General features: G+C 32.5%; 1 protein-coding gene across 2 annotated transcripts; it reads right to left on the minus strand.

Moving 5' to 3' along the window:
- Nucleotides 1-25,733: 25,733 nt before the first annotated feature.
- Nucleotides 25,734-26,724, minus strand: LOC149149764 (heavy metal-associated isoprenylated plant protein 39-like). 2 transcript variants are annotated; one of them, XM_089444605.1, is made up of 3 exons: nt 26,647-26,724; nt 26,488-26,563; nt 25,734-26,389 (listed from the first exon to the last, which is right to left on the minus strand). In XM_089444605.1, the coding sequence occupies exons 1-3, from the start codon at nt 26,653-26,655 to the stop codon at nt 26,088-26,090; spliced, it is 387 nt and encodes a 128-aa protein (XP_089300731.1). In that variant the 5' UTR covers nt 26,656-26,724; the 3' UTR covers nt 25,734-26,087. The 2 variants fall into 2 exon arrangements, with proteins under 2 accessions (XP_089300731.1, XP_089300732.1); XM_089444606.1 differs by lacking the exon at nt 26,647-26,724 and having other exon boundaries at nt 26,488-26,572.
- Between the last annotated feature and the right edge of the window lie 45,365 nt (nt 26,725-72,089).

Consider the following 72,089-nt stretch of genomic DNA (forward strand, 5'->3'; position numbering starts at 1 on the left):
CACATAATTGATAATGCCAACAATCTCCCCCTTTGGATTTGATGGCAACCACTTTGGTGTTTGGTCACCACAACCTATAAATACCTGTAAAACACATCAAGCCAAACACCAAACCAAGCTACTCTCCAAACACCAAGCTACCCTCCCCCTTTGACATCAAAGGAAAAGGGATAACCAAATCTCGAATGAAGACTTATGTATCTGAACTAATGAGTATGAACACTGATCATGTTCCCCCTTAGCACATGTTGAAGTTTCTAGCGGATGTAAAATGAAGTACATGATTCTATGACTCATATGACTTGTTGTATCACCAAGGACTCAAACTTACATCAATCACCCAACCACAGTGGGTTTACATATTTGACATAATTATTACATCAACTTCCCAAACACAGTGGGGTTACAAATTACATCAAATATCCAGAAAGACTTGACCACAATAGTCAATACATGACTGAATTTTACAATGATTACACCATAGGTTTTTATATTACCTTTACATCAAATGATAGATAAGACATTTATAACCAAGACCAAAGAACTCAATATGACCATGATAGTCATAAAAACCTATCATACACCATATATGATCTTCACCATAATCATCTCTTAGCAACAACTCATCATCAATATGTAAGATAGAACAATGTAGCTTGAATATCATTGACCTGTGACCTGATATGTAGCCACAACATCATAAGTGAGAATCGTGATAAGATAGGACAGTGTAGCATCATTCTTTAATATGCCATGTTTCCATGTATCATTTAATAGATGTAGCAGTAGCATATGACCATGTCTTCACAACATCATTCTCTTGGCCCAAATTCTTCATAAGAATATTTATCACACTAACACCACTTCACCAATATGCAACATAATCAACTGTTTGTAATAGTATGAGATATCAAATTCGTCATTCAAGAAATTCATCAACATAGTAAGCATCACCAAAGAAGCAAACATAATGCCAATAATGCATTCTTAGAAGCATAGAAAATGTCCCCTCTAAACCTGTGCCAACTGTTCACTATTAGATTTTATCATATGATTTCATGTATCGGTTAGGATATCAAAGAATCTTCATCAACTAGTCATCCATCAAGTCATCAAAAAAATTATACAAGCCAAAAATCAATTTCAAATTGTATCAACAGACTGTAACCTTCAGCCATAAGAACCAAAAAGCCAATTGATAATTGACTAATGCATATCAGAGCATTTTCCTAAGTCTTCCCCACTATTTCTTCATGAAACCAAAATATATGAAAATTTTCATTTCAGAACTCACGTATACCCGCAACGTTTCTTCATAAGATCCACGTACAGAAAGTGAAATACTGAAATTTCACACCTTCAGCTCCCCCTGAGTCTATTTTGTCTGTACATGTTTAATGTTACTTCACGAGAGACACTGTCAGTAGTATAAGAAGAAAGAAAATAAAAAATAACCATGGGAATCAATATGTGTTACTCCCCCTGTGATTACACATCATTGATCCTGAGGACCTAATAACCATCTTCTATTTCCATGAGGTCCAGTACCTCCCACCACTTCTGCAGTCAATGTTTGAAATATTCATGTAAGAATAAGAGACTGCAATAGGTGCCATATTTTTACTTTAAGTCTAAACTTTTCTCATATCTATGAGAATTTCGGTCTTCAAACACATATAATTTGTCTTGATTTCTCTATCCTCTTATTGTGATTTTTGCACTTACTTCATTCATAACTTTACACTTGGCTTATGTAAACAAAATTATTTTTACCTTGTTTCCCATTTCTCCTACACTTAGGATATTCTTCTTTAGCCCTTGAAGTCACAAAGAATCAATTGTTTCTCTTGTTTTATTACTTATGGCTTTACATTGTCCTAAAACTTTTGCTAAAGCAGTAGTTCCAAGAATAACATTACCATCATGGTTCTTCCTAAGAGACTCCATTTTACTCTTACCTCCAATCATGTGACGAGAACATCCACTATCTATGTACCATTCATCTTCATCTACAAATGAGCAGAGAGCAAGACAACACCTTATTTATTCTTCTATTTCTTTCTTATTGGTCGGTCCACCTTTTTTCAGATAATATGATATTAATGTTCTTATTCGGCTACTCACCATGTTTTTTGTGGTGATCCATAGACTCGTTCTTGCATTCTTTTGCTACATGCCCAAACTTGTTACAAGCATAACATCTTATATATTTCAGATTCCTTCTATTGTAATCAATGACTTTGTGACCAAACATATTGCAAGAAAAATAATATCCCTTAAAGTACCCGGAACCCGATAGTATTTCTACAAGATGGTTATTATCTTGAAACATTCTACTTCTGCAACTGGCTAGAACATGTCCAAAATAATGACATATAGAATATTCAACATTATTGAACAGAGGAGAAAATCGATTAACACTTCTCTAGTTAGGAGCAAATGGTTTCCTTCGCAGAATTTCTTTCCTTGGTTGATGATGAGGTTGAATTCTTATCTCATTGTTAAGAATTTCAGATTTTTCGTCAGAATTCCTTGCCTCAGCTTATGAGCTAGATTCACCTTTAACAGTTTCATGAAAACCAAGACCAGATTTAATGGAAGGAGACCTTTGACTACTAAGAATATTATCTAAAATCTTAGTACTATCTTGAAATCGTAAAGTTTTATCCTTTTATTCTAATTTAACTTTTAGGATATTTATCTCAACCTGATATTTCTTTTCATGCTTATTCAATATTTCTTCAATCTTTCTTCCTTCCTCTACTTGTTGTTTCAATTTGAGAATCTTTTCTTTCAACCCATTCTCTTGTTCTTCAAAAACTTGTAGATCTTCATTCTTCTTATTTGATTTTTCAATATATGCTCTTAGAGAGATGACCTCAGCTTCAAGACTTTCACAATATTGGTTAGATACCATACCAACATGATCTTTGTTATCATAAGCCTGCAACTTATCAATCTTTTTCAAAGAAAGATCAAGTTTTGTTCTAAGATCAACAAGTTCTTCTAACCTGTCTTCTTTTGAATCAGTAACTCCATTTGTCATTTTGGACACATTGTTAGATATAAGATTACCTATGAGATCTTCCTTTGGGACTTCTTCATGTATTTCTTGTAACTTATCCCATACTTTCTTTACAGTAGTATAATGCATAACCTTATTCAATATTGAATCAGATATGCTACAAAAGATGTTACTCAAAGACTTATTGTTCCTTTGCACTTCCTTGTATGATTGAGGAAAATTGGTGTAATAATTGTACACTAGATGATAAACATCGAGATTCATTAGATTTTGTTTCATATTTCCTTTCCATTGCTAATAATTATCTTTGTTTAACATAGGCCAATCTGCATTGTCCATTGATTTTAAATTGCCTTGATCTGCTGCTTCAAGAGACTTACTTTCACTTTTACCCATAAGTGCAAACTCAGTAGTTTCACTATCATCATCACTATCATTATTGCATAGACAAGAAAATGGATCACATCTTGAACAAAAATCCATACCTGATGATGCTTTGTCTTCTTCATTCTTGATCACTAGAAAGTGGTTTGCTCTTAGATTTGCATATTCGCTGACATTTGTAATTTTTATTGGATCTGATCTGTTCCTGTCAAAGTTTTCAATAAAGGTATCCTTTTGTTCTAGGGCATCAATTAAATTATCATCAGAGTCACCTTCTTCACCATTTGAAAGACCATCATTGTCTTAATGTGTATAAGAACTTCTCTTGTTTTCAAACCTCTTCCTATTTATTTTGGCAACTTCTTTTCATTTCTCATTATTTTCTTTATAGGCACACTTAGCAGAAACATGACCAACTCTAGCACAAGAAAAATATTTGAAAGGAAGCTTACCTCTGAATCTTCATGTATCCACTTGGAGTTTCTTTACAATGATTTCTTCTTCTTCTTCCAATACATAACCTGATTCTTCCTTTTATTTTTTGTTTGCAGTGGTTTTGAAGGTTGCTTCTCTCATATCTGAAAGACCACCTTTCTTCATCTCAAATGTTGTCAATATTCCATGGAGCTGATCAAGTGTAAGATTTTTTGGATCCTACATTTCTTCAATATCAGATACTTTGGATTCACACTTTGGAGTTAGAGATCCCAAAATATTTTCAATAATAAAGGAATCTTTTATTTCCTCACCCATATTTCTCATGAAATTCGGAACTTCGTATACTCTAAGAAAAAATACTTCAATTCTTTCATCATCATGCATTTTTAATGTCTCATACTGAATTCTGAATGTTTGAAATTTAGTACTTTTTACCTTGGTTTCTCCTTCATAAATTTGTATAATATTATTCCACATTCCCTTTGTTGTGTTCAGCTTCATTACCTTCACAAAATCGATCTCGACTAGACTTCGCAAGATGGAATCTACATACTTTGCACTGGTTTCATATTGTTTCTTTCTGACAGTGTTTGAAGGAGCAGAGGGCGGAAATTGATATCCACTTTCAAATATTTCTCATACATCAGCTCCTAGTGCCTACAAGCATGAACACCATGATTTAAGGAGGAAACCTAATGTGTGAAAAAACCACCTGTTGTTGTCATCTTTGTCTTATTTTTAATATAAAGAGAGTCTTTTACAATCTTGTACTACCACAAACTCATATCATTACGTAGGCACTCACCTACTGAAGGATACAACCTTCACTCATTTTCCAACTCCTACTAGAAGGGAGCTCCAAACCCTTGAATCTTGTATTGGCGTAAAGTTATACCAGTAGGTAGGCCCGAACCTACAGAAGGCTACAACCTTCGCTCATTCTCCAGTTGCTACTGGAAGGGAGATCCAAACCCCTAATATGATTTAACAACTACCACTAGAAGAAAGCTTCAACTCTCTCAACTCCGGGGACCATGATTCATAAATTTTCATACTGAATCCACCTGCTACAACACATCATAACTTGTAGGCCAAGTCTCATCAAATTTTCAGAATAGACACACTACCAAAATTTAAGATCAATATCATTCTTCACTTTAACTTAATCAATCAATCATTGAAACCCAATCAACTGAAACTAAACCAAAAACTCAACCAATTGTAACGAGATAAAACACCCTCGGGTGTGGGTTGAGAACCCTAACAGATTAAAGGGAATAAACCAACAAGAAGTAAAAAAGCAAGCAGTCCTAATGCTTAAACTACTAAAGTGGGATGAAGAGATAGTACCCATAGGTACTACGTTTGAGGATGTTCCCCTAGGGTCCAAACCTTCTGCTTCCTTCAATGCCTCAAAACCTACAACTCATTCCAGAAAAGCATTTATACTAGTAGTAGCTCAAAGCATGTTCAAGAGATGAATGTTAGATCATATAAGCATAGAGATATAAAACATGAGATCATACATAATTAGATCATAATATGAGTTAAAGCATAAATATCATCACATCAGGAAGAAGACAAAGCTTACTTATTGATGTATGCAAGGAATGTGGAAGAATACAACCTAATTTGACCACGTCTCCAAGTGAAACCTTCCTCTGGATCCGTTTAGGCCAAGCCTCAACAATCCTCTTCAAAATCCATACACCTAGATGCCATATAAAGAAGATGGACATCATTATGAGGAAACAAGGGTTTCCTATACCTGGGAGTGTAGAAAGCACAGGGATAAATCAGATTTGATCAGGAACCAATTGGATATAATATCAATGTCCTATCTTTCTCTCCCCTTAGGCCTTCCCATGAGGTGTATTTATATCACCCCAAAACTGTTGTTTTAGTTGTGATACAATTAGGTCATGGGCTCCTATAAGTGGGCTTCCAGTGTAACTTGTAAACACCACCCATAAAATAGTGATTTTATATTTTTTTAATATTTCAAACTATATACCCGAGTTGGGTATAACTGTACCTGTGTGTGCACGTGCTTTTTGAAGGGCGAAGTCACGTATGAAATTTAAAATAATTTTTTTTAGTAAATGGAACATGTTTAAAGGGAAAGGTCTACCCAAGGCCATTACTCAGAGCATCAAGTATACAAGGGTGATAAATGATGTTATAATAGATGCCCCCTAATATATGAGGCCAAAAGGGACACATGATTGCCAAAATGTATTAAGTGTATAGAAATAATCATGCGAGGACTTAGGAGGAGATCACCAAATACTAGCTTGCCAAACCAGTGGAAGAGATCAGAAAGGAAACTCATGTCTGAGGCGGGCATACCCATGCTCAGAGATAGTAAAGCACGTCCACATATAAAGTGTAGAGCAGATCCAATATGTATACAAGTACAAAGGAAACTGAGAAATACATTGTGGATCATCATATCATATCTGCAAAAGTACATATCAAGGACATGTCACAATATCACATATGAAATATTTGATCAATGATGCTGAAGGAGATATCTGATTACTAATGTCACATCACTGATCCTCAGAGTAGCAAGTCAAAAAGTGGAATAATGGTACTTCATGGAACTCAGGTGCCAACATATAAAATGTTGTTGTGATGATCTGCAACATTCAAGGTGGATGGTGTCACTGGCAGGAAATTGGGATAACTGACAAGTGAACCAAAAAATTTTGATGCAACCCGAGGCATTTACCGACTACCATGGTACATTTCTACACCATGGGAATAAATGAGTTGAGGTCGACCATGTGAGAAATCATTTTATTACTGGTCATTGATGTATACCATTAACAAACACGAGACAACTCATTGATAATGATGATGAGAGTCAAGGTATCCTAGTACAATCTAACAAGTGTAAATAAATGAGTTGAAGTCGAACACTTGAGATAATCTATCAATCAGGAGACATTGATGTATTCTCACAATTAATAGCGAAGGAGTCTGCCACTCATGACTACAAACCCTAAGGTACTGAAAAAGAACGCTAGACCTTATTCCCAACGCAATGAGTTGGATTTGATGTGAAAATATCTGCTGGAAGGAAGGTGTTAAGGCATCCCACATTAATCTAGTGCGAGCGTAACTCGTAGGCCAATCATTTGGAAGGAATAAGATGAGAAAAGATGAAGTAACCACACCGAAGCACATTTCTGGCGTACACAAGATGTGGTTAGCACACGACAGAAACCCTCTGAACCAACCAATAATGAAAGCTGACATAGAGGTGAGGAATCCACTAATAGGGTCAAATGGAAACCAAGGTACTACATCAATCCCAATGTGTGATAATGTAAGCTGGAATTGAACACAAGGGAAACCACTCAGTCAAAGACCCATGATACTGATCAATGCTGAGCACAAGGTCACCTATCAATGATGGAAATAGGGCCAAGGTGCGACTCTAGGCCTACTGTCAGAGCAATTTGTCAAATTCGATAAGAGAAAACTTTCCAGCAAGAAGTCAACGAAGAACTTCTTAACTAGTGTGAGAAAAGGACAAAATAATTGAGGTGATATTCAACATAACTCTGACATACCGGGTATGACCGATTGAAAATGAGTTAGGAGACATTTCAAAAAGGTCGACTCAAGTTTACTTCCCTTGAACAAAAGCATGAATCAAATGTGACTATATGGAAAAATATGATAACTTTGTATAAGTTTGTCATGCAGGAGGCATAAACAAACTCTCCATATGATTGGAAGAGATAACCAACTAGAGGAGTACTGACTCAATGACAAGGTTAAGACTCTCCTAAGTCAAACTAAATCCCATCCCGATGGAGGAAAGACTTGCTTTGAGTGCTTTGTTTAAGGGCAACACAACTGAACCTTGCTGCCATCAGTTATGGAAGTAAAGTCCCCTTCCCGCTCTTTTTCACAATAATTTTTTTTTGTCTTTTTCATATTTAAAAAGCCTGAAAAGGAATAAAAGAATGCCTATGGTACAATGGAAAGAATAAAAGATGCGCTAGTTCCTCAGAGTGGAACATTCCTATGCTCAATGCAAGGTGATGAAATTGATCAATGACACTCAAAGGAATGTTCTTTCCATGGGCATAAGGTTTCAAGTTGTAGAGGCTAAGTGATTGCAAGGTTGATTTTGCAAAAAGACATGGTTAAAAAGTGCCTTATACATGAACCCAAGTGAGGCCGACTTAATGCCAAAAGGTACAAATAGTCAACATGAAATTCAGCAGTACAACTCAACATGTGGGAGCCGCTAGGGTATAAAGCTAAAAAGATAAGGAAGAAGAATAAGAATGAAGATTCATCGCAAAAGTCATGGCATCACTAAAGAGGACTCCTGATCCTAATCAAACTTTGTAGCATAGGCAACATATAATAGCAAGGATCTAACTAGGAAGCCCATGTAAAGGATGGTTCTACCATCATGTCATGATTTTATAAATTGACGAGTGAAAATGGTTAAAGAATCATAACACAATGTGGTCGACCCTATGGAAACATATCACAGTATGGAGGTTAGAATTCATAATGCAACAGGAAATGTTATCTTCCCTAACCTATATGCCACTGACGAAAACGATACCTACTATGATGGGTTAGTGATCATGGAATCGAAGTGGTAAAAAATGTCTAAAAGTCTCAAATTCAACCTGAAAAACAAATTACCCTAGCACTCAAAGCCAAAAGGTCAAAAAGTTTGTAAAAAAAAATAAAAAATAAAAAAACATAAACATTACAAAAGTGGGGTTTTTAAAGTTTTCCAAATTACAACTTATAAATAGACCTTTTGACTTACCAAGCCTCATTTTTCTTTTAGATAATTGAGTGCAAGAGCTCTAGAGAAAAACCTGACAATCACAATCCACCAAATTTCTCAGCGAGAACAATTATCAATCTTCCAGGTAATCTCCTAATTTGATTTCTCAATGAAATTTCATGCATTTCAAGTATTTTTTCAATAATTTTACTGTAAGAAAATTATTTTTGGATTTTTACTCTGCTCATATGCGGGTTGGGTATATCAAAATCGTGTATTTGGAAGCCCTATATGCAACTATATATGAAGCGAACTTGCGTGCGCGTAGTCAAATATTCTAAATCACGGATTTTAATGGATCAAAATACTTGAAATTGTAGGATGACAATTACTTGGAGGGAACAAGAGCATAGTACAATAGATAATGAAGTTATGAATGATCCATTAGCACTAGATGCACTGAGAGGATGTGGATTGTTGAGTTTTTCAAAATGCCAAATATGAAAATAAATACAAGGTTGTTGGAAATGCTCGTCAACTACTAGGATCCAGAAGAAGATGCATTCATGATTGATCAGATGCCCCTTTGTATTGAAGAAAAGACATATACATCATTACTGGATTTTCCCGGAGAGGAGATCCAATCAGTTTGCAAGGGAATGCCGGAGGAAGACTTAATGTGGATGCTTACATTCGTATTTATTGCCCTAAAAACCCCGAGAAGGTAGGGACACATATCCCAATCAAGCATGTGGAGAGTCTACCCTTAAGAATTCTCCTTTTTACCATTGTGAGTGTAGCTGGATCAACCTCATTGCACTAAGCTTCTCATGTTATAATGAGCTTAGCAGTAGATTGCCTTACCATAGTTTTTGAGTGGTGCACAACCCTTCTAACCAACATGAAAAAACAACTTACTTCCATCAAGAAGAATAATACAAAACATTTTGGGTATGGTACTATTCTTTGTACTTTCTTCTTTTCATAGGGTTTATAATATTTATCCTAGGCTTTATTATGAATCCCTTTGGTTTACAATCATGGTCAACCATGGTCAGTTATGGTCCAATGTCACATTGTGCCAAAGATTGTCGCAATAAAAAAATCAACCATGGGCAACCATGGTCATCCATGGTCTAATGTCACATTGTGCCAAAGATTGTCTCAGTATGAAAAGCAACCATGGTAAACCATGGTATAATAGCGCATTGTGACAAAGACTGTCTTAGTATGAAAATAAACCATGGTCAACCATGTTTACTTTAGGGTTATAATATTTTGTCTCGGGGTTTTTATAGCTTGGGTTTAATTTTTTTTCCTTTGGGTTGTATATTATTCCCTTGGGTTTATAATCCATTTGGGTTTTAGTATTAATCCCTTGGGTTTTTATTCCCTTTGGTTTATAATATCAATCCCCTGGGTTTATTAATCTAAGAATTCATATTCCTAAGGTATAATATTATTAATAGGTTTATAACATTAATCTTTGGGTTTAATATAAATTCATTGGATTTATAATCATGATCAAGCATGGTCCAATGTCACATTGTGACAAATATTTTCTCAATATCAAAATCAACCATGGTCAAACATCACATTGTTACAAAATTGTCTGCATATGAAAACCAATCATGGTCAACCATGGTCCAGTTGTGAAAAAGATTGTCTCAACGTGAAAATCAACCATGGTCCACCATGATTCTTTATATTATACCTTGAATTTATAATATTGATCCCTTGTGTTTAATAGTAATTCCTTGGGTTTTTAATATCCAATGTCACATTGTGACAAATATAGTCTCAATATGAAAATCAACCATGGTAAACCATGATTATTATATGGTTTATAATCTTTACCTTGCTGTGTATATACCTTGAATTTATAATATTAATCTTTTGGGTTTAATATTATTCCTTGGGCTTCTAGTATAAATCCCTTGAGTTTAATTAATAAACAATATTTCCTTGGGTTTCTAGTATAAATCCCTTGAGTTTAATTAATAAACAATAATATATATATATATATATATATATATATATATATATATATATATATATATATATATATGAAATAATGAGAATAATTTGTTTATTATTGTTTTTATTTATTAATTAATTATGAATTAATTGATTGACAATAATTACTATAAATTATAATAAAAATCAATCTTTATTTAAAGAATAATAATGATAATTATTTTTTTATTATTATTATTTATTAATTAATTATTAGCAATAATTAATTAATTAATTAATAACTTATTTTTAATTAATAATTCATTAATTATTAAGCAATTACATATTAATTAATTACTAATTATTAAATATTAGTTAAATATTAATTTTTAATTCTTGATTTATTATTAAATAATTACTTATTATTAAATTATTAATTATTAACAATAACTAATATAAATATACTATAAATGTAATATTTAATTAACAATAATGAATATAAAATAATAATCATAATCATAATATTAAAATAGATATGTTTGTATTATTATTATTATTATTATTATCATTATATTTTTATCAATATGAATATTAATATTACATTTATACCATTAAGGTTTATCGACGTTTTTCAACCACATTCACTAATGTGGTTGTGGATGTGATTGATATACACCTTCAACGCATATTAACCACATTTTCTAATGTGGTTGTGCATGTAAAAATGTGGTTCTAGATGTTCGATGTATATTAATCACATTTCCTAATGTGTTTGTGCATGTGATTGATATACACCTTCGTGGTGCAGGCACCAATTGCATGCCCTTTAAAGAAATCCACACCTTAAAACAAAACCACACAAAAATACACTCAAAACTCATACTTTAATTAAAAGGAAAAATATTTACATGATTCATAATACGGGCATTTCTTCCCTTCTGCCATGGTTATAAGCTTACAATAAATTTATAGAAATGAATCTCAACTAAAAATTAGTTCTCAATCCTAAGGTGTCTCCTAAAATCTTCCCATATCCAAAAAACCCTCTCAAGATTTAATAATTATTTACATATCTCAGTTTATGGAGAATATCTCGAGTATTTTCCTCCAACTTTTAAACAAAATTTCTCCAAATATGTCGATGAGGAAGTCTCTCAATATTTCTAGAAATGATTTCAAATCAAACCCCTATCTCCATTAATTTCTATGAAAATATCTCAATTAAAAATTACAATATTAATGCTTTTTTTCTTAAAAATAAAATTCATGAAAAACCAATTTGAGAGCTAATTCCCCTGCATTAGACTCCCCAAATAGAAAAATTTTGTGGCCTCCTAACCATGAGTCATTGTTTTCATGTCCTCCTTGATCCCATATATAATTTTGTTGTTGATCATCAACTTTGTCATGTTATTGTCCTTATGTATCCACTTCTCGAGCTTTACTGTAACTCCACTCCTTTTCTCATTGCAAAGCATTTTTCTTCACCGTGCTTATGCTCACCATTTCAAGAGGAATTTTCCTAACCACGAAAACCATCAAAAGAAGAATATATAACCATACCAGTATACCTTCACTCTTATCCCATGCTTGTAAACTTGTTTCCTAACCTCTTTGCTTTGCTTAAATGTGCTGATTGAAATTTGTCTCGATGTTCCCACTGAATTCTTCAACCTTTAGATTTACTGCATCTTTCTTCACAACAACTTTTAGAAGTTGTTCATCCTCACATTCTATCTTTGGTTCATTATCCCTGATGAGAATTCCATTCAAGTATTGTTTTTCATCTCTGCTAAGAACAAAATTTGGACTTTGTTCTCTTTCTTCATCTTTCTCAATCTTTATGACTGTTTCAAAAGATTTTTCATCACTTGTATCAAAAACTAAAATCACACACATATTGCCGGATTTAAAAACGTAAGGATCTTTAGCCTCATTTGATGTCTTAAACATCAAATCTCCATCAACATCGTCATCCTCTCCAAGAATTTATTCTTTCTCTAGTTCACCTGCTTCCTCATACTTAGCTGCTCTGAGTTTTTCCTTCAACCTGTATCTCACCTCTATCTATGTTTCTTGGCCCATAATATTTCAACATGTCACTTAATTCTTTGCCTTAGGTTCCACCCATACTTCTGGTTTTCCTAATTCTGTTGTAGTAGCTTCTCAAGCACTTTTAATTGTGCCTTCATCTCAATCATTTCTTTCTGAAATTCCTCATTAGTCATTTTCCCAATGGCAATTGCTTCAACATCTTTGTGGCTTCGATCAGAACTCTTCAAATGACTTCCCATAGTCATGTTCATCTTCCCCTTTTGGGAGCTTCCCGCTTCCCATTGTGACCTGCAAATTACCTTTACAATAGTAGACCTCTTTCCTCTACACATGCCTCACCAAGCTCCTCCTCTTAGCTCAGACTATTGACATTTTTGGTCCCCTCCCCTATAATCCCTTTTGAGAACTCCTTTCTCTTTAGGTTTTTGCAATCACTCTTTTTCCTCTATCACAACCACACTAGTTTTCATAATTCTTTCCACAGTTTTGTCATTTGCTACTAACTGTGCATAAATATCTTGTTAAGAAAAAAAGATCAATTACCTATGAGATCTCAATAGGTCTACTCCTCAATTCTTTGCATAAGCTTCTTTATCACCATTATTGGAAAATGTAATTCCTACTTGTCTAAGTTGTGACTTTCTATGTAAAGAAGTCTATTCATATTCTTTAGGGTTGTTATATCTAGATGTTCCTAGATTGGTGTGTAGTTGAGATATTCTCTCAACCAAGTGATTGTGTGTCCAAAATAGTCTACCTATCTTGAGATAGCACTAAATGTATTTATATCTAACCTTATTTTATGTGAAAAGAAAATATAGTGTGCACTATTAAAATTTAAGTTGGTATAGGAGCCCATTTGGGCCTATTCCTTGGCCCCTCCTAGGCAGAGGGAAATAATGTGTTTGATGAGTATTTGTTTGTCTGTCATTTTCTTGTTTTCCCATCCTTTGTTGTTGCAGTGCAGCTAGAGACAGTATGTGCTAACTGATTATGTCTATGTTGTATGGACTTGTTTATTGACTGAGGAGATCTGCAATGTTGTTGAACTTTTATGTGCACAGTGCCAATCCGAACTGATCGATAGTGGAGGTTGAGTCAGCATTATGTAGGTGTAGATCACTGGTACATGGGGATCAGATCAGTGTTGTTGAAGGAAATGAGTGTGTGTTGCGTTTGACCTGTTTGTGTGCTGATGTGTGAGCATCACCGGATTGGGATTCAGATCGCTGGATCCAGGTGCGAAGGCTGCAGGAGGACTTTGGTTCCTCTGCACTGACATGGGTGTCATTGTGAAGATAGCGGAGGAAACCATTGATTGGATTGGTGTGTTGTTAATCAGAGAAGGCAGTTGGAGTAAGTGCCTTTCTCCTACGTAATCTGCTGGTTGAGAGGCGATGGGTTCGATTTGCAGCACGACCTTCGATTCACGGGCATCGCAAAATTTTTTTAGGCCAAGAGACTAGTAATCGTGGTTGATCACTAGTGTGGTAAGGGTTGTTGATTGTTGGTGTGAGAGTCCGATCTATCGACCCGCAGTGGAAGTGTGGTTGCGAAGAAGGCCTGGCAAATTGGCCTCAGTAGTGCATGTTGTGGCAGCGGAGGTTAAGTAGATGGATTTCCGGTGGTAGGAGATCGTGGAAATCAGATCTGTGGCTTTATCATGGAGATCCGACCAGTGACTGGTGCACTGTGGACACTGTCTATTTCATGTTTTAAGAGCATTTGGAGAGCGTTGTGCCGAGGATGCAAATGCTGGAGTCTACAGGTTTTCCGCTTGGAGTTGGCTCTCCATTTGGCGAAGAGAGTGGGAAGGAAGAGCTCACTGTTGCCAAGGCATACGAAAGTTATGGTGACTGGAAATTTAAAATTTTGTTTTGGCAATGCCACATCCTGTTGGGAGATGGCTTGGATCTCTTGGTGCAGCACCTATGTATATTTTGTGGGTTTTTTACATCGTCTCTTACGGATTGGGGATTTATGTCTAAATCTTCTTATAAGGTTTTTATCTCCTCAAGTTGACCTTGAGTTGCAAGGGATGGACGCGGTTTCTTTGCCAACTAAGGGTTTGTATGAGTTCAAGCACTTCATACGCAGGCTCCCTGAATTTAAATTCTGGTATTGTATAACAAAGGCATTATGTATTGCTTTTGTGATGACATTTTTTTTCAATATTTGATGTCCTTGTATTTTGGCCAATATTATTATGTTACTAGGTGTTTCTTTTTATGCATACAATGAAGCGCCAAATACTACACATGATGCACAAGTTGCTGTCACGAAAGAGTTGGTAGCTCCACTCAGATTAGTTCAGATTGATTGATTGATTGGTCACATTGAAAATCATAAAGCATTAGAAATAATGTTTGACTGCTCTTGTCACAAAGCAACTTTTGGGTTTGGATATTGGAAGCATTCTGGAGGTCATCATCTGTTTCCCATTCTTAAGCCAGGGAGCATGGAGAACTGCGGTGATTTGTTCAATTTACAAAACTTGAATAGGACTGTGGTGATTTGTTTGATTTTCAAAACTTGAAGATGATCGAGCTACACAAAATCTAAATTGGTAGCTGGAAATTGTTGGTTGAATCATAAAGGTGCCAGTAGTGTCTAATCAAGTTGAATGCAGGATTTTGGGGCTAATGCTACCGATTTTCACAGTATGTATGTTGTGTCATGGTATTTTTGGTTATTATTGAAGTGATATTAGTCTGACCAACTATTGTCGCAATTTTGAGTGTGTGTTGGAACTAGTCATTCCAACAATACACAAATTTGTAATATATGATGAAGAAACAAGACTAGAGATGGCGTTAGGAGAGCTGCATCAAAGATTAAATGATGATGGACAACAAAGTGAAATTTTGTCAAATTTTCTGGAATAGACTCACGACGATGATGTATTATGAGTCACACATTGTAATTGTAGCAAATCTACATGTTATTTTTTTCTAATGGTTAATTGTGGTCCTTGAAATGTTTTATGTACCTTTTGTAAGAGCCAAAGAGGCATGCATGCCCTTTGTTATGAGTTCCATCTGTTAAAGATTTTTAACACCTTGGAAGAGTGTGTCCTACGGGATGGATACACTTGGGTGGGTCAAATTGGTTTTAGACTCCATGAGGTGAAGTTTTATATTTATGGGGAGTTCATCAAGAGATTGGATGAACCATGTATGTGAAAGACTTCCTAGTAGACTGGCGATTGCAGTGGTTGGGAACCCATGCATTCTGGTAGATGTTTGTTCCTTTATATGGACATCAACAATTGCATGAACAAGGTACAAGGTGTAATTACCAGACTGGACCAAATGTAGAACTTGCATATTGATATCGAGACAAGTAGTCGTTAAGGGGGAGCGTTGGAAAATTTAATTCATGCTTGTCTCACTTGTGACTTTCCATGTAAAGGAGTTTGTTCCTATTCTTTAGGGTTGTTATATCTATATATTCCTAGACTGGTGTGTGGTTAAGATATTCTCTCAACCAGGTGATTGTGTGTCTAATATAGTCTACCTACCTTGAGACAATACTAAATGTATCTATATGTAAACTTATTTGAAGTGAAAAGATAATATAATGCACATTATCAAAATTTACGTCACAGCCTTGTGCATATTTACATCTATAGGATGTGAACTTTCCACTATAGATTCATCTCCAAATTAACACATTCAACTTCAACCAATAACAATTAACCAGATTCAATTCCACACCCGCCTACTACTTCTTCCCTCCTTCAATCCAGTGAAAAATGAGTTAGCATGGGCATTAATGATGATGAATATTTACCACACGTAATTTCAGAATTCTCCACATGAAGGATTCATTAATTACAAAGTGTCATGGAATTTTGTTATCACGCAAACCATTGGTTTATACATTGTATCCGAAAAGTATGATTGTAATGGGAAATCAAACTCGACTTTTCTCCATTCGTGAAATCTAGTAGTCTCAAATGTCTTCCAATTGGGGGAGGAATCCAATAAGTCTCTATATCACCTTGATGCGAAATACAGTCCTGTAACAACCCTTTGTCTTGAATTAAAATCAATATTTTGGTTTCCTCTTCCGCCTTAACAAAAGAAATTCTAAAGACCCCACATTCACATATTCGCAGGCCAAATCGTTATGTGAGAATAATGCAGAAATAGAATTAGTTGTGAATTGGTTGAACAGAATTAGTTATGAATTAGTTAGGAATTGGTTGCCAGAATTAGTTGTGAGTTTCCTATATAAGTGTGATGTAATTGAGCAAATTATTAATGAAGTTGTGTGAGTTTTCTGTTTTAAGTTGGTATCAGAGCTCTTTTGTCTGCGCCTCTCTCCTCTTCGTGGGCAGTAAGACTCTGCCATTAGAGTGTGCGCAGTAACCCTGTGATCCCTGACAGCCCTGTGGAGCGTGTGAGGCTGTGTGGACGAAGGCTTGAAGGATACGCTGACCTGTGGACAGCGTTGCCCTGAATCCGGTGCAGCAAATCCGGCTCGAAGTCTCTTGACATGGCTCTGAGCTCATTTCCAGCGCGTCTGCAGACATAGCTTTCGCGGATTCACTGTACTTACGGTAAATCTGAGCCAGTTACACAATTCTGTTATACTTCACTGCATTTTCTGTAAGTGTTCCATCCTCGCCTGTATATGTAGTTTCTGTTACTGTTACGAGGTGCAGTTTGTAAGGGATAACCACTGGTTCGTGTAGAATCGAGAGCCCAAACTTGGGTTCTATGTGCTGTTTTGGTTTAGTTTGTTGCCGAATCTTGTAATTGCTTGATAGCAGAAGTTGTTTTGGTACCAGAAAATAACGGAATCAGATGTGACCCGTCAGTGAGCTGCATATCAATAAGCATGCGAATTCATAGGCATTAATCGTCTGAATCCCCACCCGCTAATCATAGTTGATAGATCTGTATTGTGAATTAGCACAGTGACGTCCTGTAATTGGTACACAGTTTGGGTGGTGATTGAGCCATAGATAGATTGGCGTTTTACTGTACTTATGTTTTATTTTGGTACATTTTGATCATCTCAGAGAATTTAGACACATCACGTCTCTAGCAGAGGTTGTTCAGTTTTTTTTTTTTTTTAAAGATAGCAGAGTTCAGAGATGGCTAATCCCCTTGCAGATTCATATTTAAATGAGTCTTCAAAACTTGACGGAGAAAACTATGTAAATTGGAAATTTAAGATCATCACAGTACTGGAGGCATACAATCTCTGGCCGATTGTAAAAGGTGACGAGACCAAGCCTCAACCTCCTACTAACACTCAAGATTGGGAGAAGCGTGAAATAAAAGCAAGGGTGCTGCTACGCATGTCAGTGAAGGACAATATTATTCCACATATTCGAGACTGTGAAACTTCAAAGGCAACATGGGACACTCTCAAAGGTTTGTATGAGACTTCTAATGCAAACCGTATTTTATTTTTAAAAACAAAGCTGCTATCTATCAAAATGGATACCAATGAAAGCATTAGCAACTTTGTTTCCCGAATTAAAGACTTTAGTGATAAACTTGGTGATATTGGTGAAAAGGTTTCTAGTACAGACTTGGTAACTGTTACTTTAAAGGGGTTAGTCCCAGATTATAAAGTCTTTATTTCAGCTCTCTCAGCTAGACCGACACCTCCTACATTTGAAGAATTGGCTGGAATTCTTCTTCAAGAAGAAGAGCGCATGAAAACTTTTGAACTGGAGTCAAATGGTTCTGATTTGGCTTTGACTGCAAGAGGCCAAAGACCATTCCGAGGGAGACCATGGGACAGAAACAGAGGCCGTTTTCAAGAAAAGCAGAAAGGTATGGCACCTCGTGATTCTTATGTTAAAAGGAACATTGAATGTCATTATTGTGGAAAACCTGGACATCTGGCAAAAGATTGCTATAGGAGAAAGAATAATGAATCAAATCAAAGACATCGCAGGCATAATGGAAATTACATAAACAGAGACACCTCAGTGAATGATGGATTTAAAAATCTTAAGTTATTTCTTTTTGATGCTGCATTGTCTGCTGAAACTGATGATGAGAATGCTTGGTTTATAGATTCTGGTGCATCGGCACACATGACTTGTAATAAAGAATGGTATGATAAATATTATGAGAAATCTGATGGTACACACATTTACCTAGGAGATGATAGGTCACTTAAAGTTCAAGGCTATGGCATAATAAATGTGTACTTACCTAATGGACAAATGCGACAGATTCATAATGTGATGTATGTACCTGCTCTCAAAAAGAATTTGCTATCTGTTTCCACTATCACTGATAATAATTTAAAAGTAGAATTTGGTAAATTGGGGTGTATAGTGAAAGATGTTCAGGACCACTACAAGGTTGTTTCTACAGGTACCAGGGTTGGAGGATTATACAGATTGGATGTGACAGTCAAGCGCCATGTTGCATTGACATCCCAAGAGACATCGACAGCAGAATTATGGCATCACAGGTATGGGCACCTAAATTACAATGATTTATCGTTGTTACAAAGGAAATCAATGGTTGAAGGTCTTCCTGTTATGAAGTGTGAACATTTACCATGTGCAGCTTGTGCACTTGGTAAGCAGCATAGAGAAGAGTTTCCTGTTCATACTGAGAAACGGAAGTATGATATTCTTGAATTAATTCACACTGATGTATGCGGACCTATGCAAACTAGGTCTCTTGGTGGTGCTTCATACTTTGTTATTTTTATTGATGATAGATCTAGATATACCTGGGTCTATTTTATTAGAAGGAAAAGTGATATATTTGAGTATTTTAAAGAGTTTCGAAATATGGTTGAAAAACAAACAGGAAAGTGCATTAAAATACTCAGATCTGATCAAGGGGGTGAATATAAATCAAAAGCATTTAACACCTATTGTAAATCTAATGGAATTCAACAACAGTTCACAGTGCCACATACCCCTCAGCAAAATGGTGTTGCAGAGCGATGGAATAGAACCTTGGTGGAATCTGCTCGTAGTATGCTGCAAGGTAAGAACATCTCTAATGGTTTCTGGGCAGAAGCCATTAACACTGCTGTTTATCTGAAGAATCGATGTCCCACTAAGAAATTAGTTTTTCAAACTCCTTTTGAGGTTCTTTATGGTTATAAACCTGATGTGAGTCATTTCAAAGTCTTTGGATGTACTGCTTTTGCTCATATTCCTGAAGCTAACAGAAGAAAACTTGATGCCAAGTCCATCAAGTGTATTTTCATTGGATATTGTACAGATCAGAAAGCCTATAAATTGTTTGATCCAAGTTCCCATAAACTATTTGCAAGTCGTGATGTATTGTTTCATGAGCAGACTGATAAAAGTAATACATGGCATATTTCTAATGATGCACATATCAAGCTTGATACTTTGATTAAGCAGGAACAGGAACAGGTCCAGGTACAGGTACAGGATCAGGATGATAGCAGCAGTACGAGCACATCTAGCAGCAGTGAGTCATCACACGGGGGTGATACACCTCAAAGCCAACGAATTATGGATGGAACACCCACACCAAGAAGGTCGTCCCGACAGACTCGGCTTCCTGAAAGGTATAGAGACTATGCCTTAATGTCTAATATAATGAATGTTGAAGAACCAATTGATTATGAGCAGGCTAAACAACATGAACCATGGATTAATGCTATGAATGATGAGTATGCTTCTATTATGAAAAATCAAACATGGGAATTAGTGGAACTTCCTGAAAATAAAGTTCCAATTGGAAGCAAATGGTTGTACAAAACAAAATTTAAAGCAGATGGTACAATTGATAAATTTAAGGCAAGATTAGTAGCAAAAGGATATCCTCAACAGGAGGGAATTGATTATGAAGACACTTTTGCACCTGTAGCTAAGTTGAATACAATTAGATTACTGATTGCCTTAGCCACAAAACATAATTGGAATATACATCAAATGGATGTCAAATCTGCTTTTCTAAATGGTGATTTACAGGAAGAAGTTTATTTGGTTCAACCTGAAGGGTTTGTCAAACAGGGACAGGAGCATCTGGTTTGCAGGTTAAGAAAGGCATTGTATGGTTTGAAACAGGCACCAAGATCATGGTATGTAAAGATTGATACTTTCTTTCTTCAGAATGGGTTTGTGAAAAGCAAAAATGATCCTAACTTGTATGTTAAGAAAGATGAAAAAGGAAATGTTGCTTTAATATCTTTATATGTGGATGATCTCATTATAACAGGCAGTGCTCACAAGTTAATTGAAGAAATTAAAGTTCAGTTGTCACAGGTTTTTGAAATGAAAGATTTGGGTGAAATGCATTACTGTTTAGGCATTGAGGTATGGAGAGAAACTGGTAAAACATTGATCACTCAAAGCAAATATACAAAGGAGATTCTTAAAAAGTTCAATATGACAGATTGTAAAGCTATGTCAACTCCCTTATAACAGAATGCAAAGTTGTACAAAGAAGATGGTTCGAAAGAGGCAGATGGAACATTATATCGTCAGTTAGTGGGAAGTTTGAACTATCTCACCACTACCAGGCCAGACATTGCATACTCAGTCAGTATCCTTAGTCAATTCATGGCTAAGCCTTCAGGAAATCACTGGAATGCTGCAAAGAAAGTTCTCCGATACTTAAAGGGAACAGTGAATCTTGGTATTATGTATACTGATGTATCTGATGTTGCACTGACAGGTTTTTCTGATTCAGATTGGGCAGGAAATCCAGATGACAGACGATCTACCTCTGGCTATGCATTTCATATTGGATCAGGGGTCGTATCTTGGAGTAGTAAGAAACAACCAACTGTTTCTTTATCATCAACAGAATCAGAGTACAAAGCTTTGACCAATGCTTCTTGTGAAGCTATTTGGTTGCGGAGAATTCTTGCAGATCTTGAAGAAGCGCAAAGTGGTGCAACATGTATCAATTGTGATAATCAGAGTGCTATCAAATTAGCACATAATCCAGTTTACCATGCTAGAACAAAACACGTTGAGTTACAGTACCACTTTGTACATGAGAAAATTGAGTCAAAAGAAATTGGATTGATATTTTGTAACACCAAGGATAATGTGGCTGATATATTTACTAAGCCCCTTGGTAAAATCAAATTTGAAGTTTTTAGAAGTCAGTTAGGTATTGTAGAAAATCCATTTCTCCATTAAGGGAGGATGTGAGAATAATGCAGAAATAGAATTAGTTGTGAATTGGTTGAACATAATTAGTTATGAATTAGTTAGGAATTGGTTGCCAGAATTAGTTGTGAGTTTCCTATATAAGTGTGATGTAATTGAGCAAATTATTAATGAAGTTGTGTGAGTTTTCTGTTTTAAGTACATGCAATCAAATAAATTCGTCATCACACAATAGACACCATAATCTTCATTCACTTGGAAGACATCACAATATCCATTCATTCTTTCTATGAATTTGGATGAAAATACGTTAAATATGAAACGAAATATTCTCTATCAATCCACGTGCTAAATTTTGAGGCAACTCTGCTCTCACTATTTATGCTTCCTCTCAATCTCAATCTTCCTTATGATTTTCAACGTTATTGCCTCTAATGGCATTGAAGCTCGTAATACTAAATATTGTACCATAATCTTCATATGATTTTCTATTTGGAGAGGTTTCCAGACCATTAACTTTGAAAAAGATGGGATTCATGGATAACAGGCCATAAGTCTTCACCTTTCACACCATGATTTGATACTCCAATGCTATACACTTATCCTCTTCGCATAGGTTTGCTCATGGCATCCACAACTCCATTCACACATCAAATGACATATGCATTGACATGCAATGCTTCCTTCACAGAAGTGACTCCCAGATTAGCAACGAGTCACTCTAACAGCAGGCTCAATTGGATCCTCTATACAACACACGCACATTGCTTTATTCTCCCTATGACCACTCTATGATTGTTATAACCTCAACACTTCGTCATCGACCAATCTGCACCACAACTTCGTTGCAAGATTCACTCGCAAATCAAATACTTAATAATTAGAGCAACATTATCGTCAACCTTTAATACCAAATGGTGCAAGCACCAACTGCTTGCACTTTAAAAAAATCCACACATTAAAACAAAACCACAGGAAAATACACTCAAAACCCATACTTTAATCAAAAGGAAAAATATTTACATGATTCATAATAAGAACATTTCTGCCCCGGCCACCTGTGCCATGGTTATAGGCTTACAATAAATTTATACAAATGAACTTCATCTAAAAAAAAAAAGTTCTAGATCTTAAATATCTCCTAAAATCTTCCCCTATCCTAAAATTCTCTCTGGCTTTACTAATTATTTACATATCTCAATTTATTAATTATTTACATATCTCAATTTATGGATAATATCTCCATTATTTTCCTCCAACTTTTAAAAAAAATTCTCAAAATATGTGGATGAGGAAGTCTCTCAATATTTCTAGAAATAATTTTAAATTAAAGCCCTATTTTTATTAATTTCTATGAAAATCTCTCAATTAAAAATTACAATAATTTTTTTCTTTAAAATAAAACTCATGAAAAACCAATTTGAGAATTAGTGCTCTTGTATCACTTTGGTCTATATCCACCACAAAGTCCTTAATGTACAAAAAAAACCAATTTGACAATTAATGCTCTTGTATCACTTTGATCTATATCCACCACAAAGTCCTTAATGTACATTTATTAATGTACATTGTGGTAGTGTATATTACTATAGTTTAAATAGATAAATATAATGGTTTAAATTTAAATAAATTTATATAACATTATGCACATTAATATACATTTCATATATATATAAATACACATTATTGTATATAGATGTTCATATAAATATATACGAATGTAAATTATAAGCCACATTTGTTGCGCTAATTTAATAATAAATAACATATAACTATTACTATTTTATTAATAAAATAGTTATTAATTATATTACGTAATTTAACCAATGAATGTCTTTTTTAATTATGGTTAATGTTTTATAATACCATCAAAATGCTATTTTTTAAATATCATATATAAATTTATTAAAGTACAATATATATAAATATTTATGTATTTATCCTCATAATAATCTATCACCTTGTCCGGCCGAGTACTATTTTTACGATCTTTTATCCCACAAAGCTAGAAATTCTCTATATTTTTTATATTTCATTGTCACACTTTGTCCTCTAGTTGTTCTTCAATGGTGATTTGTAAGTGCTATATTGGATTTTGGCATTTTTGTGTCTCGATATCTCTGAATTATATAAAAAAATTATATGGAAAAAATGAAAAGTTTGATATCTTGTTTTGGTTTTTCAAATCATGAAATTGAATAGAATTTGTTAACGATGATAAATTGCTTTGAAAATCCATGAACCATGTCCGCAAAACCCGAAACTATTAACTAGTCCCATAAAAGACAACAAAGTTGAAATTTGATAATAGTAATGGTAATTAGGGAAACTAAACTACACTATAATGGAAGAGTAGTTGAAAAATCATTCAATTATAAATGCAGAACCTTGACTCAATGACGTACGTAGATCTCCAAATGTAGAAACTGGCACAATTTAGGGTATCAAATTCCACCGATTAAGGAAAATAAGTAAAATTGAACCGTATTTTAATTCTTATAAGTTTGTTTATTTTTTAAAACATATTTGTTATAGGTTGGAATTAAAAGTTTAAGATGTAAGTTTTTCATAATTTATATATATATTTAAAATGATGGTTTAAGAAATAAAAATAATCAAATTAAAATACAAATATTAATAATCATATTTTTTTTTATATACCAATCAATGTATTCGGACAATTTCATGAATATTTAAATCCAAAATTAATTAAAATTATAAATTTGAGTTATAAAATATTCAATAAAAATTAAAATTCATTTATGCAATTAATAAAATTTCAAAAATTCAATTCAAACTATATGAAACCACAAATTCATTGAATATTTTATTAATAAATTTTAATGAAAAAAACAAAACGTGAAAAAATAATTAAAAAAATATAAAATTTCTGTAGAATTTGGAATTTAACCTTTAATAAGGAGAGATTATATTTTCTCCCCTTCATAATAATTAATTGGGTAAAACCATAAAAGGCACCACGTGGAACAGGATTAGGTTTCGTATGTTCCATAATAAGGAACCTTATTAAATTGGTTAAAACACAAAAAAAACCATAAAAGGCACCACGTGGAACATGGTTAGGTTTCCTATGTTCCATAAGAAGGAACCTTATAAAATTGGTTAAAACCCAAAAAAAAGACCATGAAAGGCACCACGTGGAACAGGGTTAGGTTTCCTATGTTCCAAGAACCTTATAAAATTGGTTAAAACCCATAAAAACATTTCATGCAATTTTTTGGAAGTTTTTTTGTGGGTTTTTCTAGTCAAAATTCGGTAGCAATTTATTGGAATCCCAAGTTTTATATCTAGTTTTTGCACAATCAAAACGTCCTAGGGTTTTTCAGGGTGCTGAATCCAAATATACAGTTAAAAAACCATTTTAACTACAACAAATCAAGATTTAACCTTAATTTCTTCTGCCAGATTCCATCCAGAAATCTCCAAAAAAATCGCATTATAGACAACTCCATGATAATTGACCTTAAAATTGGAAGTAAAACCATAAAATTATAACCCATAAATTCGAGGAAAAGCACGTTCTTTGGAACAGAAAATTCCCGTAAACTTATAAAATTTGTTAAAACCCATAAAAACGTCATGAAGATGAAATTCGAGGAAAAGCACGCCCTTTGGAACAGAAAATTCGAGTAAACTCAACATATTTGATAGAATATACTATCATTTGAAACATTTTCACATTTATCCGGTTAGTTTTCTTAAACTCTTGACTAATAATGATTCCTCTGTACTTGGATTTTTTTCTGTTTCCTTGCAAAATAATCTTTTAAAAATTTATTTTATATATATATATATATATATTTATATATTTAAACAAACAAGTCTAAAAAAATTTAGATTTTTTTAATAATTCCATAAGCAAACCAAATTTCAACAGTTACTAGTAAAAATTTTAGAGATCCATAACTAATTTCTAAACACCTTTCATTTGCTTGAATTTGCCCGACAACTCATCGGAACCAAATTAAACTTGATGTAGAACATTTGAATTTGGGTAAAGAAAAATGATTTTATTTAATGATGGACATGCGATTTGAGTGGAGATTATTCCACTCTTGGAAATGCGTACAGACAGCACTGAAATCTGCGCCCGAGGAGGCGACGCATCCGTGCATAAATCTGATATTCTCCATTTTTCACTGGATTTAAAATAACATATCCTACATTTATCTCTGAAATTAAAATGATAAATCCTACTTTCAGAATAACGGTCCCTCTTTCTACGTGCCTGTGCACAGCGGCGGAAACATTAGTGACCACTACCCATTCAACGGTGTCCACATGCAGATCAGATTAGTAAGAGAGGACAATTATTCACCTAAAATTGAAAGGTAGATCGACAAAGATATTCAGACGATGCAGCAGGCATTGGGGTTGTCGTCGCTGAAGTAATAAGTGTAGTTGCTGTAGTGATTACAGCTCACTGGAATAATGACACAAGTATGAATCTCTTTCGGCGGCTCTGGCTTACCACCAGGCTTTTCCTCCCTTTCTTCATCAGGCTTCTCCTTCTTGGGTTCTTCAGAAGGTCCGACGCTCACCAATTTAGCGCATCCAAATTTTCTGAGACTAGCCGTCACGCACACCGGATCTGCATCCCCAATTACAGTCATCTTCTGCTCTTCCAAGTCAGCTGCTACCGACACAACGCCTGCAATGGATCCACAAATTTTGTACAAAACATTGCATCAATGAAACTGCTATTCCCTAGTTCCACTTCATAATAAGTAAATAAACAGAAAATTATACCTTTGACCCCTGCAACAGTCTTCATGGCTTTCTGCTTGCATTTTTCGCAATTTAACTGCACTTTCAACACGATTTTCTGCACCATCGCGCGCAGAATTCACGTCATAAAACCTCTCGGAAATAGAAGTAAAAAAGAGAAATGAATAACCGCTGGCCTACCTTCGACATCTTGTCAGCTGCCGGAATGCAATAACACTGATACCTTCTCGAGGAAGCAGCTGTTCTCTTCCTCTGAAATTGCAATTCCCTTGGTGAGGAGGATTCTATAAATAGATGATAAAGTCGAGACACGAAATAATCATTTCCATGTCAGTGGCGAGTACTTACGTCAACACACTAGTACGGCGTTTCTGGAAGCCAAAACTTTTGAAAGAATACAGTAATGATGGCACGCACACATATTATTTTGAAAGAATACGGTTCACGTGTTGTACATTCACATGACAGCGACATCTAATAATAGTGAGTAGTTGACGGGAAAGTGGAGTTTCTGGTGGCCCTACGATGACAAGTCAAATATATGCGTGCTTTGAACAACCCATAGATTTTCACCGTAAGTGCATAATGCATGCTACGTACGTTATATATATATTACAGTATACATCACTGTGATATAAGTTTTAAATATTTACTCATTTTAATTTTAATGGTTTATCATTTGATTTATTTAATTAAATATGGATTTCCAAAATAAAATAAAATAAGGTTAAGATTATATCATCATCATATTTAATATATCATATCAATAAGTATTTTAACAAAGTACCAAATAACTTTCTATCCAGTAAACAGAATATAATTTTATTTTATATTAATCGTAACTTTCAAATAAAAAATTATATAAATATTTAAAATCAACAAATTTGATGTCAGAAAATTTTAAAATATTTTGAGTGAAAATAAAAAACTAAAGTTAAATCACTCTAGTTTTGAAAATATATTTTTCCTAATGTATTCAACAATTTAAAGGGATGTTGTAACTGCCATTTTGTAAGATTTATAAAATAATTGTGCTTACTATAATAGTAATAATGGAATTACTAATTTCCTATAAATTCTTAATCCTATATATATATATAGTTAATTTTGATAGTAACTTTAGAAAATATGTTAAAATCATAATGTGAAAAAAGAATTCGAATAAATTAAACTCTCTCTTGACGGTCAGATTATAGAATATTACTGAAATCTCCAATGGTGCCTAGTTACAATCACATTTGAGATAAAATTTACTGAAATACACTCGGCCATTGATCCCACGTGAGCTCGTATTGAAAAACAGACAGAAAAAGTAGTTCAGCGAGGCCAGTTATCAAATATATTGGAAAGAAAAAGAGTATATGTAGTTTTATTAAGTCCGCCTGTGTGTCCGATAGTCGAGGCACAAATTGAGCAAATCAAAGACAGCATGCCACCTAAAACTACTCTGTTTACATTTGTGAGGCATCGAAGTGTTATCGAGTTTACACAAGTAAGTCAAAAAGCTGATAAATGTAGGGATACTAATTCAAAACACCAACTACTTCTTCATTTGAATAAGATTTTTATTTCGGGAATATATCACGTGTTGTCGGGGAATTCCATTAAACTTATGAAGAAAGAAAATTTAGAGACATTGTGAACTTCTATTATATATGTCAATTCTATGTTAAAATGTTTGATTGTGTAATGAGAGGTCAATTGTATGTTAAAATGTTACATCATGCATGTGGAAATTGGCTGTGATGTCATGGGAAACCTTTGGATTCACACTGGTATGATTGAAAAATTTAATAGACTTTCTTGACACGGAATGGATTTCGGCGTCAGCCTGCTATAAAATTCAACGTACATTGGAAAAAATGGAAAATATGTTATTTAACGTTTTATTGAAGATATATTATTAAATTTATTTAGTATTTTTTTGGTCTTATTATTAATGTTTATTTTTCATAAAATAAAATTTATTGTTTTTAAGAATTATTAAAAGTAAATGTAAAATTTATTATTATATAGTATAAAAAGATGAAATATAAAAAACCAATTTCAAAGATATATAATTTTTATTTATATATTTAAAAAATAATAATTCATATTTTTATATAACATTAATATGTTATTTTTCATTTAAAAGATAATGAATATGTTTATTTAAAGATGTTAATTTAGTATAATTTTTTGAAATATAAATGTATAATTTCAAATAACATTTGAATATTTGGCAGGAGGGTGTTGAGTGAATTGAACCCATGATTTCTGGATAAGAAATATGTTTTAAAATTAAGTGCTCAATCAATTGAACCCTTGGGATCGAACAATAAAGTGCATTATTGACTAGCAAAAAAAAACTCCAAAAACAGAAAACCATTGTATTTTAGAACATGTCACATGTACAAATAAAAATCAACAACAAAGTAGAATTTCCCTCTTTATATATATATATATATATATATATATATATATATATATATAATATAAATCCCCACACAAGGGGGAATTTTATTTTATTTTAAGGATTTGTGGGGATTTTTTATTATCTATTTTTATTTGTATATGTAGCATATTCCAAAATACATATTTTTGATATAATTTTTAATTGCATTAATTTATATATATATATACATGGAATTGAATTTCCCTCTTTATATATATATATATATATATATATATATATATATATACACATCAATAAAAAATATAAATCCTCACATAAGGGAGAATTTTATTTTATTTTAAGGATTTGTGGGGATTTTTTTTTTATCTATTTTTATTTGTATATGGAGCATATTCTAAAATACATATTTTTGATATAATTTTTAATTGCATATATATATATATATATATATATATATATATATATATATATATATAGACGTGGTTAAAATGGAGAAAATAATAAGTAGCTAGAAAAATGTGCATTTTTTTTTTTTTTATGGAATTGAACTCACATAAATCAAATGAAGGGAAATTTTCATTTTTTTCCACATGGATACATTTTTATTAGATAAATTCATCACTTTACAAAATTCCTAGTCTTTATTGTTAGCATTTATTTTAACACCTATGTTTCATAGTGTTTCAGTTCTACAAGCTTCATTTTTGTATCCAAGGCCCATATTTTTTCTTTTAGCCATGGTATATGCCCCTAGACCCATTATTAATACCTTAAGTAATGTAATGGATGTAATATCTCACTAAGAGGCCAAAATTCCCGTAGAATGTCCTATGTCATGTTTTAATGTCCTTCACCATGAAGCTTTACTAAACGACCAAGGACATTATTATACTTCCCTAACCATTATCAAGATGTCAAAACCCATTATTTTTATTGCAAATATTATAATTCCCTTTACTAAACCACTCATAATAAAAAATTGCTTAAGACATGCAACTTATTCTGAATTTGGGGTGATTTTTAGGGCAATTGATATTGAGATGCATAATTAAGGGCCCACAATCATTATGCTTTTATATGACCATGCTTAAAGCTCTAAACTTACTCTTGAAGCAATAATAACATAACCATTGTACCTACAACTTCCATTGAGGTAATTAATATAAAACAATGACCTTATGTGGTGGTTCGAAGATTCATTTATGGTGTTAGAACCTAAGAAGAAAAGGTTAGGGTAGAGGCTACTCCCCCCCGCCACCCGCCTCCCCCACCCCTAGAACATTGTTCAAGTCCCTGCAACACATCCTTAGAGTGAAAATAATCGTAATGGAATCCATATCCAAGTTTGATGCCAAAAGAACCTTAGAGAGAGCTTATATTGTTGTATTTGGGAGTTGTTTGTGGTATTGAATCAAGGAAATGGTGTTTAAGGCCTAAGGTGCAAGGATTTTTCTCCCTTTACTATACCGCTTAGCCTCTAAATTTTCATTTCGGGACAAAATCCATTGCTTTCCTCTAACAATGTTTAGGCCTTAAAACCTATTTCTAGAGTGCAAAACCTACTTATGGTAACTATAACCCACTTGGATTGTTAAAAACAATTGACAATTTCCCCATAAAATAATCATAGTATGTGTTATAGACACATTATCATTTAGGGAATCCATTTTATTTTAATGATAGTTCCTAAATCCCTTGAGAAGGCTAGAGATATCATACAAGGGTTTTATATGGCCACTGAGGGATGCATTCAACATTATAACCATAGAATATTTATGAGTAGTTGACGTTGTTCATGGCGATTGTGTGTGAAAATAATCATTTAGGAAATAAGGCTCATTCCTATCCTCTTGTGAACTTGGTCAAATATCTAGACACATTTAGGGTGTATAACTAACCTATTGATGGTTCTAATAGAACCATTAGAGGAGATTATTAACAAAGGTTAGATGTTAATATTAAAGCATTCATTCAAGCTGTTTGGGCATATGAAGCAAGTTTTAGGGTCAAATTTTCTTGTTTTCGTTTACAAACTATGGTCATGGACCTTACAGCCACCCATTATGTCCAATGCCTCACAATGGTGCCCATAGTCAACTTAGATGTTAAGAAATCCGTGGAGAAGGTTTGTATCATGGTTTATACATGTTGTTCAATGTGGTTAAGCTTGAGAAACTTCAATGCAACGTTAGGTCATTACTATCACCTAACCATGTGTATGCCTCAACAAACATTTTTATTGCACAAAGCCTACACATGATAGGTATATCTCAGTTTGAGGTTAGACACCCCATACAATGCTTTTTTACATGTGGTTCAAGTTATTGCATAAGGAATTTGATCATAAGAACACTCAATAAGATCCCAAGACACTACTTTTCAATCTTTGATTATGACGAAGGAATTATGAAGCAATGTTCAAGGCTAAACATTGTATTTTGCTTGAGAACATGCTTATTTACCATAAGTATGACCAAGGCCTCAAGACCCATATGCATAACGAGAAACATTTCAATTGCATCTATATATGACTCCCAAGGAAAAGGTCATTTAGTGAGGGATCCTTCCATTGTGTATAGTGTTTTTTCATCACACTTGAGTTGAAAAAGGTTTAATTAGGGATTAAGGGCCTTATTTACCCCCTCGACTATATGGGATTGTCCATACCCATTTCCAATGCATGAAACGTATTCATCACAGATATATCCTACTCAAAGGCATGTGGATAACCTTTAAAAATATCTCATGTGTTCATTTGAGGACTCCATTAAGGCTCTTAAGCTCAAAAAAACTCAATAATGTTTGAATACACCTATATTTATTCCTTGATAATGTTTTAATGATATGTCACCCATCCTCAGTGCACAAAGGCTCATAATAAAATTTATGTCCAAAATTGATGTCAAAGGTTGCTTAAGGGAAAATTTCACTTATAGTAACAGTTTACTTTAGGTCCAGCAATCTTTGTTGAAGGCTTTCCTAGATAGTGTGTGTGTGTAGAGAAGTGATACTAAGCTAAAAGAAAACCCATGCATTCAAAGTCACAAAGAGAAAGTGAAGAAGTTACCTCTTACTGTGGGAATCTAGTCTTTGTTGGTGAAGCTAGCTTGGGGAAGATCTCATTGAGATATTTTCTCTTCAATCTTCCCTGTGACCCACAAACAATGAAGAGAACCAATTTGTATATTCTTGCAAAAAAATGTTAGCACACACACAATAGATCAACAATACAAGACATGAGAATACATGGAATATAAATGACGTCATAAAAAAATATAAATTTATGAATGATGAACACAAAATAAAAAAGTCATTCATAAAGGGAGACTATAATGAACAAAGTTTGTATATTTAGAGGAATGCACTGATACCAATGTAACGAACAAGGTTCATATAATTAGAGGAATGCTGAAATACTACATAGTATGAACCTTGTTCATAAACAACCTTGATCCTAGAAAGAAAGGGATTATCAACCACCCCCATCCTGCACCCGTGGAACTCAAACTCCCATCTTCACAAAGTTTTGTTCAAAATGCCAGCATCTTGTTCTTCTATTGGAATGTAGTGTAGCAACATTATCTGTCTTTGCACACAGTCCCATAAATGGTGATACTAAATATCTATATGCTTGGATCAATCATGAAATACAAGATTCTGAGAGAGTTTGATGCAACTCTCATTATCACAGTTGGATTCATCATCTGACCAAACAGTCCAACAAGTATCTTACTCCTCCATATCGCCTCACATGTTTCTTGAATTGTAGCCATGTATTCTGCTTCTTCCGAGCTTAGCGCCACATAGCTTTGCTTCATGTTGTACCAAGAAACAACTAAAAACCCAACACTGAAAATTCCACCTGATGTACTCTTTCGGTCTGATGGACTTTGCACCCAATCTGCATCTATGAAGCCACACAACTTCACTCCCTCTGCCTATCTATACCATAGTCCAAACTGGGTAGTGCCTTTGAGGCAATGTAAAATATTCTTAACTACCTTTCAAAATAATTTTGTTGGCCTAACTATAACTTCGCTTAGTTGGTTTACTTCATAGCACATATATAGTCATGTGTTCACAAGATACATGAGTGAGCCCACTAGTTGTTGATAAATGGTAGCATCCACTTCTTCACTTGAAGTGACATGCTCCTTCCTCTAGTTGTTTACTAGAGGTGTCTCCATGGGTTTACATCTATCCATGCATAATCTCTGTAGTATCTCATTTGGATACTTGCCTTTAGAAACAAACAATTCCTTGTAGTCTTCCTATACTTCCAACCAAAGGAAGTGTTGCATGAGACCCACATCCTGCATTTCAAATAACCTTGCAAGATCCGATCAGCTTCTCATCATTAGTTAGAATCAAATCAACAAAATATAAGACAATAATAAAAAATTTACCTTCTACCAAGATGTGATTGAGGTCTGCATCCGCTTCAAATTTTGTGAAGCCCAAACCGATGAGATAACTATCGATCCTGGTGTACCAAGCACAAGGTTCTTGTTTGAAACCATACAACACTCGCTTAAGTTTGCACACATGATACTCTTGTTGAAATGTCTCAAAATCTTTTGGTTGCTCGATGTACACCTCCTCCTTAATAACCTTATTGAGAAATGTTATTTTTACATCCATTTGGTGGATCTTCCACCCCATTTGCATAGCCAGAGAAATAATTGATCTAATAGATGAGTACCTTGCTAGATGAGCAAAGGTATCCTCCTAGTCAATTCTTAAATTGATATTTGTTTGTCTTAATTGTTAATTGTCTTAAATGGGTTTCATCTTAAATGACCATTGTCTTAAATATAAAGTTTTGTCTTAAATATAAAGTTTTTTCTTAAAATAATTTTGTCTCAAACTACTTTTTTCTTAAAATATTTTTGTCTTAAATATAAAGTTTGTCTTAAACTATTTGTCTTAAATACAAAGTTTTGTTTTAAAATATTTTTGTCTCAAACTGTTTTTGTCTTTGTCTTAAATATAAAATTTTGTCTTTAAATATTTTTGTCTCAAATTGTGTTTGTTTAAAATTCATATTTAAGACAATTCAGTTGATATTAAATTTTAATATAAAATAACTAAAATAAAAAAAGACCTTTTAAAACAAAAAGATTTCTTTTATCTTATAAAAATGGCTTATAAATACCCTTAGTGTAGTAGTATTCCTTGTAATATTTTTTTAAACTTCTAACTGTAATATTATCTCAATATTCTACTTCGTATTGCGTCTATTTACTCCAAACGAAAATGAATAGAGCACTCACCAAATCTAGCTCTATGCTCATAAAAGAGAGATTTTTGTGATTTCATTCTTTAAAAACAAATCGATTCGTCAAATTTTGAAACATCTACATCATTTTCAATTAAAAATAATTTCTGCACTTCAAGAGGGAAAGGGGCTTCACAAGTGCGTGAAGGGGTCATCGTAATTAGTTCTAATTAGTAGTAAGCTTGATTATGATGGGTAGAAACATTGGATTACCAGATTTTATTCTTCCTCGAAATTGGGCGCAATACTTATTTCTGCGAAACAAAAATATCACAAAGAAATTGTCGTAATTAGTAGTAGTCTCGATTATGACGTGGAGAAACACTGGATTACTAGATTTGATTCTTCGTGGAAATTGGGCGCTATACTTATTTCTGCGAAACAAAAATATGAAAAAGAAAATGTTTTGTTGTTGCCGTTATTCTTCGATGAGCTTGGAAGTGCTTCCGAGCATTAGTGGTTGATATTAACATCTTTTTAATGTTTTCTTTAATAATAATAAACATTAATGTCTTAAGGATTTTCTCACAGCACAAAAAGGTTTTAGTGCTAAGAAAGATACTAAAGATTGATTTTTTTGGTGTTTATTTTCCTTTTATCTAAGGGATCACTGACAAGATGTTATGATTTTAAGGAAGCATAAGGTGGCTTTAAAATTTAGGCTTCTCCAAAAATATGAAGAGTGTTTATGTTCTATGTTCTTGTGGGACTCTTTACGTTGGTGAGATTGGTTGCTCGATTAATCAAAAGATTTGTGAGCATGCCGCTAACATCAAGCATGGAAGGACCCGCTCCTCTGCTTTCATAGAGCACACAGATAAATTTAAGCATCACATCTGCATTGAGGAGGCCCAAGTTTGTTAGGGTTAGTCATTTCCGTCATCGTAAATTGAGAGAGGCCCTAGAAATTGAAAAAGGACTCCATAATTTGAATAGAGAGGATGGTTAGAATATTAGAAAAAGTTGGGTTTGTGTCGTGTCCTCATTTTTTAGGTTTTTTTTGGAGTTTTATTTTGTTTGTTTGTTTATCTATGTAAATATTTACGTCTTTTTTATAGTATTTTTTATTTATTCTTTATTAGAGTTTTTTTTTAAGTGTTTTCTTAAGTATTTTATCATCTTATTTGTTACTTAACTCCTTTTAGTAATTTTGTTATTTGTTTAATAAGCCTTGGCCCATATATTTTATTATTGACCTTATTTTGATTATTTTTGTTTGAATGAAAATAGTGTTGAAAGTGGAAATAAATTGCGAAAAATGAAAAGAGAGAACCATGATGACAGTTGATTGCAGCTATTCAAGGTGAAGTCCCGCTTATTTATTATGTATCCTTACCCGATCTTTCAGGGTTGCAATACTTTCTGCTAAATTATAGCAGGTCCGTGGATCCATTGCAGGTGTCGTCTCTGTGGCGACACGAATAAGAAGATGACTGTAATTGGGGATGCAGATCCGGTGTGCATGATGGGGGATTCGCTGAATTGGTGAGTGTCGGACTTTCTAAAAAACCAGAGAAGAATCCTGATGACAAAAAGCCGCTCGACAAGAAGCAGGATGCGTCGCAGCAGAAGGTGACTTATGTTAATCTTCTGACAAGCTGCCATGACTGCAACGAGGAGAACCTCAACGCCTACCGCATCGTTCGAAATTCTTGATGCGTCTTTTTAGTCAATAATTGTCTTCTGTGACTTAGTAGTACTCATCTGATTTGCATGTGCACATCACCTTGAATTTGCCTTGACTTTGTATGGATAGCACTCACCAAGGTTTCCCGCAATCTCCCGTAAGTCTTTTCATTTCTATTTCAGAGAAAAATGAATGAGATCAAGGATATATGCATATGGGTTTGTGGCCTCGTCTGACGCAGATTTCAGCTCTCTTTGCCCGCATTAATTTAAATCTTGGATCTTATTTGTTTGGGATGAAGTTAAATTTTGTTTGGTTAATTAAAATGTTGTAACAAGTTTAATTGTATTTTGAGATAATTTTCAGAGGAGAAAAACATTTTCTTTTCCCTAATAATTTAGAAAAAGAGTACATATTCCGAGATATATCTCATAAATTTATGGTATCTCAATTGTAATTTAAATAGTTTGTTCCCAAATTTGTATCTTCTCTGTATTTCCAATTCCATACCTATGTTAAAGTTTTATTTTAAAAGCTAAAATAACATTCTGAACTCTATACGTCCAATACATCCAATATAAAATAACATAGGTGTTACAGGTATATCCACCATTTGTTTGACTTGTGGATTTTATCAAATTCAAAAAATTTCACCAAAATAAATTTCGTTGATCAAATTGGATGTGATTTCTATACAAAATTTATACATTCAAATTCAAAAAAATTCACCAAAATAAATTTCGTTGATCAAAATGGATGTGATTTCTATACAAAATTTATACATCCAATATTCTGAATGTAGGTAACAAAGAACCTACTCAGCTTTTTAGTAATGCCTCACTTAGAAAGAAGATCAATAATCTGATTTTGTTCTTTGTATATGTGTTCTTTGTATATGTGGCGAAAGGAAATGTTCTAGAAAGTCTTTACCAAGGTCCTTATGCTTGGCAGTGGGATAAGATAAGTGGACTGAACTACAAAAAGTATTTAACCCATTTAATGATGCTCTTTGCATCACCATAGACATGCAAATCTTCCAACCCCAACCATTTAGGAAATAAGAGAATACCCCAAAATACTATAACTTTTGCCCTATTGTTTGTGCCATTTCCCCCCTCCCAAAATGATAATTTTTTTCCAGTTCCAAAACAATAAAGAAACCACATCCGCATTTTCTTTATTGACATACCCCTTCAAAAAAAAGATCATCCTAGAAATTCTTATACTTGATCACTTGATCTCCCTCTTATACTTATCCTCTACATTTGAGATTATTAATTGTAAAAGTGAATAAAAAATTGAGAGAAATAATTTATCATGGTTAATAATAAGAATAATTATATAATTATTAAAAATAATAATATAATTTGAGTTTTCATATCTATGAAAACATAAATACTGTATTAAACTCACAATACTAATATTCAATATTAAAAAGTAATTTTAGTAATGATTTTTATAGATACTACTTTGATTTGAATTGTTTTTTCAGTTTTTGGTATGAACTTAAAAGAAATGGGGAAAGTGGAATCATATCGTCTTATGTATTATGAAGAAAATAATTTCAATGTACACTTAATAAAAATCCAAAAGCCAAAATCTCTACTTTTGACTATCATAAATATTTTCCTGTTTTGAGGGAAAAAATCCCCGCCCTTAACGGCAAAAAATTGTCGCACCACTTTTAAAGAATTGTTAAATAATTTTTTTTATTTTAGTAGCATTTAATTGTGTGACGCAATTGGTTTGGGATATCTGACCATTGTTTTTTGAAGATTTTATTTTCACCTCTATTAGTCCATTAATGCACTCATACATGCACCCTCGATAGCCCGATATAACACGCCGTTATTTTTTTTTTTTATTTAGTCATCACCGCGCGCGTGTTATATCTGGCTATCAAGAGCGCATGTATGGGCGCATTAATGGACTAATAGAAGTGGAAATAGGAACTTCCATTGTTTTCGATAGGGAATCGTTGTCAAATTCAGATACGGTACATGATTGATTTGGTCCTGTGGACGTTTTCTCCGATTCTTAGGTTTTCTGTCGAGTGGTGATTAATTTTCCGAGCTCTAATAAATGATATTTTATAACATCCAAATATCATAAAATCAATCTTTATCAAATCAAATCATGTACCCCATGGTTTTGTAAAACTATACAATTATACTCTGTGATTATTAGAATAGGTTAAATGGGTTTAATGATTAAGAATGTGTAATGTTTTAAGTAGAAAAGTGATTATATATATATATATATCTCGTAGAGTTTAGAGGTTTATTTTGTTGATGAGTGTAAAGGTAATATAAAAGTATATTTATCTCTATTAAAACAAAAATAAAATATTTTCTAAATAGAAAATCAATGTTTGTTATAATAAAAAAGAGAAAAAAAATGTATTATGTATATTTAGTTAGTTGTAATCTACATGACCTAATCTAATTTTATGTAAAATAACTAGAAGTATATATATATATATATATGTGAGTAAGATTTTTAACACTTGATACCAACTTCATATATATCTATATATAAAAAAATGTTACAAAACATATTTTAAGTTGTATAGAATGGTTATGAATAAGATATTTTAATATGAATTAATATTGACTTATACTTAAAAATACATTAATAACAAAAATACCAGTTTAATGTGCCTTATAAAATTGGTCAATGCACCTCTATTAACAAAAAAATAAAAAAAGGTACAATTTAAATAACGAAAAAATAGACATTTTTGCTTGCACTCTAAAATAAGTTTGCACTGAAGAAATTTGATACCTCTGGGCTCATCTATGCTGGTCATCAAATCAAATCATATACATAAGATGTCATAAAATTATACAAAAAAATTATTCCAATAAATTAAACAAATTTAATAATTAAAAATGTATTATATATATAATCCTTAATAATAATTTGAATTTATCTGCTATAAAAATTTAATAATTAAAAGTCATAGATTAATGTTAATAAATATTTACAAAGTGTCGGTTTAAACCAACTCAGTTAAGTTAAAATCTGATAATATAAACACATAATAAAATCTAAAATCTATTAGGGCTCTTACTTATATCTTAAAAACAATTAACTAATAACTAAAACCTAAAATCCATTAAATTGAAACTTGTGAGAACTGCATATTCCGGGAATCCACGCAATTCATGAAACTGGAATCAATTAACTAGAAATTGAAACCTAAAATCCATTACAGTGAATTATGATAACGTCTCTCATAATATGCTGGGTAAATATTGCATTGTAGGAGTAGGTGAGGGTGTACCAGGGACAGTAGAATTAATAATGCATCTGAATAGAAGAGGGAATTATGTCCTAAGTCAATTGATCAGTGGATGGAATGGAAATATTCTAATATGGCCCAAATTCTCCCAACTGAATCTCGTTGACCAGTATAAACAAGATTGGTTACAGCTGGTAAAAACATTAAAGGAGGCAGGGATAAGTTATGACAACAAATGGGATTGTATGACATGGGCTAGAAAGATAGATTTCAGGAGAACTAGAGGTGGCAGACTGTTACCTCAAAATTTGCATGTAGGAAATTCAAAATGTTGAATATTATTGGTTTCATAGTTTTTGGAAAATAAGCATTCCAATTAAAATTGTAATATTTTTCTGGCTAACATGGCAGAACAAAAATCTGACATGGGAAAACATATAAAAGAAGAACCACTATGGCCCTAGGATATTAAAATTGTAATATTCCTCTGGCTAACATGGCAGAACAAAACTTTGACATGGGAAAAATTACAAAAGAAGAACCACTATGGCCCTAGGATATGCTATCAATGCAGGAATAATTTTGAGGGCAATGAGCACTTATTTTTACATTGTCATAAATCTATTAGCATTTGGAAACATTTCACAAACAAGAGGAAAATTCCATTCACTTAGTTTAATACAGTTGAGGAGTGTTTAAAATGGTGGAGCACTCAGAGTAAAAGCAGGAGATTGTTAGCTTTTGTCATTTTATGCGAATCTGGAAAGCTTGGAATCATCTGATTTTTGGTCTCAGCAAGGGGGGAAACTTAATCTATGAATCCATAGAATAGTGGATGGTATTAGATCAGAATGAGGACACAAGAAAAATAAAAAGAAGAAGACAGAGAAGAGGAGAGTTCAATTCTCCAACTATCCAGTGGGGTTTTTTGATGGAGCAGCTCAAGGAGGAGGATGTGGGAGTGCCTTTTGCTTAAAATTAACAGAAGAGCAGGAATTTCAGATTCACTGGTATGTGGGAGAAGGAACAAGTATGAAAGCAGAAGTTGTTGCTTTATGGGGTCTATTATGGTTTATCAAGTTCTTGGATATCCCTCAAGTACAAATTTTTGGGGATTCCAAATGTATAATAGACCATGTTAAAGGGAAGAACAACATTCAGCAAACTTCCCTACAAGGTTGGGTGAGATGTATAAAAAGTATGTGGATATCCTTCCAGAATTCATCCATTGAGCACATCAGCAGGGCACATAACAAATCTGCGGATGAATTATCAAAAAAGGGACTACAGGAGGACACACAAGAAGGGAGCAGAGGAGACAAGTAGAAAATATAAAAGTGCCGTGATAGATCACTGAAAAGAGCTCAAAAAGGCAAAACTTCAATGTAGATAAGTCCATATAAAATCCCTGTTTCTTTTTGTTTTGTGTTTTGTATCAATTTTTTAATCTAATTTCGTATAGAAATCATATAAGAAAAGACTACATAAAGTTCGTGATCTACAGAAATGCAAATGATCTGATCCATATGTTAGATTCTATGTAAATTACAAAAATGGTTGAGAGTAAATAATATCATTATGTTGTAACTATTAGATAATAATTCAAATGGATGTAAGTGGAGAAGCTTCTTCCCAATGTGGTCACTTTATGAATTTTTCTCAAAATTTATGAAAATAATATGTCCATCACAAAAATGTATTTTTTTATCCATAATATTAAAACAAACGATTTTTTCTTTCTTAAAAAATAACCTTTCTCATAATCGAAATCAAAACCCGAGTCCCCACATTTCCTAAAACTTGAAATCAAACGCTAAAATCGATTAGCTGTCGAAAATCCAAACCACATAATCCACACACTATGACACTAAATTAAAACTAGTAATCCATTAGCTGTCGAAAATACAAACCTGATAATTCACACTTAGGCAATAAATTTAAACTTGGTAATCCATGCACATGGGTGTTACATTTAAACTTGGCCATTCACACATTTGGTATTAAAGCCAAACCTGGTAACCTGCACAATAGTAAACGAAACGAAACACCTCTATAGAATATTAAAGTTATATTTGTTACTTGAACGTTTAGAAATAAAATTTAGTTTATTAATTTATATTAAATTGTTTAATTGTTTTTCATCCATAATCGTAGGATACGATATTTTAAAATACAGATATATGTGCACTTTCAAAAACCTTGTAATCACCGAAACGTCTATTGTGAACTGAAGATTATGACATGCCATTTTATAATTAAGTCTCGTTTCTTAATCATATATATATTTTGTATAGTCAAATGATTTGATAGATAATAAATGTAGTCATTTAGATTTTTAAAATATTAACTGAAAACATATTATGCAGGGCTAAAATGGAAAAAAACAAAAAACACTACAAATAAGTGCAATGAATAAAACAATCTATAGGCCTATATTGCTCTCAAGATGATTGCCTATGTTATGTAAAAGCATGGATTGTACTGGTGTGGAAAAGCAGCAAGAGAAACTGCTCACTGGTTAACATTTTCTAACATAGTGTAACAAAATAAGACTTTTTTGCTTTGATCAGTACTTAAGGATGGTGGCTGGAAGGCACTGGTAGTCTGATTATAACTGTACATAGGGGAGGTGGTTGGAAGGCACTCCTAGTGAGTTTATAATGACAATTATCAGCTTCAAAAATCATGTTTAACTCTGCAACCTGTTGATTATAATTTTTGGTCGAAATTAATGAGAAAAAATAGTTCTCTCGTCAGGCTAGTTGTTGTGATCATAGTGAAAGTTTCTATGGATTTGACACGACATCAAAATCTAGCTAGCAGGCAAAAAACATATGGAAAATTATTTTTTAATTTAATAAAAATTAATAAAATTTGTGTTTTAGATGTAATAAGATTACTTAATGTGGAATGTTAGTTTTATTTTATATATATATATATATATATATATATATATATATATATATATATATATATATTAGCGCAATCACATTTACCAATGTGGTTAATATATGCCCATAAGGTTACATAAAATATATATACAACCATATTTTCCAATATGGTTAACATTGGCCAATAAGCGTAGATCAACCGCATTAGTAATTATTATGAGTATTTTTTTAAACACCAACTATTTATGATTATTATAACTATATAAATAATAACAACCATATTATTTATATGTATATATTATTATATGATTATTATTTTAATATTATAATAATAATATAAATTCATAATAATATTAGATTATCGTTATATTATTATAATAATAACAAATTATAAAAATAATAATAACAAATATATTGTATTATCATTATAATACTAATATTATATTATAATTATTATATTAATATTAACCATAATAATATTAATTAATAATAATAATATTATCACTATATTAGTATAATAATATAAAAATAAGTATTATTATATTATTATAATAATAATATAATATCTATTAATTAATAATAATAATAATTATTATTAATATTATATTATTATTATAATAATATATTATGATTATTATTATATTATTATAACAATAATATAAAATAATAATAATAATAATAATCACAATTATATTAAATTATTATTATAATAATAATATTAACTCATAATAACAAGGATGATCCAATAATAATTAGAATTGTGATAAGAGAATTGTTATGTGTAATTTGTTAAAGACTAATTATTTATGATCATTAATAATTATATAAATAATAAGAACGATATTCTTATATATTTATATATTTATGATTATTATATTAATATTATTATAATAATATAAACTCCTCCTCCTTATTCTTATTATTATTAGGATTTATTAATTCAATCATGTTTCTTTTAGTATTTTTAATATTTATCTTAGGGTTTGTATACTTTGAGTTTATAATATTAGTCCATTTTGTTTAATATTATTCCCTCGGATTCATAATCTCTTGGGATTTTAGTATTAATCCCTTGGGTAAGAATAATATAATATAATATAATAATAATAATATTATAATAAATATATTATATAATAATAATAATTATTATTATTATTATTATATTGTATTGTTATTATAATAATATAATATATTTATTATATTATTATTATAATAATAATATTATATACTATTACCCAAGGGATTATGAACCCGAGGGAATAATATTAAACAAAAGGTACTAATATTATAAACTCAAGGAACAATAAACCTGACCGTTTAATGTTATAAACCCAAGGAATTAGTGAACCCAAGCGAGAAATATACGACTCCTTAGGGATCAAGAAGCGCAAGGGATTGATATTACAAACACAAGAGATTAATAAAGTTCACAGTGATTGATATTATAAACCTAAGTTAATGATAAACCCAAAGGATTAATACTAAAACCACAAGGGATTCGGAAACCAAGGAAGTAATATTAAACCCAAGGGACTAATATTATAAACCCAACATTGGTAAACCCTAATATAAATTTTAGAAAGAGTAAAATAAACGTGGTTTATTTTCATGGCAAGACAATCCTTGTCACAATGTGACATTCAAACATGGCTAACCATGGCTGGCTATGATTGTCAATGGTTGACCACGATTGATATTATAGACCTAAGGGAATAATAAACCCAAGCGATTAATATTATAATCCCGAAGGAATAATAAACCCGAGGGATTAGTACTAAAACCCCAAAGGATTATGAACCTAAAGGAATAATATTAAACCCAAGGGACTAATATTATAAACCCAATGTATATAAACCCTAAGGTAAATATTATAAACACTAAAATAAACATGATTGACCATCATTGATTTTCATATTGAGACAATAGTTATCACAATTCCATGTTGGACCATGGCTGAATATGGTTGACTTCATAATAAACCATGCTTGACTATGGAATAATAATAATAATAATTATTATAATAATAATAACAATTATATTGTATTATTATTATAATAATATGATATATTTATTATATTATTATTATTATAATAATATTATACATTATTACCCAAGGGATTAATACTAAACTCCCTAGGGATTATGAACCCAAGGAAATAACACAAGACCCAAGGGACAAATATTATAAAGCCAACATTCGTAAACCCTAATATAAATATTAGAAAGACTAAAATAAACATGGTTTATTTTCATGGTGAGACAATCCTTGTCACAATGTGACATTCAAACATGGCTAACCATGCCTGGCTATGATTGTCAATGATTGACCTTGATTGATATTATAAACCTAAGGGAATAATAAACCCAAGTGATTGATATTAAAAAACCAAAGGAATAATAAGCCCGAGGGATTAATACTAAAACCTCAAGGGATAATCAACCTCAGGGAATAATATTAAACCCAAGGGACTAATATTATAAACCCAACGTATATGAAGCCTAAGATAAATATTATCAACACTAAAATAAACATGATTGACCATCATTGATTTTCATATTGAGAAAATCGTCATCACAATTCCATGTTGGACCATGGTTAACTTCATAATAAACCATGGTTAACTACGGAATAATAAACCCATGCAATTGATATTATAAACCCAAAAACAGTAAACCCAAGGGATTAATACTAAAACCCCAAAGGATTATGAAACTAAGGGAATAGTATTAAACTCAAGGGGCTAATATTAAAAACCCAAGGTATATAAACCCTAACTGGAGACAATTTGTTTCATAATGTGAGATCAGACGATGATTGACAACAGTTGACTGTGGTTGGTTATGGTTGACCATGATTGATATTATAAACCAAGTTATTAATAAACCCAAGTGATTGATATTATGAACCCAAGGGATTATGAACCCAAGGGAATAATATTAAACCTAAGGGACTAATATTAGAAACCCAACATTGGTAAAACCAAATATAAATATTTCAAACACTAAAAGAAACATGGTTTATTTTCATGGTTAGACAATCTTTGTCAAAATGCGACATTCAACCATGGTTGACCATGTTTGGCTATGATTGGCAATGGTTGACCATCATTGATATTATAAACCTAAGTTACTAATAAACCCAAGGGATTGATATTATAAACCCAAAGGAATAATAAAACTATGCGATTAATACTAAAACCCCAAGGGATTATGAACACAAGGGAATAATATTAAACCCGTGCGACTAATATTATAAACTAAACATTGATAAACCCAAATATAAATACTATAAACACTCAAATAAACATTAATTATTTTGATGGTGAGACAATCCTTGTCATAATCCGACATTCAAAGATGGTTGACCATGGTTGGCTATTGTTGACAATGGTTGACCATGATTGATATTGTAAAACTAAGGGAATAATACACCCCAAACCCAACATTCATAAACCCAAATATAAATATTACAAACACTAAAATAAACATGGTTTTTTTTCATTGTGAGACAATCCTTGTCATAATGTGACATTCAACAATCGTTGACCATGGTTGGCTATGATTCACAATGGTTGACCATGATCGATATTATGAACCTAAGAGAATAATAAATCCAAGGCATTGATATCAGAAACCCAAAGTAATAATAAACCCAAAATATTAATACTAAAACCCAAATGGATTATGAACTGAAGGGAATAACATTAAACCCAAGGGATTAATATTATAAACCCAGTCTATATAAACCCTAACATAAATATTATAAACACTAAAATAAACATGATTGACCATCGTTGATTTTCATATTGAGACAATCCTTATCACAATTCCATGCTGGACTATTGTTGACATCATAATAAACCATGGTTGACTGGGGAATAATAAACCCAAGCAATTGATATTATAAACCCAAAGAACAATAAACCCAAGGGATTAATACTAAAATCCCAAGGGATTATGAACCCGAGGGAATAATATTAAACAAAAGGGACTAATATTATAAACCCAAGGTATAAAAACCCTAAGATAAATATTAAAAATACTAAAATAAAAATTGTTGAATTAATAAACCTTAAGAAATAATATATTAAACTCAAGGGATTAATAAACCAAAAAGATTATTAATATTATAAATGCAAGGAACAATAAACCCAAGGGATTAATACTAAAGCCCCAATGGATTATGAACCTAAGGGAATAATATTAAAGCCAAGGGACTAATATTATAAACCCAATGTATATAAACCCTAAATGGAGATAATTTTTTCATAATTTGAGATTGAACCATGATTGACCACAGTTGAGCATGGTTGCTTATCGTTGACCATTATTGATATTATAAACCTAGGTTAATAATAAACGCAAGGGATTGATATTATGAACCCATGGGAAACATAAACCCAAGGGATTAATACTAAAACTCAAGGGATTATGAACCCAAGGGAATAATATTAAACCCAAGGGACTAATATAAAAAACCCAACATTGGTAAACCCAGATATAAGTATTACAAACACTAAAATAAATAAGGTTTATTTTTATGGTGAGACAATCCTTGTCAAAATGCGGCATTCAATCATGGTTGACCATGGTTGACTATAATTCACAATGGTTGACCATCATTGATATTATAAACCTAAGGGAATAATAAACCAAAGGAATTGATATTATAAACCGAAAGGAATAATAAACACAAGGGATTAATACTAAAACCCCAAGGGATTATGAACCCAATGGAATGATATTAAACCCAAGGGCCAAATATTATAAACCCAACATTGGTAAACCCAAATATAAATACTATAAACACTAAAATAAACATGGTCTATTTTCATGGTGAGATAATCCTTGTCACAATGCGACATTCAACCATGGTTGACAATGGTTGGCTATGATTGACCATGGTTTACCATGACTGATATTATAAACCTAAGGGAATAATAAACCCAAGGGATTGATATTATAAACCCAAAGCAATAATTAACCCAAGGGATTAATATTAAAATACCAAGAGATTATAAACCCAAGGGAATAATATTAAACCCATGGGACTAATATTATAAACATAACATTGGTAAACCCAAATATAAATATTACAAAGAGTAAAATAAACATGGTTTATTTTCACGGTGAGACATTCCTTGTCACAATGCGACATTCAACCATGGTTGACCATTGTTGGCTATGATTGACAATGGTGGACCATGATTGATATTATAAACCTAAGGGATTAATATGAGAAACCCAAAGGAATAGTAAACCGAAGGGATTAATACTAAAACCCCAAGGGATTATGAACCCAAGGGAATAATATTAAACCCAAGGGACTAATATTATAAACCCAACGTATATAAACCCTAATATAAATATTATAAACACTAAAATAAACATGATTGACCATGGTTGATTTTCATATTGAGGCAATCCTTATCACAATTCCATGTTGCACCATGGTCGATATCATAATAAACCATGTTTGAATCGGGAATAATAAACCCAAGTGATTGATATTATAAACACAAAGGAACAATAAAACCAAGGGATTAATACTAAAACCCCAAGTGTTTATGAACCTAAGGGAATAATATTAAACAAAAGAGACTAATTATATAAACCCAAGGTATACAAACCCTGAGATAAATATTAAAAATACTAAAATAAACATGGTTGAATTAATAAACCCTAAGAATTAAAATTTTAAACTCAAGGGATTAATAAACCAAAGAGATTATTAATACTATAAACCAAAGGAACTAATAAACCCAACCGTTTAATATTAAAAACCCAACGAATTACTGAACCCAAAGGATAAATATTAAAAACCTAAGGGATCAAAAAACACAAGAGATTAATAAAGATAACCATGATTGATATTATAAACCCAACCTAATAATAAACCCAAGGGATTATGAACCCAAGGGAATAATATTAAACCCAAGATACTAATATTATAAACCCAACATTGGTAAACCCCAATATACATATTACAAACACTAAAATAAACATGGTTTATTTTCATGGTGAGACAATCCTTGTCACAATGCGACATTCAACCATGGTTGGATATGATTGATAATAGTTGACCATGATTGATATTGTAAACCTAAGGGAATAATAAATCCAAGGGATTGATATTATAAACCCAAGGGATTAACACTAAAAACAAAAGGGATTATGAACCCAAGGGAATAATATTTAATCCAAGGGACTAATATTATAAACCCAACGTATATAAACCTTAAGACAAATATTATAAACACTAAAATAAACATGACTAAACATCATTATTTTTCATATTGAGACAATCCTTATCACAATTCCATGTTGGACCATGGTTGACCTCATAATAAACCATCATTGACCGGCGAATAATAAACCCAAGCGATTGATATTGGACAATTGTTGATCATGGTTGAACATGGTTGTTTATTGTTGGCCATTGTTGAATAATATTAAACAAATGATTAATAAATGCAAGGGATCAATATACCCAAGGAATCAATAAAACCAGCGAGCTAACATTAAAAATACAAATGATTAATAAACCCCAAGAATTAATAATTTAAGGTCACAGGATTAACAAAACCAAGGGATTAAATGATAAACCAAAGGAAATATTAATATTAAAAACTTGAAGAACAAAGAAACCCAAGCATTTGATATTATAAACCTAAGGAATTAATAAACCCAAGGGAAAAACATTAAAAACACAAGGGATAAAAAATTACGAGAGATCAATATTAAAAATAGAAGGAATTAATAAAACATAGGAATTAATATTTTAAACCCAATGGATTGATCAACCAACATGACTATGAATATTATAAACCTAAGGGATCAATAAACCCTAGGGATTGTTAATATTATGAAAGAAACACATTAATAAATTGAAGGGATAAACAGTGTAAAAGTAAGGGAATAATATTAAACCTTATAACTATTATTTAAACCTTAATATTGGGGATTAATAAACCAAAGGGAGTAAATTATAAACCCAAGGAGTTATTAATATTACAAACTTAAAGAACAAATAAACCTAATCATTTAATATTATAAACACAAGGAAATAGTAAACCCAACAAGATAATATTATAAATACAAAAGATTAATAAACCCGAGGAATTAATAAAACCAACAAACCAATATAAGAACCGAAGAGATTAATCAAACCTAAGAATTAATATTTTAAACTCAAGGGATTAATAAATCAAAGGGATTATTAATTTTATAAACCCAAGGAACTAGTAAACCCAAGGGATAAACCTAAGGGATTAAAAAATGCAAGGGATAAATATTAAAAATGGAAAGGATTGATATTTTAACCCCAATGGATTAATATTTTAAATCCAGGTTGTTTAAACCCTACGATAAATATTATAAATCGAAAAATAAATATCAATGACCATCCTTAACCATCGTTGATTTTCATATTGAGACAATCTTTGTTACAATGCGGCATTGGACCATGCTTGACCATGATTCACGATTGTTGATTATCGTTTTCATCTGAAGACAATCTTCGTTATAATGCAACGTTTGACAACGCTCACGATGATTGGTTTTGAAAATGAGAGAATATATGTCATATTAAATATTTCAAAACCCCTAAACCCTAAATCCATGACATCAATATTATAAACATAAATAATGTTATAACACAAAACAATAATAAAAAACATAAACCACAATAAATATAAGAACCAAATTGTAAAATATAAAGAATTAAAACATGATAATTCATTATCACATTAATAATAACAAATTTATATCACTACATTATAAACAATAAAGAAATTTTAAGCCATAAATACGTTGATATCAATACATGAGTACTAATAGTATAAATCTCAAGAATATTGATATAAATAGCAAGAACATGAAAGCCCAACAATAATATTATAAATTTAAACAATATCTTCATTTATGAAAGACATGAACAAAGTGAAGAGATCCACACAAAAGACCACAACAATAAAAAATTCAAGAGAAAAAAAATAGTAACACTGCCATTAGAGCAAAGGAACATAAATGAAAAAAACACATCTAAATTGCACACATTGGATTTAAAGAAGAATAACATAATAGGACATTTTAAGACCAGAGATATACATTTTTCTACATAAAAACAATAACGAGAAAAAAAATTCAATTTCACCAACATTGCACCCACAGAAAGAACATTGAGTCTTTATATTTTTGTTTTCTTTACATCAAATAATTCCACTACAAAATTGAACTTCAAACACTCCATCAAAAGTCATCTATGGAGTGGCCTCTTCCAAAACACAACCAGTCTGATGAAAAAAGTAGCACCATTCCAAATCAATAGGATAATGATCATGATACTTAACACTTTCCAACCAATTCCTTCTTGTTCTCTTCCCAGACTCCCTCTTGTGCACATGTAACAGGTATTTTACATGTGTGTTCTTTTCATCTAGCACATGAATATGATCATCAATAAAAGCAGGATGGAACCCATGTTTTCTATCATACTTGTTCCGAAGATACGAAAGAAAACTTATAGATCCAACAATATTGTGCATCGTTTTGGAATAATAGATGACATCATTATTGTCCATATCTACATTTGACAAACAGGAAAACAAAAGCAAAATCAATAAAGACATGCACAAATAAATAAGCACACACACACACACACACACACATATAACATAACACCCCATTTGTATTTATGTTCGAAAACTTAATGTTATAATGTTACATGAAAAAAAACAATCTAGTGTTACATGAACCAAATGATATAAAAATTTCTACAAATATAAGCCTCATTTCACAATACAATAGAAAAAATCATGGAAATAGAATAAAACTATGGCCAATATTCAAAAAATGAATATTGTCCATGGTGATTGCCAATATTCAAAACCTCCATTTTTTAATTTCATAATGTAATATGAATCCACAATATTAATATCAATATGAACCAGTTATAAAAACGATTTTGAATGATTGGTTCATATAACTCAGTGTTTATGTCTAAATGGTCTGTTGCAAATAAAATAACAATATGCACTTAAAAAAAAAAGTAAATTGAACAACATGGAAAACGATGTAAACAACTTTCTCAAATATTACTATGAATATGATGAATTTATTAATCTCATAAATATATGAAAATGATTATTATATTAAAAGTAAATCAAGAGGACAATAAAATCAATTCAAAAAACATACTATAAAGAAGGTCACAATGTTATTAGGTGTATGTCATAACGATATGGATTTCAATCTCTCCTCTTGTTTCTTCCTAATTGTAACATATGCACTATCTTTCATCTTGGCATAATGTTGAAAAGAGAAAGTTAGTGCAATGCGTAAACCATCTATTGATTTCACTCTTGATATCGCTGTGAAGGTAAGGCCTTGCTGATCTTTATTCTCGATATCAACTGAGGCTCGTTCTAAAGTCAATCCCTGTGACTTGTGGATTGTAAGAGCCCATGCCATCTTCAAAGGAATTTTTTTTTTATTTCCTCTTATCACTAGTTTGATAGGCACAATGTTTGGATTTCTTGCATCAAATAGAACACCAACATACTTATCAAAAACAATAGTTGTGAACATTGGAAGTTGAGGTGGCTTAGATGTAGGCGTATAAAATATATCCTTAACATAACCAAGTGCACCATTCACCAAGCTAACTTCAACCCATAAATTACCTGTCAACATAACACGCTGACCATGACAAAAAAAAAATTCACGGTCCAATTTATCATCATCAACACCAATGATTTTTGAATGCCTTGAATGCTCAACAATACATCATGCAATTGGAGAATTTAATGATTTTAAAATATGCCTGTCATGTAAGGAGACCAAATTATTTGTTGGAAACATGTGGACTACTGCATTAAATAAATCTCTTTCTCTAGGATGCAACCTCATATCAGCCCGTGACATATGAAACTCCCAATCTTCAAGAACAATTTCTACATTTCTTATGTTATTGACGACTCTACGAAAACAAGATTGTTTCTCATTATTCCCTTGTTGGCAAAATTTGTGTCAAGAGTGACAACAATGTTGAATTTGTTCCACAAGACTTTCCCTGTTGTATTACCTACATACAAAGGCTTATCTCTCACAAGAGAGTTGTCCAAGGTCATCCACAAGGACGATGAATCTGCCACCAAAAGGACAATTATTTCTCTCTGGAAATGCTTGTCGTAATCGAGCATCTATTTTCATAAACAACCTTGATCCTAGAAAGCTCATTTCATCAATAAATATATATCTAACATGTCACATTTCTTCTTGGAATACTGCAAGTGACTGCCCCTATAGTGGCTGCATATATTTAATTAGAATTTTTAGAGCCAAGCATATTGTTTTTTCATGTATATTAAAAGCATATATTCCTGTCAGGTAAATAAGAAGTAACGAGCTTCTTCCATTACATGACGAATTAGAAAGAGCTTCAAAAATGCAATGGATAAGGAAAGACTTCCCAGTGCCTGCACTACCCTGAACAATCATAAGAAGAGCTTCACGAATCTCATATTCAACAAAGTACCTTAAAACAATTTCAAAAGGATGTCATAGTTTTTCTGAAAAAGAATCTGGAGATGGAAATGTTCTATTTGAAAGGTCAAAAATATCACCCCTTGATTTTGCATTCCTTATAAAATTAATAGCTTCCTCTGCAACATCATCAGAAATAGTTGTACTTTCCGAGTCAAAGGATATATCAATGTCCCTTTGACCAAGGGTGAGAAGATTAGAAACATTCACATCATTTGGTGGAACCAAGTGAGAGAAAATCTTCCATTATTGAAAATCATCTTCAAGATTCGTTTCCTAGTTAGAAAAATCACCATCTTTTTCATCTTTAATATTGTCTATAATTGATAGATTTTGATCAACATGCCATGCTCGATATCAAAAATTCCTCCAGTTTTCAATGATAATTTCAGCTGAAAGGTCAATTTCTACAGGAATGTCACGAAATGGCTTGTACAAGAGAAATTATGTCCAGCAAAAGGTTTCAAATTCCTTTGAAGCCTCACCAGGAATATAATAAAACCTTAGTCAGACCCGAACAATAACATGAACATCTCTAGGCTTCCATGGATCTTGTTTATGATTGCTATCAAATGTCCAAGATCTTGTTGTTTCTATCAAAGATAGATGTTCAAGAAAAAAAGGTCTCTTCTTATAATGTTGAAAAAAGGTATTTTCAGATGAACATTGCAAGCCATCCCTTAAGATTTTACTAAAAACCTTTCTTCCAACATTTAAGGAAACAAATTTCCCACTACAAACAACAATAGGTAGCTTAAGCAACATATGGCACATTCCTTGTGCTCCAATGTCATGGTGAATAATCGTTTATGCAAGAAACCTTCCATATGCACATAAAGCAGGATCCTCAGAGCCAATATAGTTTGAAATTCTAGTTAACATATAATGATAAATTTCAGACCTTTTTTATTCTTTTGGTGCTTACTTAGCAATATATTTCAACACAGCATAGTGAGAAAGCACTGGATGCCAATCAACATTTGCATGCCACATTGTTATAAGGTCAATGTTATGTACATTAAGTCTGTCATCATTTCTTGCTGGGTCATATTTTTTTCTTCCTTGATCATGTATGAACAATCTTGATTCATCACAAAGATCCCATGGAGCATTGTATTGACATGTCAGAATAGTGCCCTTTTTGCACAAACAAGAATCTACAGTACACTTTGTGTGCCTTTGGACACAGTTTAACAATTCTTCGTAATCATTATGAGGATTTCAAGAGAAAATGTGACCAATATTCAATAGGCAAGGGTCATCATTGAGGCTTCGTGGAACCATTATGTTGCGATGATGTATGTCACATGGATTCCATGCAGTTACATATTTCTCAAACAATCTCTTTGCAAGTTGTACATTAGGACCATTTGACCAATCAAGTCTTTCCATGTCAGGAGCGACTTCTAATCATAGGAAACCACGGATATGTGCTGAACCTCTATGTTGTCACTCATATTTGAAAAAAATGAAGATATAGTTACTACAAACAATATAAATAGAATCATAATAAAAGTTGACAAAGTATAGAAAACAAATTCAACAACACAAACCTATACCAGAAGTCTTTAGCTTTAAGATATTTTTGGATAAATTCCTCTTGAAAAATATTGAATCTATGGTGCATAAATGTGGCAACAATATGAGGGTACTGGATAACATTCCCAATTTTCATATGATGCTCATTTAAAGAACGAGAATGTGAATGTATGGGCATGAGGTTATGCAACTCTGACAACTTTGTGTCAACTACGCTCAAAGTAAGAAATAAAGATGGACATCCTAATTGAGTAATCACGTTAGTCAATTGAACTCGAAACTTAGTCCAGTATGCCCTTGTACCTCTAAGAGAGGAGCCAAACCGCATAAGATGCTCAACCAAATTATTATCTCATAAATCAAATAGTTGGTGACACAACTCTTCAATTGTTGTAGGTGAGTTATCATGTAAATGTTTCTTTATAAAAACTACAACAATTTATTGGCTTCGATGTTGCATTATCATGTTGAATAGGTAATATCAAAAGTGAGGATGGCTTCCAAATCTCTGATCATAGCACCTAAGAGGATGCAATGCATACTCATGAAGTTGAACAATACAAATATGTTGTTGCAACCAATTAGCATCACCAGTGGGGAGCAATGTTGGTAATGCCATATCTAATAACCCCTCTATATTATATTCATTCACTGGAGAGGTTCCAATATTGGGCCAATCCATGTCTTGAACATGTGAGGAATCAACATTATCAAGAAATGCTCTAATTTCTTCCACTTCTCTTCGTTCGTTTGGTAGGCGAGGAAAAAAAGAAGAACGATGAGAAGGAAAATGCTCAACAGGCAAAGACACCATGTTTTCCTAGAACCCATCTAGTCACTTCTACAGAATTGAATTTAAAAATGAACCATCCTTGTGTGAGAGTGCTTACTTTGGGGAGATCGTTTAACTTCTTCCCGCATTCATTTTCAGTCCCTTCGTGTAGGTACTCAGCTGTAAATTACCTACCTTTATCTCAAACCACCACCCTCTGTAATGTCCCCATAACTTCCCCTAACTAAATTTCTTGTCTGTGCACCAAGTTCTACACACTTTCCTTTCTGTCGTTTCTTCCGAGGGTGGTGTTGTACATCTAGGCTTGCCTGAGCTCTTAGGGTTTCCACCTATTAATCAGGACACCCTTCTCACTCTGCATACCTTCCATTTTCCTCTTCCAGGGAATTCAAGTAATTAGATGGTCCTCCTTGATGAAGCCCTTAAAACCCTAGAGAAAAAACCTCGAATAAATCATATCCCATCCTTTGTTCTATGCCATAGACAAACCCTCCTCCAACATTACCTTTAAAGGAAAATATTGATCCCAAAAACCCTATACCACCCACCACTGCCTCATTAAGGACCTGCTCAAAACCATGGAAATCCTCTAAGAGGGTACCTCCCAAATGGGCATCTGTAGGAACGTTGGTATACATGTTTGTGCATGCAATTAGATCTGATACATTAAACCCTAGTGAAATATGTGGCCCCAACATGAGAGATGACCCCTTACTCTATTCTGAAAGGAAAGCAAGAGTGGAGACGATGGAGGTAACCGACATTGCTGACTCCTGAGGCTAAAGAGAAGCTTTAACTCCCAAATTCAAATCACTAGATGTCCTCCAAAACTCCAGATCATGAATTTGGGGTGGCACTTTTATCTAGATGGGAGGAGAGTCAATGTGACTGAATTAATAATCCACCTCATCCACATTTTTTCTGCCACCCTCAATCATATACTTTTCATTAATCATTAGCATGCATAAGATAAAAATGGCCTAAAGACTTGATGCCAACCGAGAATACAATCTCGTTGCTCACTAAAGGCTACCAGCACCTACGCTTTTCCTCCAACTCTGAGAATAAAGACTCACTGCAGGCCCATGACCTACGTGCATCACCAAACATAATACATTGTTACAAACCTAAATTTCCATTTGATCATAATATTTATAGAAAAAATCATAATGAAAATTATGAGTTTAAAAACAATAAAAAAATATTATAGATGAGGTTGAAAATATCATAGTTTGATTGTAAATATATGCAATAAACAATGTCACTTGTTTTCTCTTTTAGGAGATTATAATTCAATTTCTCATTAATGAAATTTAAAGTATTAATATTTTAATTTGCATATTATATAAAGGTGTTGTCTACCGACACCAAAAATTAGCTCGGACGACAGATTTCTTGCCATAATTTGGCAAAAAAAATTCAAAAAATCAGTGTTGGAGTGTTCGAATTATTTTTTTGACGATGGAAATGGATTCAGCGCCATCAAGAACCCCTAGGGCATCCAAAATCCTGTATTTTGATAGTTGTAACCAAGATTTTCAAAAAATTCTATAGGATTTTTTCATAATCTTGCTGGAATTTCCATTATTTTCTAGGTTAATTTGTGTGTTTTTAGACTACATTTTATTTAAATTTTAAAGTGTAAATTTCATCTTAATCATATACATAATAATTTTAATATGAAAATGTGACATTGTTGTTAGCAACTCAAATCAACCTAGATCCATCTAACTTTGGATCTTGAGCTGAAAAAGATCAAATCCCTCAAGCTACGAGTTTTTTTCAAATTCTTGACTCTAAACAGAAAATTTACACCTCAAAAATTTTGATCCTCTCAACTTATAATATATTGAAAATTAAATATATATAAACTAATCTATACTATTAATTAAAATTAAATAATATAATAAAATCATCTATAAACACTTCCATATAACATGGAAAAAAAAAACAAACAAACAAAACTAAAATCAAAATAAAAGCTAAACCAAACCATAGTTTACTTCAACTAGTTTTACACCATATATTCAACATTTCAACATCATTTAATGGAAAGATATATTTTCCATATATTTAATGTTTTTCATTGGCTTTTAAAAATTAAATAAATAAAAACGTTATCGAACCAGCAAATACTTATTTCAAACTCAAATTTATTTTACGTTTAGAAAAATCAAATATTCTTTCAGTTCCATATCCTATTAAATCATTCATTTAAAGAATTTTAATCCTGGATTTTGATTAGTTTATCCTTTAGTTATTTTCAAGCACATATATAAATATTATCACGTACCCCTACATATAATGCAACAAATATAATATAATTATTCAAATTATGAAAATATTATATTTATAGATATCTAATTTAATTTAATTAAACTGTGGTGTTTTATGTTATATCTATGCTATAAAGGATTAAGTTGTATTGTTTATATTATATCTATTTAATATACATATAATTCCAAACTTATTATTCAATTATGTTTCAATAAAAGGGTATAAGTTTATTTTTATTAAATAATTTAAAAATAGATATATTTAAAGAAGTTTAATTTTAGATTTAAGTTATTTTATTATTTAAATATTATTATTTATACATAGATATTTTTATATAACATTATATATTATCATTGAGTAAAAAGATTTATTTTATAACTGTAAGAATGATGTATAATTCTATCTATATTTTACATGTGTCCTTTTAAAAATAGAAATAAATATTCTTTAAATTAAAAAAATAATATATATATATAATTTTAATTAAAAATATTATTAAAGGCAATTTCACTCTAAGTGTGATTTCTTTATTGGTTTTCGATATTACAATCCAAAGGAGATAACTAACTTTTATAATTTTATTTAACTTTTAAAATTCTTTTAAATTAATTAAAACAGAAATAAATAAATTTGATATTATTTATATTTTTATATTTCAATTGGATATGTAAATAAATCATTTTAATATTTCAATATCAACTTTAGAAGAAACATAAACATATATGTATATATATCAACTAAAATATTTCAATGTGTAAAGAGAATAAGTAATCAAAAGTAAAAAAATTGAAATTAATATTGAAATGTATTTAAAAATATATTAATAGACTTTTTTTAATGTAGACAATGTAATCCATAAATAAAATATGACAATACTCATGTTAACTAAATTATTTCAATATCAACAATTTACATATAATATATGGTTGTTAATAATAATACTAATACTAATACTAATAATGTCTATATATTACATAATGTAATTGAAAAAATAAATTCTTATTGTTATAGCATTTCAAGTCTCATTACTTTAAGCTTCCACCCTTTTGTTAAGGGTTAATTTTGAATGGAACAAATATTTGTTGGAATTGCATGTTTAAGCTATTTTATTATTAATCAAGGGATTTTCAAGGTATTGAATCCATTTATGCATTCAAAAATGTAATATACATATACATATACATATACATATACATATACATATACATATACATATATATATATATATATATATAATATATATAAGAGAGAGAGAGAGAGAGAGAGAGAGAGAGAGAGAGAGATGTTGTGCACCTTCCTTGCCACAACCGCAAACCACATGGCCCATGCCACATAAGTGACATGCCATCTATCGAGCTAGTGGAACCACGAGTCGTGTTGGGTGCAAATATTGACACAAATCAAATGCATCAGGGTTATAGTTTTGCACTCTGTGTTTTCGAGAAGTTGTTCCTATCCTTGTTTATTCTTCTTCAAGCCCAATGTGTTTCCATTGGGGCTACTCTGATTATTTTTTGACCCACCTCCTTCTTTGTTTGACCTCCAAATCCTTTGTTGCATTTATGGATGGGTGTCGTTGTTTTGCGTGGTTCGTGGGGGATTTTCCATTGCGCTTGTGGTTATTTTGTCTAGGTCGTGGGGGGACTACCATTGCACCTGTCGTTGTTTCACCTGGCTCATGGAGGATTTACCATTACACCCATTGTTGTTTCGCTTGGTTCATGGGGGGTTTACCATTACGCTTATCGTTATTTCACCTAGTTCGTCAGCGGTTTTCCATTACGCATGTTATCTCTATTGATTGTGCATCCTATGGACTGTGATGGAGCCTATGGGAGATTCTATTTGGTTTGGTGGTGGAAATGCAAGCTTTGGGTTTGAATCAGTTTTCATGAACGTAACTTGTTATTTTTCTAGTTTTATACATGATTTTTTGTCATTTTTTTTGTATTTTTCTCTGAAACTAATTTTACCGTCTCTCTATTGTAGGTAATCTCTATCTTTGTTGCATGTAAGTTATTCAAATTTATAAATACATATAGATTATATCAATATCTATATCATTCATAGATAGATTATATCAGTATAAATAATGGTTATGCTTAAAAAAATACACATCCTAATGTGGTTACACCAAAAACAATTATGACACCCCTATGCTTGATAGCCTCCACAATCTTCATTTCCCAACCTTATTGAGTTGCATGATTGATCCAAGTAGGTTGTACTACACAATAATGGCTAATTAGGATGCGTTGGATTGATTCCATACGATTGAATCCAATTTCCCCCTTGTAGCCATGGAGTAATTGAGTACCCATAGCTCACAATTGTGCTACTAACCCTTGCATTAAGTGGTGGTGTTTGATAATGATACATAGGATTAACACATGCACTTGTAGGAATATAGCAAGTGGGAAAATCCCAATTTTGATAGCGAGGGACTTTGATGTTTATGAGGTCTTGGAATAATGGTTTATTATCTACAATATGGTCTAATGTGTTTGACATCATCCTAGTTTCATTGACTATGCTTGCATAATTTTCAACCTTATATGGCATCCCTTGTTCTTTCTGAAGAAATTGTTGAGGATTTCTTTATTCCCTTTCCTACCTTGATAACTATTTTTTAAGGTACTTGTCTTGCCTTACTTCTCCCTTTCAAGCCTTTCCTCTACTCAACATTGTCCTGCAACAATCCTTGTTTCCTTCTTTTCCTCCAATAAATCCTTCATTTTCTATTTTAAGTCTTAATTTCAAGTTTCTTTTGTTTAGACTTAACTAATTGTTTTATATAGTCTTCTGAGGTGAGTAACTATGTGACTTCGGCCCAAACAAAGACTATTTGTTGTTGATTGTCTTTTTTCTATTGACACTCTCTCTACTGGTAGATTTAGGAATCGACCAAGTAATTGATCCTTCCTAGGCATTTTCTTCTCCTTTCTTGACACTTTCATTTCAATATTTGGGACAACTATTTGAAATATGTTTTTATTTCATATGATTTCTCGTTATGTACAATATCTTCTTTCATTAGTGTATTTTCCACAAAAAAAATGAAAATTTCATTGTTTAATTTTGTTGGTTGTGAAGGCATGTTCATGCTTTCTTCATTAGTTTTTGAGGCATTATGTTTGTTCATATTCATCATGGCTTCTTCCAGCCATGATGGCAGGGATACTTGGCTTGGAAATATCATTTGGTCAATGTTGCTTCCTAGTGTAATATTAACAACATCATTTTCAACCACATTCTCAATTTCAATGGTGTGACCAACAAAGTCATTAATAGTATCACACGTAGAAATTTCATGTGCTTCAGTTGGTAGAAAACCCTGCATGTTACTGCCAATTGATTCATGATTATACTATGTTTCACTTACATGTTCATCATCAATACCATAGAAGTGTCCTTAAGAGAGGGAGACCATATTATCAGGTGCAACTTCATCTTCTTGTCCATCCACTTCTTCTTATGCATCATCATGTGCCTGGAAATTCCATTCTTCTTGACCATCCAGATCAAATGCTTGACTGTAATGAGTATAATGGAGAAGAGCATCATAATTCAGTGGCCAGATTCTAGTTTTCCAAAAGACAACCTTGATATTTGATGATATGAGATCCCTTTTAAAGGATTTACTTGCAAGCTCAGTAGCTAAAACCTTTTCACCTAAAATCCTGGATTATTTTTCATCCATGAAACTCACTCTAACCTGAAATAGTTCCAGAAAGGCCAAAACAGACTCACATCAAGGGGTTGCAATCTTTGAGTAGTATGAGTAGATGATGTTAACATGTCGATGCCTAAATTTTTAGGTTCCCCAATTGCTTGCACAACAATGTGGCTTCCTTGTCCATCTAAAACTAGTAGGTGTTTGTTTTTAGTTGAGACACCTACTAGCGTATATACAACAAAGTGACAAAACCAATTCAAAAAAAAATTGTTAGTCATTCTGCATAGGGATGTTCACATGCATGCACCTAATTCACAATTTGTATATATTTTTCTAGTTGAGTTTCACCTTTGAATACATAAAATACGGGGAGTGAAGCACCAATTATATTGACACAACATAGAATAGTTATGCACTCCCTACTCTTAGGAAAAATATTTGGCACATTTCATCTTCCTCTCTTGGAAATTACCCACATGCCAAGATTCCTTCCTTCATGAAAACATTTTTCATCATAGTTCAATAAATGGTCAGGAGTATAAGAGTGTTTTTCGTATGCAATAAAAGGAGTGTCATAGAACTTAGAGATAGTTTCAGGGTGTATATTTAAAGATATATATTTGTCAAGGCCCTCATCTATATGCAATACAATGTCTGGATGCCTTTTCTTAAACCTAAACCACCATAATTTACTAGGAAACTCATCTTTGAATGGGTTTGGCCTCCCCTGACATATTTGGGAAACTGTGAATTTGAGTTGTATCAAATCTAGTCCATGTCTCAATCGGTCCATATCCTTCCACCATTGAACCACCTTAGCCTCCTCCTCTTTAGTCATAATTGTAAGAGGCCGACTACATTTCGTATAAGTGATCCCATTTATCTAATAATGTATTGACAAGGGAGAAATTCCATGATTTTTTGTAGATGCTCAAACTGAATATCCATTAAAATCTATATTATTAATTGTAGCTAACATATCCTCTTTTTTCCATCCTCTGATAGAGTTGATCTTCATAGTTGAACTTGCACCTTTAATATTGTTTATGGTCACTCTATGGTTGATGGTGGGAAAACATCATATTTTGCCGCATGGTCATTCTCAACAACATTGTTGGGAGAATTGTTGACATTCACATGATCCACCCTATCCTGATTTCACGAAGTGGATTGTAGTTGGGCACCCATAGTCACTCACCTCCTCATTTTCCTTATATGAGTAGCATAACTAACTCTTTCCATAGTTGTAACTACCTGAAGGTTTATTACATGCATTTAGTTAACAATAATATATTATACACACTTATATAAAGCTTGAATTTTTTCTTTCCTATAGGCTATTAATATTTTTTATTTTCCTACAAGAAATTAACATGTTAGTTATTCATAATTTCTAGGAGATTTCAATAAAGAATTTGCAATAACATGGATTAGAATAGAGACACAATTCACTATTAAAAAAAAGTAGAAACTTAATATATTTTCATACATGCGCATTTTTAACAATATCCTTGTAAAATAAAATATATAGGAGAAGGATTTTAGGATGTGCACTAGAGATAAGGGCTCTAATCCAAACACTATGATTGTATTTCAAATGGAAAATCACTGTCAACATGTTGAATTGACCTAGACTTTGTTGTATGTCCAAATATATCAGTAAATGTTTTTGATAACTTATTTTTCCACTTAACGTACTATGACTGTATTTCAAATGGAAAATTACTGCCAACGTGTTGAAATTGACCTAGACTTGGATGTATGTCTTCAATTATATTAGTAAATGTTTTTGATAACTTGTTCTATAATTCAAAATAAAATGACGTAGACATTAGAGTATTTCAAGTAAAACAAGTGAACCCTAGTTCTTTTTCTGGTTAAGATGTTGGCTATGTTACTGGGACTAGATCTTATACTTAGTATAGGACTACACACTAGTTTTCTTAAAACTGGGAAAGAACATTGCTAAACTTGCACACTGCTAAAATAAGAACAACAACCCTTTACAACATAAAATTTCTTTTTATATCCAACGTGGCACACTTAGTTGTTTTGCAGACTATAACCTTAGTCTATGGTCAACAACAAGTTGGTGATGATCACAAGCGCTGGCAAGTGCTTCCAAGTTTCTTTGTGATCCATTAGGAGAGGAGGCTAGGAAGAAGATGTCATCATCAATGAGAAGTAATGAGATAAGGGCATGGTGTAATATACACCCATCATCAACTTTTCTATTCTTTCTAAGAAACTTTTCAAGCTCAAAATTTATATTCCAGATAATGTTGAAGAGAGAGGAAACTCCTTTCTGACTCCAATAATGCTCCTAATATTATTAGAAAGGCCATCTCCCCTGTGGAAATGGTCCATTACTTCCTTTTAGAACCTCATGATAACAATGACTACGTTTGGTACTTCAATGCCACAACCTCTCAAATAAAAAGTGCATTGGAATGGAGTGAGAATTCTTTCTAAGTGCACAAAACAACAATAGACCATAGATGATCTTTGTCTAGCATTCTTGATGATAGCTCAATGAATATAGATTTGATCTATAGTATTTTAATTTTCCTTGAAGCATCGTTGACCTCTAATGCTATAGTTCTTTCAAATTACTTTGATAAAAACATGCCAAGAATAATAGCATGGAATTTTACAAAATTGTGCCCAATCATAATAGTTCTACTTATTAATTGAGTTATAAATAATATGAACACTATGTGGGTCCATGAAGATGCAAAATTTAAAGACACCACATCATTAAAGAGATCTATAATAGGAAAGGTAAGAGAATCAACACCATGCTTGAGGAATTCAATTTTAAACCCCTTGTAATCAACAACTTTGCTAGTGCTCAAATTTGAATGGATTTCCTCACACATTTGAGAGTTTAAAAGTCAGAAGAAGTTGGAGAGGAGATAGTCGCTTAGTTAATGGTATGAAACATAATAAAGTTATATGCCATGAGGAAGTTGATCTTGTGGATGAACATTTGAAAAGGGGTCCTGCCTTGGAAGGGGGGTGTTGTATCATTTGTAAGCCACATTTTTGTACAAAGAGGCCAGTTTTGGATGATATTTCCTTGAAACAATAATAGGTTATTGTCTTGTGATTGGGGAAATGACTAGGTTTGAACATGAATAATATTCTATTCTTATCGTTGAAGTAAATATTGGGGCTATTTACCTCAAATTTTTAGTAGTTGGTTACAACATATCCTTTATGACAGGTAAACTATGCTAACTACTAGAAAAATCTATAGTATCACAACTATCACCTTCGAGAATAATACTTCTTAGAGTGTAATGCGAATAGGATTTCTCCTAATTGTGCTGGTAGATTGATTGAAAACACTGAAACAAGTTGAACTCAAAAACCAAACCTTGAAATTACTCAGTTTCATACTAAGGCATACTCCTTCAAATGACATTGCAATCTAAACTTTTAGACCCCAATATAAAGCATGTGAAAATAGTGAACCAACAAGAACTCTTCAAATAGGGGACACGAACGTAGCAATAAGTTATTCAAAAATATAATGAAGAGAAAAACTCTTGGGTTCAACTGGTCTGGGGGAAGAAAGCACCCCTAGTTGTGGATGGAAGCTAATTTTGATGAGGAAAGACATGGGTAGGCTTAGGATTTGAACCTCTAAGTTTGCAACCTCCTCTCCTCTTTCAATTAATTCTAGAGATGTTCCTCTTTTGATGCCTTTTTTACCCTACCATCGTAATATCGAATCTACAAGAGAAGGAATTCATGATGTGCACTATAGATAAGGGCTCTAATCCAAATACTATGATTGTATTTCAAATGGAAAATTATTGTCATTGTGTTCAAATTGACCTAGACTTTGTTGTATGTCTTCAAATATATCAATAAATGTTTTTGATAACTTGTTTTTCCACTTAAAATTCTATGACTATATTTCAAATGGGAAATTACTACCAGCATATTGAATTGACCTAGATGTGGTTGTATGTCTTCAAAAATATCAATTTATGTTTTTGATAACTTGTTTTATGACTTAAAATACTATGATTGTATTTCAAATGCAAAATTACTACCAGTGTGTTGAAATTACTCTAGAATTTGTTGTATATCTTCAAATATATTAGTAAATGTTCTTAATAACTTGTTTTTCAACTTAAAATACTATGATTGTATTTCAAATGGAAAATTACAGCTAGTGTATTGAAATTGACCTAGACTTGGTTGTATGTATTCAATTATATTAGTAAATGTTTTTGATAACTTGGTTTATGACTTAAAATAAAATGATTAGATATTGGAGGGTTTCAAATAAAACAAATGAAAACCAATTCTTTTCTTGGTCAAGATGCTAGTTGTGTCATTGGGACTCGATCTTATACTTAGTATAGGACTCAAACCATAGCTACTAGTTATGATGGGTATGTTTCTAGATATGGATCATCGACATCAATGACTGGTTCATATGCAAATGATTCATCTTCTGATGGTAATCTTGAACCCTGGGATCGACCTAAGCCATATATTCTTGCACTTTCATCAATTGATTGACTCTCCTCTTAATCTATTAAGTATTATTCTCCTCTTAACTTTTCCAACCTGCATGGATGTATGTTTTGTACAATTCATTGTTTTGTTTGGATTTCATGTTTTCTTGTGACGTTTTGTGCATGAGTATATACTATATAGGGTGTCATGAAAACAAAAAAAAATAAGAACAATAACAGTAAATGACTTGAACAAAGATCAATCAGTAGGGAAAACTAAAATAAATATGAATAAAGACCAATAATTATGAAAAAATATCAATCAACATGAAAATTTGAAATAAATATTGTGATAAATAACCTATTTACACTATGCTAAAACTAAAATAAATAACCTAATTATAATGTGCACTCTCTATGATTGTATGTATCGAGGGCTAATGAATAGTTTGAATGTCTAAATTGTGAATTCAGTAAGAGTTGAAGTTATTTTAGAATTTTTTGTTATTGAATTTGAACAAGGATTGACATAGATTGCAATCTCTCAAATTTGAATGTGTTTTATATTGATTTGGTTGTGATCCATTGATTGAGAATTTGTTATGATTGATCCTTGTGTTTTGACCTGTTTAATTGATAATTTAATAGGCTAGGTGTCATTTATTGAACTCAATGGGCTGAATTGTTGAATAACCCAACGGCTATGACTCACATCCATCAACTTTGTGTATATGTAGCTATGAGTGTGCAGTGAGATACTTATCTCCAATTCACTTCAGTGGGGTTGAAGTGATGGGTACCTTGTACTGGTGGATTAGACCATTTTGGAATAATTTATAAAAAAAAATTGTAAGTGAGACAAGATGTTTTGTACTCTATTTATAAACCATTGTAGACTCAATCAATATATGAGTAAGTTTTGAACATAATTTAAAATATATTTACACTTCATGTAATTTATTTTTGTTTAAATATTAGTATTATATGTGTCAAATTTTGGTGGATTGGTGGAATTACTATTGTTACAACTACTCATCCCCACAACAATAAACATCTCTCCCTAATAAAAAAAACATACTCCATGTTTTAATTAGAATTTAAAATTCAATCCACAACGTTACAACAAAGATTGTTGACGGGTATTCAAGGGTCGTATTTATATTGTTTTTTGACCGCTAACTTGCCCCATGAAAGAACTCTACCTTTCAAATGTCGTATTTATATTGTTTTTTGACCGGTAACTTGCCCCATGAAAGAACTCTACCTTTCAAATTTCATGGCAATCACCATTGTTGCTTGGTTTTTAAATCTTCTTTTCTAAATGACAAGATTTACACACTTTTCAATGAGATATAATGTACATTCAAACTTGTATATTACAATTGTCCTTATCGATTTAGTCGGTTCTTCTTACAATTGTTTAAAAAACTTTTCAGTGACATATGACGTATGTTAAACCAAAGACAAAACATTGTCAGTTCATTATTTCATAATACTTTGGCTCACCTCATCAACATCCACGTTTTCACGTACCATGCGGAGCAATGTGAACCGGTTTGCGAGAATCTACGTGGATACTTATTAAAGCTGAGTTTTTTCCCTGAAAGTTATGGAAATTTCGGTTATATCTTGAAAAAATCTTGCAGAGATTTTTGTAAATCCAACTTACGGTTGTTAAACTTCAATATTTTAGGTGTCTCATAAGTTTTTGGTGGTGCTGATACCATTTCCACCATCGAGAACATGATTCAAACACTGCCTCTACAAGATTTTTTGAATTTTTTTGCCCATATTCTAGCACTTTTGGCCGTTCGGGCAATTCCTCTGCCTTTGTAGACGACTCGGCAGGTTGACAATATTCGTGGATCCATGAAAAGGCATCCATGTTTCAACGTACCCCATGTAAATGGTTTCCTATACTCTAAATGTTAGTCACCCTTTTTGTTCAACATTTTTGGTCAATTTTGATGCAATTTGCAGAAATTTAATGAAATATTTTTCTGAGTATTGAATTAATTTATATATTTAAAAACACATTTTAAACAATTTACATTCATGTGTTTTTGTTGAAAATGATATCGTCAGTTTTTTCCAAATAACTTCATTATTACTCGTTTGTATTTTTCAAGTTTGGAATTTGGTGATAAATTTTAGATAAAATTTATGTTTTTCAAATTTGGAGCTTGGTGATAAAATTCAAATAAAATCATAAATTTAAGTTATTTAAAATGTACTTTTCAATATATAAATAAATTTAGTGTTCTAAAATATACATGAAATATATATATTTTACAAATTACCACCAAATTTATAATTTCAAAAAATCATTACCAAAAATATTTTCATAATTTATGTTTTCAGGGACTCTAAGTGTGGGATGACCAGCCAAAGCAAATATTTAGGCCGATAGGCCTTCCTACGCATCAACAATTGTCAACACTTTTACCATGCTCTGTTAGATCAGGTGAGACACTTTCAACCGTTGATTTGAAGTGTGACTGCTTTTTCCAAATATATTTACTGCTTTTTCCCATTCTTTTATTTCACTGTTGAAGATATTTGTCTGTGAGCGTTTCTTTCATTTTGGATTAGGCAAAGAGTCTTGGCCAATGAAGCAGAAGGGAAGAGACTCAAACCGCAGATCAAGAGCATTTTCAAGATCTCGTATCTCTATTGAAGGCTGCTAGCATCTCCTTTGTTAGCTTTTGGTTTTATTTCTTGAAATTTGGGCTCACTTAGGCAATACATCTGCGAGCATTTTGGACCAGGGCCCATGCAAAAGAAGGGACAAAACTCAAACCGAAGATCGAGAACATTTTCTCGCTCTCGTATCGCCATTGAAGGCTGCTAGCATCTCCTTTATTGGCGGTTGGATTTACTTTTCATCCAGTCTTTTCCGGTTAGGCCGATAGGCCTTCCTATGCATCAACAATTGTCAACACTTTTACCCTGCTCCGTTAGATCAGGTGAGACACTTTCAACCGTTGATTTGAAGTGTGACTGCTTTTTCCAAATATATTTACTGCTTTTTCCCATTCTTTTATTTCACTGTTGAAGATATTTGTCTGTGAGCGTTTCTTTCATTTTGGATTAGGCAAAGAGTCTTGGCCAATGAAGCAGAAGGGAAGAGACTCAAACCGCAGATCAAGAGCATTTTCAAGATCTCGTATCTCTATTGAAGGCTGCTAGCATCTCCTTTGTTAGCTTTTGGTTTTATTTCTTGAAATCTGGGCTCACTTGGGCAATACATCTGCGAGCATTTTGGACCAGGGCCCATGCAAAAGAAGGGACAAAACTCAAACCGAAGATCGAGAACATTTTCTCGCTCTCGTATCGCCATTGAAGGCTGCTAGCATCTCCTTTATTGGCGGTTGGTTTTACTTTTCATCCAGTCTTTTCTGGGTATACCATTTTCACGAACCATGGCCGTCAATGGTAAGTGCATTGCACATTTTGTTTTGGGTATTCGATTATTGATCGAAAATTTCAAGAGTTTATTGATTTTGTAGTTAAAATTTTATTGCAATTTGTTTTTTCCTCTATTTGAATCCGATTGGTGGCATGCATTTGTCATATCTTTTGATTTTTTGGCTTGGCTGGCTATTTATTATGGGTTGATTTGGGGATTATTGAGGTGGGTTATTGTTATTAAGCCTGAATGTATGTGTTCAGGCGAGAGGGCTCTTCAATTGAACTACTGGAAGGAGCATTCCGTCGTTCTGAGCTTGGAAGCCATGATGCTTGACAGTCAGGCTTCAAAGCTAGATGAAGAAGAAAGGCCAGAGGTAATGCTTGCTGTTATGAATCTATATCGCAATGGTGTTCTGGAATCTGCATCTCTTTTATAATATGACGAATTTAATGAAATTATCTTTTACAAGAATTTGTTGTAGTGAATGGTTGTTACAGTCCATCTATTAGATTTTAATATTGTCGTCGAAAAGTGTTTGTTTTTTTTCCCTTGAACCATATTAGCAAGGGAACATGTCTACAGATGGTTGCTACAGGCCATCATCTAATAGATTTGAATATTGTTGTTGAAGAGTGTTTGTTTCTTTTGTCTTGACCCATATGAACAGAAAACATGTCTTCAGAAAGTTTTGAACCCAGGTCTAAGCATTGCTATTGTTTTGATCTAACCAGCTGACCACAACCTGCTTGACATAGTGTGTTTTATATTTAGTGATAAATTCCTTGATTTAATCTTTCTTCAAGATCTTTATCACTGGAAACAAATAGGTCACTATCAGGGTATTTTTATATTTTCCCATTTTCTTTCTATTGTTTCGTATGTGTTATATGTACACATATATATCTCCCACGCATGGGCTGGATGCAACGAGTGTTTAGATTAGAAGCACAAAAGTGAGTGATGGTCTTTGGTTCGTTTGAAATTTTGTAGCATAATATATATAATAAATGTGGACTGGTGATTTGTATAAAGTCACTGTTCAGATTCGAAATACAAAAGTAAGGTTATATGGTCTTTGTATATTGTGGGTGAGAGACAAAAATAGTGATTTGTATAAATTCGTTTCCATGGCCATAGGTGTTGGGGATTTTTCTGGTAAAATCCCAAAAACAAACAAACTGAACACACACAGAGACAATGCTCTGTTTCTCTGCCACAGGATCTTTTGCACAGGGAAGCTTAAAAAAATTTCTGAGAACAGAGTATTACATACCCAAAAAAATGCTTGTATTCATTAAAATAAAATGCCTGATACATATTTCATCCTCTTTCACTCAGAGGGATTCACCAAAAATACATTTCAACCAACAAAAAAAACTTTGTTTCCTCCTGAGATTTTACACTGATGTGTGTAAAAATCTCATTTACATTTACTGCTGTGAAAACCTTTTACATATACTACTGTAAAAAAAATTCTTACATACACTGTAAAATTTCTTACATTACATTCACTGTGAAGTGAAAAACCATTTCTTTGCTCACACCATTTACACTGCTGTGTAAATTTTCTCATGCACTGCTGCGTGCTTCCCTTACCTTGCTTTCTCAACGAACCACCACAATTTCTCTGCACTGCTGTGCATTACCAAGAGAACTCTGTCTCTGCTAGGAAAAATCAACACACTGCTGTGTGCTCCCTCTTGCTATCTCTCAACGAACTTCCCTTACATTCGCACTGCTTGTGCAATTCTTTTCTCCCCTTCACGCGCTATCGCGTATTCCTTGGAAATACATTACATTGTTTATGCAATGAACAACATAAAACCTTTTTATCACACTGCTGCGTGTATTTCATTTCATGATCTACAAATCAAGACAAGGCAATACACTACCATCGCGCTGCTGCGCAGTCCATATGCATTTCATAATGAACAACTAAAAACTTCCTTTATGCTGCTGTGTATTCCAAAAGCTATATTGTATTCACGCTGTTTTTTTTCGTTTTGCACTGCTGTGCATTCTACCTCTTTCACGCTGCACCTGTTCTATATATTCTGCCTTCGCACTGCTGTGCGGGTCTTCTTTTTTTTTTTTATTGCAATGCATATACAATGCATAAAAAAAATATAACATGTGAATACGGCTTTTCTATGGCCATACCTCTCGCTGGTAGAAGAATAATAAAATTAAAATCCTCACCAACAAATTTACAAACCGCTGTAAAATCATTAAATTGCCTCGCTGACAATACTACGGTCAAACACAAAGCTTTTATGGCACGTCAATTTCATTTGCTGGTAGCTTGGTTGCAATCGATGGTGGATAATGATGAACTCAATCGGGCGGTTGTGAAGGATATTGGAAGCCCTTACTTGACCAAGCTTTACGTTCTGATGGAGCAGTGGTTTTTCAAATGTATAGAGGACGCATGGAGAAATCTTATTGCATCGGGTTTGTGTGTACGGAAACAGCTTCACAGCAAAAGGCGGTCCGATGAGTGTCAGGTGGTTTTGCTAAAGTGGTTTTCCTGTTGCTGTCGCTGTCCCGGTCCGCGTCCGCAAACTCTGCCTGCAGTTGGAATTAATATTCCAACAATAGGTTTGCACTATTCAAGGTAATTTTGAAGGGTAGTAGCATTTTTGGTGTTGTTTAGCATTTAGATAATAATATTAGTCAGTATATTTGATATCGCAGTTAACTGGGAGTACTCCACCGATTCTCATGAAGAGAGTCATAAGATACACCAATATTATATCACCCAATGTCAAGGGTAAATTATGTCTGCTTGTAGGAGTTTAATTAGGTGAGGTTTAGGGATCTGGTTTTGTGACTGTAGGGGCGAATGAATCAGGGACTGTGATCTCAATCAGCAAAGGAGCTTAGTTTGCAATAGTTCCTTTTCTACATTGACAAAATATGAACTTTGAAGGAAAGTTCAGACAATCTATGCCAAGGCTTGGGTTGCAACATATTGGAATCTTAATCTGATGATTTTGATGATTAGGTTAATACCTTCAGCTCTAAATTTGCCGCACTGTCAGTTCGTTACCAGCAAAATGATGCTGATTAGGTCAAAGGATTCTGATCTGAGTTGCGGCATTGTGGATCTTAATGTGAAAGCGAAGTTGGCTATGCAACATACTTCTGACTTAAAGTTTTGACATGAAAGAATCTTAATTTCAAAGTTTAAATATAGCGGGTTTTGACTTTGAGGACTCGTAACATTCATTTGTTTATAACGGACGTTTCATCTAATTGTAAACAGTTGCTTGGTTTTATAATTGTTAATTTAAACTGTCTGAAATGAAGTTTTGTGATTTATAACTGTTCCTCGGTTTTATGTAAATGCTAGCAAATGTCTCGGCAACTTCACTTGCGTTGACAGTCTACGAGAGCATTTACTTTTTATTTTACAAGTTCTTGTTATGCCTGTTCCTTTTTGCCTGTTACAATTCTGGTATAGAAATAACA

Source organism: Pinus tabuliformis, chromosome 9, assembly GCF_031772625.1.
Source record: "Pinus tabuliformis cultivar Carrire ecotype Pingquan chromosome 9, CPIR1, whole genome shotgun sequence".
NCBI lineage: Eukaryota > Viridiplantae > Streptophyta > Pinopsida > Pinales > Pinaceae > Pinus > Pinus tabuliformis.

What these genes read in the sequence shown, in the direction of transcription:
- LOC149149764 (XM_089444605.1), bottom strand. An exon ending in GACTGTTGCAGGGGTCAAAG is followed by an intron (nt 26,390 to 26,487) that starts GTATAATTTTCT and finishes GATCCATTGCAG; the next exon opens with GCGTTGTGTCGGTAGCAGCT.